Below are 72089 nucleotides of genomic sequence, written 5' to 3'. Positions count from 1 at the left end.
GTCCAAACCAGATATGCTAACGACTATTACCATATTGTCTGGCAACAAGTTCCAGAGCTTAACTATTCGTTGAGTGAAAAAATATTTCCTCCTATTCATTTAGAAGTATTTCCATGTAACTTCATTGAGTGCCCCCTAATCTTTGTACTTTTTTGAGTACAAAATCGATTCACTTTTAATCATTCTACACTACTCAGGATTTTGTACACCTCAATGATATACCCTCTCAGCTGTCCCCATTCCAAGCTGAAGAGCCCTAACCTCTTTAGCCTTTCTTCATATCAGAGGAGTTCCATCCCCTTTATCATTTTGGTCGCTCTTCTTTGAATCTTTTCTAATTCCACTATATCTTTTTTGATATACAGTGACCAGTATTGAACACATACTCAAGGTGAGGTTACACCATGGAGTGATACAGAGGCATTATAATATTCTTGGATTTAATTACCATCCCTTTCCTAATAATTCTTAGCATCCTGTTTGATTTTCTGCTGTTACCACACAGTGGGCAAAAAATTTAAGCATATTGTCTACAATGACACCCAAATCTTTTTCTTGGGTGCTGACTCCTAAGGTGGACCCTAGTATCAGGTAACTATGATTTAAATTATTCTTCCCAATGTGCATCACTTTGCATTTGTCCACATTAAATTTAATCTGCCATTTGAATGCCCAATCTCCCAGTTTCCTAAGGTCTTCCTGCAATTTTTCACAGTCAACATGTGTTTTAACAACCTTGTTTTGTGTTATCTGCAAATTAGTCACCTCACTTGTTTTTCCAATTTCCAGATTATTTATAAATATGTTAAATAGCATTGGCTCCAGTACAGACCCTGTGGCACTCCATTATTCACCCTCCTCCATTAAGAAAAAATGGCCATTTAACCCTACCCTCTGTTTTCTGTCCAATAACCAATTCGTAATCCACAACAGAACATTGCCTTCTATCCCATGACTTTTTAATTTTCTCAGGATTCTCTCATGAGGAACTTCGTCAAAACCTTTCTGAAAATCTAGATACACTACATTAACTGGCTCACCTTTATCCACATATTTAGTCACACCTTCAAAGAAATGATGCAAATTGGTAAGGCAAGACTTCCCTTGGTTGAATCCATGCTGTCTCTCTCCCATTAAACCATGTTTGTCTATGTGTTCTGTCATTTTGTTCTTTATAATAGTTTCCACTATTTTTCCTGGCACTGAAGTCAGGCTTACCGGTCTGTGATTTCCCGGATCACCTCTGGAACCCTTTTTAAAAATTGGTGTTACTTTGGCAACCCTCCAATCTTCAGGTACTATGGACGATTTTAACAACAGTTTACAGATCACTAACAGCAGATCAGCAGTGTCATGTTTGAGTTCTTTCAGTACCCTAGAATGCATACCATCCAGTCCAGGTGATTTACTACTCTTTAATATGTCAATTTGGCTCAGTATGTCTTCCAGGTTCACCAAGATTTGTTTTAATTCCTCTGCGTTGTCATCCTTGAAAGACATTTCTGATACAGGTAGATCGCTTACATCTTCTTCCATAAAAACTTTGGTTGTCCCCGCGACGGAAAGCTTTCAATTATGCCGATTTGGGTGACCCTGTGAGAAGGACGCCCATCTTCCGATTTGTGTCGAAAGATGGACGTCCTTCTCTTTCAAAAATAAGCCTGTATGAGTCCACTGGATCATCAGCATTTTTCTATTTGGCACCAAAGCTTTGGAATGATCTTCCTCCCCGATCTTAAGAACAGAATTTTCTTTACCAAAATTTAAGTCTCTGTTAAAGACTTGTTACTTTCAATTGGCATTTAACCTCAGCGCGGAGTACTGTATGTTTGCACACTCTCTAAAGAAACGGCGGACCTGCTCTTAACCTTTACTTGATTTAATTTTCTTTTCTCTTGAATTTAGGTGTGTGATTTGTGCGTATCTGTTCTTTCCTTTTTTAAACGAATTCCTTTCCGTTTTTGTGTTGGCTTTACTTTTTACTGTTATTGTAAGTGGTATATCAAATTCCGAATACACATAAATATAAATATGCATTTCCTATTCTATGTCTGGACATTTGGATTTAGACCTGTTCCAAGGCACAACTAATTGCATGCTGTAGAGGAAGCACTAAATCCCAACATGGAGGAGTGGCCTAATGGTTAATTCAGTGGGGCTTTGATTCCTTCTGCAGCTCACTGTGACCTTGAGCAAGTCACTTAACCCTCCATTGCCCCAGGTACAAAAACTTAGATTGTGAGCCTTCTAGGGACAGAGAAAATACCTGCTATAATGTGTACAGCGGTGCATACATCTAGTAGCACTATAGAAATGATTAGTAATAGTAGTAACATCACTGGTCGCAAAAAGACAGGCCACCTTCACCCCCATCACAGCCCTTCCTAAATGCAGCAAGGGTGTGTACAACTTGTACATATAAGTGGGAGACACGCCCATGTCCCACTCATGCTCCGCCCATATGTACACCTCCCCCCCTGTAGTTATGTACATCCTTATAGGCTAGGGCTTTGGGAGTTTATGCACATACGTGCTCATTTTCCCTGCATTAACATGCACAAAGGGTGCACAACCGTGGGTGTTATCTATGGAATTACCCTCTGTCTCCCTCATTCTATAAACTTGCAAACACAATTTCATGACTAGCATGCAAAATTACATGCCCAGATTATGTGTCTAATTTACTTATTAAATTAGGCGCTAATTGGCTTTAAGAACCAATAATGGCCCTTCCCTGATGTTAATTGACACTGTTGCAGTTATGCATGCAATTACACTTAGATGCTAATCTATAAACAAACCAGCCAATTTTCAAAGTAAATTAAGCGGGCTGGAGAGGCTCCAGCCTGCTGAAATCATTGTGGCTGCCTAACCACCGATATTCAGTGGCACTTAACGGGGCAATATTGCTGAATATTAGCTCTGACCAGCCACAGAAAAACCAAGGTGCAGATTTTGAAGGCAATACGTTCTTTGTTTGGGAGCCAGTGTAGTTTTTCTCGGAGAGGTTTTGCGCTTTCAAATCATGTTTTTCCAAATATAAGTTGACTGCTGTGTTTTGGGCTGTCTGAAGCTTCTTTAAAATTTGTTCTTTGCATCCTGCATAAATTCCAATACAGTAGTCTAAATGGCTTAGTACCATTGATTGTGTCAGGTTGTGAAATGTTTCTCTCGGGAAGAATGGTTTCACACGTTTAAGTTTCCACATTGAATGGAACATTTTCTTTGTTGTGGATTTCACTTGGCTCTCTAATGTTAAGTTACGGTCTAGTGTAACGCAGAGGATTTTCAGGTTGTCTGAGATAGGAGGGTGTAGTCTGGTGTATTAATATTTGTGGGGTTGTCCGCGCTGTATTGGGATGAGAGGATGAAGCGGTGTGTTTTTTCCTTATTGAGTTTTAGTTGAAATGCATTTGTCCATGAGTCCATGATGTTCAAACTGAGCTTGACTTCGTTGATGATTTCTGTCAGTTTGTGTTTATATGGAATGTATATTGTGATATCATCTGCATAGATGAAAGGGTTGAGGCCTTGGTTGGGTAAGGTTGGCCTTTATGGACCTTTGATATAACTCACTATGGCATATCATATATTCTTATGTTTTCCTGCCACATCCCTAATTTAAACATTTGATTCAGCCAGAAGCCCAAAAGAGAACACGTTACTAAGGAAAATAAAACTGACTCAGAAACTGAAGTTTCAAGTGGGAATTGTAATTCACAAAACAAATCCCACATTTTATCCTACTGGATTATAGATCACAATTTGGCTGTTACTCTATCTTCATTCTGCAGTGCTGTTCCTTACACTGTGCCAGCAAATGTAGTCATAAGTACGTAAGTATTGCCATACTGGCACAGACCAAAGGTCCATCGAGCCCAGCATCCTGTTTCCAACAGTGGCCAATCCAGGTCACAAATACCTGGCAAGATCCCAAAAAAGTACAAAACATTTTATACGGCTTATCCCAGAAATAGTGGATTTTCCCCGTCCATTCAATAATGGTCTATGGACTTTTCCTTTAGGAAGCCGTCCAAACCTTTTTAAAACTCCGCTAAACTAACCATCTTTACCACATTCTCTGGCAACGAATTCCAGAGTTTAATGACACGTTGAGCGAAGAAACATTTTCTCTGATTCATTTTAAATGTACTACATTTTAGCTTCATTGCATGCCCCCTAGTCCTAGTATTTTTGGAAAGCGTAAATAGACGTTTCACATCTACCTGTTCAACTCTGCTCATTATTTTATAGATCTCTATTATATCTCCCCTCAGCCACCTTTTCTCCAAGCTGAAGAGCCCTAGTCGCTTTAGCCTTTCCTCATAGGGAAGTCATCCCATCCCCTTTATCATTTTCGTCACCCTTCTCTGCACCTTTTCTAATACCACTATATCTTTTTTGAGATGCGACGACCAGAATTGAACAAAATATTCGAGGTGCAGTCGCACCATGGAGCGGTCTTTGGGAGGGATTGGGATGGCTGTCTGATCCGTGATGGGAAGTGGAGTTGAACAACTCCTCTGTGATAGGAAGGTTCATCATGAGACTTCTCTGAGAGTTTGGCTTACCTGCTACCTATGTAACTAGGATTAGCACAATGGACTGAGAAGCAGATAACTTAAGGTTCAAATCCCATTTCTCCACCAATGCTCCTTGTGCTTTGGGCAAATCACATTATCTCCTGTTGACTCTTTAAGCAGGGGACTTGTATATACTACAGCTGCAAGTAGCCTCCAGTGCTACTTGGAAAGATAAGCTAAACTTTCCAATTATTACTAGAATTGAATGACACTCCTATCTGCTTTCCTATTGAAATGGCCTAGTGGCTAGAGCACCAGTCTTGCAATCCAGAGGTGGCTGGTTCAAATCCCACTGCTGCTCCTTGTGATCTTGGGCAAGTCACTTAACCCTCCATTGCCTCAGGTACAAACTTAGATTGTGAGCCCTCCTGGGACAGAGAAATATCCAGAGTACCTGAATGTAACTCACCTTGAGCTACTACCAAAAAAGGTGTGAGCAAAATGCAAATAAATTAGTTGACTGAGGAAGTTTTTTGATTGCTTGATAACTTCTTCTGTGACAAAGACTTTCTGATGCCTCTCTAATGGGGGTTGGAGGAGGGTTTGCTGATCACCACATAATGAAAAGTGAAGGTAACGAAGTGACAGAGTGGTGAGCATGGTGACTGCAGCTGCCAACCACCTACATAATTACCATCAGCGTGTACAGAAGTCTGATGCAGTGCAATGAACCCTGGCAGACTCTGCCGGCACCCTGCCTGGGGAAATAGAGAGGGGGCAGCAGGGAGAGATGCCCCTGATACTACAGTAAATGCTAATGTGTATAAATAAGGGAGTCATTTCCCTGCCTTGATCACAGAAATGGCAGTTTGGTTTTATGAAGGTGTGACAAAACTGTTATTGTCCTTTAAACAGATGGCAGTTTGTCATAAAATGGAGAAAATGTCAATGGGGAGCTTTAGGGGTCAATGAGTTAATAAAGATGAGAATAATACAACCACATTAATACAAAGATGGATCACAAACTCAGCTGATGTGCTCTGCTTTTAGAGACACTGAGACTAAACACATTTTAAATAATGGTAAAGTGTGGAGAGCTAAAAATAAGGTAGTCTAAAAGATAAAAGAAATAATGTTAAAGAGAATGAGCAATACAGACTAATGAGGGATCAGAGATAGTAACATAGTAACATAGTAAATGACAGCAGAAGACGACCTGCACGGTCCATCCAGTCTGCCCAACAAGATAACTCATATGTGCTACTTTTTGTGTATACCCTACTTTGATTTGTACCTGTGCTCTTCAGGGCACAGACCGTATAAGTCTGCCCAGCACTATCCCTGCCTCCCACCACTGGCTCTGGCACAGACCGTACAAGTCTGCCCAGCACTATCCCCGCCTCCCGACCACCAGCCCCGCCTCCCAACCACCGGCTCTGGCACAGACCATATAAGTCTGCCCAACACTATCCCCACCTCCCAACCACCAGCCCTGCCACCCAACCACCGGCTCTGGCACAGACCGAATAAGTCTGCCCAGCACTATCCCTGCCTCCCACCACTGGCTCTGGCACAGACCGTACAAGTCTGCCCAGCACTATCCCCGCCTCCCGACCACCAGCCCCGCCTCCCAACCACTGGCTCTGGCACAGACCATATAAGTCTGCCCAACACTATCCCCACCTCCCAACCACCAGCCCTGCCACCCAACCACCGGCTCTGGCACAGATCGAATAAGTCTGCCCAGCACTATCCCTGCCTCCCACCACTGGCTCTGGCACAGACCGTACAAGTCTGCCCAGCACTATCCCCACCTCCCAACCACCAGCCCCGCCTCCCAACCACCGGCTCTGGCACAGACCATATAAGTCTGCCCAGCACTATCCCCGCCTCCCGCCACCGGCTCTGCCACCCACTCTCGGCTAAGCTCCTTAGGATCCATTCCTTCTGAACAGGATTCCTTTATGTTTATCCCACGTGTGTTTGAATTCTGTTACCGTTTTCATTTCCACCATCTCCCGCCAGAGGGCATTCCAAGCATCCACTATGTGGAGGGGCATTTTCAAAAGGATGTCCAAGTCAGAATGTTCCAGTTAAAGCTAGTGATTGGGGGGGGGGGGAAGAGGAGAAGGCAAAAATCTCAAAAATCACTAGGTAGTAACGCTAAAATGTCAGTAACATCAACATCAATTTTGTGTAATAGTAATATGTAAATATGATGACTAAATAAGTACATGAAATTTGTTGTTGCTGAGAAAATGGCAAAAAACTCTAAGGGATTACTTTTTTGTTTTTTTTACCTCACCTTGTAGATGAGTGTTAAAAATGCTAATGCGGAAGTGACTAAGGGATCTTTTTTGCAAAAATGTTGGGGCCCCCTAAGGTGTGAGGCCTCAGGCAGTTGCTTGGTTTGCCACACTGGCTCCAGGGTAAGTAAGTAATAGACTACCAGTGTTATGATGGGAGCACCAGGCCCATTTATTGTTCTTTTGTGGGTGTTGGAGGAAGGGGCGGGTTGTGTTTGAACCCAAAATCTCTAGTCAACCAGGGCAGAAAGAAAAGCATGTTGTTTTGGGTTTAGTAATTAAAATACATCAACTTTAAGAATGTGAATGTGCAGCCTCTCTGGTATCTTTGTATTTTGCATATACAGGAAGAAATACATGTCAGTTTCTAAAATAACCCCATTAGTTCCCTGGATGGTAGGGGACTCAGTTCATACCTTTCCTCTCCAGCCTTTCTGCTCCTGCCTCCCCCCCCCCCCCCCCCCCCCCCCCCCATTGTTCGTAATAATCAGTGCTCATCCCACATACACTAGCTTTGAAATTTAGAGCAGTCTGTCTTGGATGCTGAAAAGGTTATGAAAGAGGTCATTGCTACATACAGATTTGGATTTTAATAGCAGGGCCAAGGTTGTTCCATGGTGTTAGGTTTTATGGCAAAAGGTTTGCATTAAGTTTGTCAGATACATTTATCAAATCCTGCCAACACTAATGGAAACAGCAGGGGGAAAGCATTACCCCATTAAAGACTCACTAATTTACTCTTTGAAACTATAAGACCCAGCTCGTGGATTTTAAATCAATAAATAATAAGGAAAACATCAAAATGAAGATTCACTTTGAGATGATAAGATGTGCCTTACTAGACCACACCAAAGGTCAACTGAAACCACCACACTGTCTTCCAAAGTGACCAATCCTGCAGAAACCTAAGGAGTAGGGGGGTCACTATTCAAAGCGATTTAACCGGACAAAAACAGCTCCTGGCCAGTTAAATCACTTGTTCAGGGCTAACCAGTCATATTCAGCGGTACTTAACCAGATAGTCCAGTTAGCACCCAACTTAAAACCAGCTTTTTTTGGGGGGGGGGGGTGTTCTGGGGGCGGAGTCAGCACTTGGCTGGTTAAGTGTCGAACATAAGAACATAAGCATTTGCCATACTGGGACAGACCGAAGGTCCATCAAGCCCAGCATCCTGTTTCCAACAGTGGCCAACCCAGGTCACAAGTACCTGGCAAGATCCCAGAACAGTACAGTATATTTTATGCTGCTTATCCTAGAAATAAGCAGTGGATTTTCCCCAAGGCCATATTAATAATGGCTTATGGACTTTTCTTTTAGGAAGTTATCCAAACCTTTTTTAAACCACGCTAAGCTAACTGCTTTTACAACATTCTCTGGCAATGAATTCCAGAGTTTAATTACATGTTGAGTGAAGAAATATTTTCTCCAATTTGTTTTAAAATTACTACTTTGTAGCTTAATTGCATGCCCCCTAGTCCTAGTATTTTTGGAAAGAGTAAACAAGCGATTCACGTCTATCTGTTCCACTCTACTCATTATTTTATAGACCTCTATTATATCTCCCCTCAGCCAAGGTAACCAGATAAATAGGACCATACAAAAGTCAGTCCTATCTTTATGTGGTTTGCCATAGCCAGTTAAGTGCTAAATATGTGTTGCTATTGGACATTACATGCCGTGTACTATGCCTGTGGGCCACATGGCATTGAGTGCACACTCATGTCCGTTAGCATACAGTAAGATTTAGTAAAAGGGCCCCTATGTTACTATGCTCCTCTGTCTCCCACTGCTTTGTCTACTCTATCCCTGTGATCTCCCTCCGGAAGTGGTGGCTTTTGTCCTGCTGTACTATTGCTAGTCTTCTGTTCACCATGCTGATGCTATAGCTGACCCTGATATCACTGGCTTCAGTAGTAGCATAGGACAGAGGCTAAATGCCCCAGAGTAGAAGACAGTAACTTCCCTGGTTTAGCTGCTGAAAGTTAATTGCAGACAGACTGACAGACATGATGCACCCACAACAAGTTCTTTCCTTATTTTATACAGAATGCTTAATATGCAAGCAAGAAAGAGAATGAAAAACTAGGGAATCATCCATAAACTGACACTATGGGTAATTGTTTTATCATCAGTTTTCAAAAAACAAACACATTTCTTTGGATTAGCTAATTCCCTATCACGGCACGTAGTTCCCTGAAATATATAAGCTGAAAGCAGTCACAAGAGTGGAGAGTTAGCGAGGTGTGAAGGGTTTTCACAGTCACCCTGTCACATTACTGATCTGGAATTCCTTGCATAACTGCTGCCTTGTTCAACCAAGAGAAATTTCTTCACCATGTCACCTCTCCAGGAAAGAGGAACATTTTTCCTGTGGTGTTGACGTGTGAAGCGCGGTGTGATACATGACATCACTTTGGAGATCAGAAAAAGAAGGGATCGTGCATGAAATAGATATAAAAAAGGAGTACCTTTTGATGGAACTCAGTGGAAAGAAGCATTAGTAGATGAAGAAAATAAAGACTGACATATTATGCAGTTCCAGAAAGAAATCAAGCAGTGGCCTAGTGGTTAGAGCACCGGTCGTGCAATCCAGAGGTGGCAGGTTCAAATTCCACTGCTGCTCCTTGTGATGTTGGGCAAGTCACTTAACCCTCCATTGCCTCAGGTACAAACTTAGATTGTCAGCCCTCCTGGGACAGAGAAATATCCAGAGTACCTGAATGTAACTCACCTTGAGCTACTACTGAAAAAGGTGTGAGCAAAAAATAAATAAATAAATATATAGAATGTTGCTACTATTGAAGATTCTACATGGAATGTTGTTACTATCTGAGATTCTGTTGCTACTATTGGAGATTCTGGAATGCTGCTACTATTTGAGATTCTACATGGAATGTTAATGTTGCTATTCCACTAGCAGCATTCCATGTAGAAGCCTGCCCTTGCAGCCGCGCAGGCTTCTGTTTCTGTGAGTCTGACGTCCTGCACGTACGTGCAGGACGTCAGACTCACAGAAACAGAAGCCTGCGCGGCTGCAAGGGCAGGCTTCTACATGGAATGTTGCTAGTGGAGGAGTTGCATAGTGGTTAGTGCAGTGGACTCTGATTCTGGGGAACTGGGTTCAGTTCCCACTGCTGCTCCTTGTGATCTTGGGCAAGTCACTTAACCCTCCATTGCCTCAGGTACAAACTTAGATTGTGAGCCCTCCTGGGACAGAGAAATATCCAGAGTACCTGAATGTAACTCACCTTGAGCTACTACTGAAAAGGTGTGAGCAAAATCTAAATAAATAAACCCTGGAAGGGGAATGAGTCAATCAATAGAGCAGGGATGGGGCCATGAGAACGCAGAAAAGAACAGGAGAATCTCCAAACACAATTGTGCCCTGTCTGTCCAACATGCCCTGTGTCCCCACCTGAGATGTAGCTGGGGGGCAAGGGGGGCAAGGGGAGCAACTGCTCCCCTAAGTGGATTTCAAATGAAATGGCACCAATACAGATCAGCCCTTTAGCCTTGGACTGGTGCCTATTTTATAAAAGGTCTGCTCCCCCCTGATGTTAAAACCTGACTATGCTTCTGGCCCATACCCCACCCACTGCACCGCAGCCACTACAGGGGGGCAATGGACAGGGAGTGATTTTTCTACCCCAGCCTCCCTTGCTCCCTGTGCGGCCACACCGCCCACACAGCTTTCAGGACAGCCCTGCCTATGAATCAAAAGTTGAATCTTTAAATGTTGGTTTACTCCTATTTATTCTTTAAGCTGGAATAGTTAAGAACTTAATATTTCCCTTTTTACCTCTCCCTATTTTATATCTTCTCCTAACTCATCTAACCCAGTCATCGCAGCCACGGCCTTCTGCTGGAGTCAATACACCAGGGCTCCTTCAGATGTCACTGTTGCACGATGAGTGGAAGTCCCTCTCCAAGAGGCTATGAATGCTGCTTCCACAGCATCCCAGCCCTGAGTGAGTAGTCATGGGCGGAGTTTCAGTGTCTGCCAAAAATGCTCTTGCATTTTCAACCGAAATCAAAGCGTGACTGAACCCAGATTTCGGGCCAGTTTCGGTGCTAAAGCCGAAACAAAAAAAACTAAATTTGGTCAGCTTCTAGCTGGAGGTAAGTCTGATTCTATAGATGTCATCTGCATAGATGTAGAACTGAGTGACCTTTGACTGAATCAGCTCAACTAGTGTGTTTGAGGCAGATATTGAACAAAATAGGTGACAGTATCGATCCCTGTTACCCTGCAGGTCAGTGCCCATGGTGGAGATGAAGTGCTGCCAAGCAGTATGGATTATTGCCTATCTGATAGATAAGATCTGAACCAGGCAAGTACTATGCCATTCATACCTGTTTCTGCCTGTCATGCTAGCAAGATATTGTGGTCCAGATTTGCATAGATCTAGCCAGTTAAGAGTATTAGCACAGGTGAACCACTCAGGTGTGGACTTAGGGAAGAAGCAACCATGCCATTTAAATTATTCACAGTTATTTGGTGCTGCTATCTGAATAGTGAGCAGAGCTGAATATTCATGCAAAGTGGAGAGTGTAGCCACATCTAGATAGCTGCAATATTCAAACCACTATCTGGATAGTAAATTGGATAAAGGTGGGACAGCAACTTTTCTGTCCTAACTTTTCTGAATACCTGTTTGAATATCATTGCTTTCCAGATAACTGCAAGCTCCACTCTTCTGCCATCGATACTCTGACCCACCACTATCCAATTAGTGCTGAGGTGATATGTAAGGATATTCAATGGTACTATCCGGATGGTACTGAGGTGGTCTGTAAGGATATTCAATGGTACTATCCAGATGGTACTACTACTATGTCTGTAAGGATGTTCTGCAGCACTTTCACGATACTGTTGATGAATATCTGAAGCCAGCACTGGCTGAGGGAAATATCTGGAAAACAATAGCAATTATCTGAATATTTCCCTTGGAATATTGACCCAAAGGCTTTTTAAAAACAGGGGGCCTGATATTCAGCGCTATTTAACCGGCCAGGAATGCCTCCTGGCCAGTTAAATAGCACTTAGCTGGCTAACCACTAATATTCAGCGTGAAATACTGGTTATCGGCACTGAATATTAACACATAACCAATAACTGGTCATGTCACATGACTTAGCCAGCTGTCCGTGAATATTCAAGATCTAGCTGGCTCAGTTTAGCGAGCAAATCAGACCACATAAATAGCAGTCCTATCTTTGCCTGCTATTAACTTAACCAGCCATTGCTGAACATTCACATAGCTGGTTAAGTTAGAGCCAGACAGAAAAAAAAAATGGAATATTCAGTGCCAGTCACCAGACATGGCCCGACATTGAATATCCGGGGTCATCACCGCCTCCGGCAGCTAACCACGCAGCCTGCCATTGGCTGAATATCGTGGGATTGGGGGACAAGGTTTTCATTATTAATAGGTACCCCAACAAAACCACTGTGGGAAAAACAAAAGAAAGTAAGGAAACCTAGACATAAGCCTAAAATTCCAGGTCAGCCTGATGGCTCAAATGATAAGTGCTGGATATTTACAAGCAGAAAATTCCCAGGTTAGCCAAAGTTAAAGATGTTGTGAAAGCAGCATTCACAGCTCTGGGGGAGAGATATAAAATAAGAATAAAAACACACAGTAGGTCACATGAATGAAGGTTCAAATCCCAGCCTGGTTTAAACTGAGCTGAAGGAAACAGAGCAAGAGAGAACTGTAGCAGATTAAAAAAACAAATCCAAAATGGTAAACAATGTTGTGACAAAATGCAAATTAATGTTTTATTAATCTACATAATACTGCTAACTAATGTAATAATTCTTATTGTTATATTTTGTTCAAGTTGTACTGTCTGACCTTTAAAATTCTGTATGGGGATGTGTCAGAGAGCTTTCCAGCTATGCTTCAACTTTTAGGTTCTTTCTAAAGAAGCTGTAATAAAGATCAGCCCATTTTTGTCTTTCCTGTCAATGAAAGGTGTGAAATCTATGTCCATTCTTACTACTACTACTACTACTACTAAACATTTCTATAGCGCTACTAGATTTATGCAGCACTGTACAAATGAGCACGAAGAGACAGTCCCTGCTCAACAGAGCTTACAATCTAAATTGGACAGACGAACAGACAGCTAGGGGTGGGGAAATTGCAGGGGTAGGGGTGATAAGTGAGGGTGTTGAGTAAGAGAGTCATGGTTAGGAGTTGAAAGCAGTAGCAAAGAGGTGGGCTTTAAGCCTAGATTTGAAGACAGCCAGAGACTGAGCCTGATGTACCGCTCAGGGAGTCTATTCCAGGCATAGGGAGCAGTGAGATAGAAGGAATGGAGCCTGGAGTTAGCAGTGGGGGAGAAGGGGGATGACAGGAGATATTTACCCAGAGAACGGAGTTCACGGGGAGGAGTGTAGGGAGAGATGAGAGCCGAGAGGTACTGAGGAGCTGCAACTATTTCTTTATTAAGTGTATTAATATTTGATTTTTCAGTTTTATGATTTATTGTATTTGAAGTTTAACTTTTCCGTATTGTTACATGGTTTGTAGGGATTTAACAGGATACAAGTCCATAACAATATATAACATCTTTGGAGGTAGGAAGATGCTAGTTATGAAAAGGTCAACCCAAGACCAGTGTTAGACATACAGAAATAAAGGAGGATCCCCAAAGCCCATCTTCAGGCTCTGCTTCTTTTAAATTTAGGCAGGCTAGGGGTACTTTGTGGCAAGGGGGACCAGGACAATTGCTCTGATTTCCATCATTTATTTTGTTACATTTGTACCCTGCGCTTTCCCACTCATGGCAGGCTCAATGCGGCTTACATGGGGCAATGGAGGGTTAAGTGACTTGCCCAGAGTCACAAGGAGCTGCCTGTGCCTGAAGTGGGAATCAAACTCAGTTCCCCAGGACCCCAGGACCAAAGTCCACCACCCTAACCACTAGGCCACTCCTCCACTGTTGCTACTATTTGAGATTCTACATGGAATGTTGCTATTCCACTAGCAGCATTCCACGTAGAAGTTGGCCCTTGCAGATCGCCAATGTGGCCGCGCAGGCTTCTGCTTCTGTGAGTCTGACGTCCTGCACATATGTGCAGGACGTCAGACTCACAGAAACAGAAGCCTGCGCAGCCTTCTACATGGAATGTTGCTAGTGGAATAGCAACATTCCATGTAGAATCTCCAATAGTAGAAACATTCCATGTAGAATCTCCAATAGTATCTATTTTATTTTTGTTACATTTGTACCCCGCACTTTCCCACTCATGGCAGGCTCAATGCGGTAGGCAATGGAGGGTTAAGTGACTTGCCCAGAGTCACAAGGAGCTGCCTGTGCCTGAAGTGGGAATCAAACTCAGTTCCTCAGGACCAAAGTCCACCACCCTAACCACTAGGCCACTCAACACTGGCCCTGGGTCAACCAGTTACATCCCAGGAAGGTGTTGTTTATTCCAATTATACTGAAAGTGCTACAAGTCCCGGACTGTATCTTATGTGTTTTCGCAGGTCCTAGGAAACAAATAGGCAACCAGTCCACTAGTCCCAAAAAGATGGATTGCATAGAATCAGACACAGTTGATAGATGATTAAAAAAAAAGTTTATTGTGCATAAGTACATAAGTAATGCCACACTGGGAAAAGACCAAGGGTACATCGAGCCCAGCATCCTGTCCACGACAGCGGTCAATCCAGGCCAAGGGCATCTGGCAAGCTTCCCAAATGTACAAACATTCTATACATGTTATTCCTGGAATTGTGGGTTTTTCCCAAGTCCATTTAGTAGTGGTTTATGGACTTGTTCTTTAGGAAACCGTCTAACCCCTTTTTAAACTCTGTTAAGCTAACCGCCTTCACCTCGTTCTCCAGCAATGAGTTCCAGAGTTTAATTATGCGTTGGGTGAAGAAACATTTTCTCCGATTTGTTTTAAATTTACTACACTGTAGTTTCATCGCACGCCCCCTAGTCCTAGTATTTTTGGAAAGCGTGAACAGACGCTTCACATCCACCTGTTCCACTCCACTCATTATTTTATATACCTCTATCATGTAGATGTAGAACTGAGTGACCTTTGATTGAATCAGCTCAACTAGTGGTTTGAGGCACATATAGAACTCAGTTAAAAGAAACGCCCCACATGGCTGCCAAAACAGAGATCACCATGTGTCTGGTCTGGAAGTGAACAGTCTACATCACAAGGTATATGTTTTGCCCCTGAAGCAGCCCATGCTGGGCAAAACACGGCTGTGTCAAGCATAGAAGCCAACTTTTCAAAATTATTGGGGGTGCTAAGCCCAGTGGAAAGAACCCCTCCCTGGACACATACAAGGAATTTTCTCAATATTGGGGGTGCTCAAGCACCCACAGAGTCAGCTCCTATGGTGTCAAGCATTTCTTTTAACGGAATTTCTCCAAAAGAAGTTTTTGTTATCATCTGTCAACCATGTTTGCTTCTACACAATCCATTCTTATGAGTATTTGTACAGGAACAGATACTCAACGCACCACTGATTTGACGCAGCATGGCATTTCTGATATGAAGTAAGTGGCATGAGAGGAAATAGATCTCAGCCGGTGGATTGGTTACTCTTTACAGCATTTATTGCATATTTTTGTCACTCAGAATCAGCAAGGATGATGAAAGGTTAAACTTTACAGTAAAAATAGGATGTTTTATTGAAAACTTCCAGACATTGCCGTGTTTGCTCCACTGTTCGGGTTTTCTGCCCTTTGTCACAAGCTAATGAGGCATGTGCAGCAGCTCAGACACTTGTCATCCGGGATGTGCACTGAGGGCAAGCATTCATTGCTCTGCAAAGTGACACTTTCCTTGCTCTGAATTCTAGGGCTAGCATTGAATTTTCCAGGAGAGAGGAAACAAAAGCAGGTGAATTCTGAGCATCACTCAAAGGTAACCCCTATTGGCCAGGTTTAGGGTGCATGTGTACCAAGTAAAGAACTGTAGTCTGTGACCCCTGGTTAGGGACTGTCACTGAAAAGGCTGGGGTGAGTAGAGGAATATAAAATATGAGAAAACTCCCTGGCAGGGTTGCCCAATCCATGCCCAAAAAGAGCCCAAAATAGCCCAAGCTCAGTGTGTGTGTGTGGGGGGGGGGGGGGGGGGGGGGGGGGGTCCCTGTGGTCACTGCTGTGCACCTGCTTGCTCTGCCTCCTTCTCTAATCCCACATGGATATTGCTCACTGCCTCTGGCAGGGCTAATGATGAGTCATCAGTTGATGATCTCATCACCAACCTTACCCTCCCATTGGTCAAATTTGGTGCTGGAATGAGGCATGGTGCCTCTTAAGCCTCGTTCTGGCTCCAAATTTGACCAATAGAAGACAGAGATGGAAACCACCCAAAAAGTCACAACCCACAACAGTTAAAAAGTGCACTGCACGCAGGCAACTTATAAAAACTGCCCAGTTCCACAGGAAAACTGTGATGTTGGCAACTCTGCTCCCTGGGTACCTGCAAATAAACATATATAGAACTGTGACTCAATAGCAGTCAACTCCAATTAATCACCTGAAATTTCACGAGATGAATAAGGCCTGACGCTTTCCATAAGGTGTTTCTCTGTGTGCTGCAGCACTTTTTGCTTTCCACTTGTTTGTTTACTGCTTTGTTTTGTTTGATATTGTTTGTTTGTTTGTTTGTTTGTTTATAATCTATTCATTAGTTTTGGTGATATTGTAATATTGCTTTGCAGCTAATGTGATGTTTGCCTTATGTTTTTTTATGGGGGGGGGGGGGGGTTGCTAGTACATCAAATTGGGCATTCTGTTTTGAGACTGGGTAGGTATTAAATAATTAAATAAGCTTGAAGCCCAGGAGCAAGAGGTTTTTTTTCCCCAATGTTAATTAAGAAATAAGTTTGCTGGTAACTCTGCAGGGGTCTTACTCTCTCCCTCTACAGCGCCTGTATTAAAATCCATTAGACCCAGCGGGACTTCAAAGCAGAGAACCTTTAACGTGATTGCTTCCCCATTGAGGGGAGCAAGAAGTATTTTTAGATCTTTCTAAATAATGGAAATGTTGAGGTCAGATCAGCTATTAATGTCTTAACAGCCTGTAGGGGAAATGTATTGTGTCCCAGGCTCTGACGATGGCTAGTGGTGTTATTGTGTGGTTTGTCGTGTATCCCATGGATTATTCTGTTGATCACAAAGTGGCCTGAAAGATTAAAGTCAATGAATTGCCAGAGTCTCCAGGGTCCTTTTACTGATTCTGTATTCGGTTTATTTTCCATCAGGACCCGTTGCATGGGAGCAGCATGGAATCCATTAGACATTTATCTACTTTCTAGAGCTGAGAGGTCTTTTAATTAGCCGCACTGAAAGAGGCACAAAAGTCAAATACTCTGTATGGAAGAAGAGTGGAGGAACTAGCTCCTCTCTCCAGAAACCATGTGTTCTATTTAAAAACCTTCCCATCAAGACTCCTAACCTCCCTCTGTACAGTACACTCTTAATGGACAGCAGTTACCCTATCACCATACCCAAACTTGCTTCTAATAGTTTATATGGAAAGATGACAAATATCAAAGAGGATGCAAAATAGTTGTAACATAAATTAATCCCAAAGCAAAAGTGATGCTGTACTGCTATGGATTTACAGCCTGTCTCACTGACACAGACTACTCAATAATTACTGTGGATTCTTTTGGAATCGTATTAGGTAAATGAGACCTTTATTAGAGGTGCTAAAATCTACAATGGTTAAGATATATACAATGATTAGCTATATACACACACAATGATTAGCTATATAAACAATCTTTACATACTGGTCTCTACATCTAAGCAATGCTAAGAGTTCTTAGACCAGGAAAAGAAGCAATAATACACTATACATACAACATCACTGGTCCTTACATCATCCAGGCTCTTAACATCAGCTGGGGGGGGGGGCCGGTTCACAGCGAGAGCCAGGAGCTTCTTTGACCAGGAACAAGTCCTCTGCGCAGTGCATCCACAAACAGATGAGCCCCAAAGTTCTGCTGCAACAAGGCCCCCTTTTTTATTAAGCTCAGAACTCATGTTCAGAGCTAAGGAAAATTACAGAATCCTTCTCTGTTTAGGTACTGTGGGAATGTGGTCACATGTTTTCCAAGTCCAGGTGGCCAGGCTGAACTTCGAAAACAAGCACCACTCTCCTCTTCACATACCAAATTAATTAGAGCTGTGTCTTATCTTCTGCATTCCAACTTGTTTTCACACAATCAAAGTTAAACAATCATTTTTAAACAGAATTACCTCCAATCAACAATGCAGACCCCAAGTGCACTGGTCGGTCAAGACAGAGCTGAAAAACAATCTTTAAAATTCACTTTTATTACAGATGCATAAATAGATTCCATGATTATCTCTGATAGAGAAAATAGATGGATTGTAAATTTAATCACTTGCTTTTCCAAACTTGAGCTGAAGGTCAGAAGGCTTAAAATCTAAGGCCCTATTTATCAAGCACTTTTCTCATACTGATACTATGAGGGAATTTATAGAACAGAGCTTCCCAAGTTTGGGATCATAACCTACAAGGGCTTTCCATAGGTACATCATTATTCTGCACCTCTATGGGGGTCACACAATTTTATTTGGCTGATATCATGGGGATCACAGCCAGAAAAAATAAGATTGGGAAGCACTAGTATAGGATGTTACCAGTCCCCTTAATAACAATCATTTACAGAGCCACCTTAAATCCTGCAATACAGAGCAGAGAGGGTGTGACTCATTGAGGGCAAAGCAGGAAGGGCATGTTTCAGGCAAGATAAAACTCCTGAGCACAGCTAAGCCAAGAGGGCCCAGGGAAGACAAGAACAGCCCTTCAACATGTGCATTCACCACATTTGTGTAAGCAGCAGAAGTTTAATTCAGGTAGGCCAAGTTTTATCTTGTGGAAAGTAGAATCCTGGAAGCCAGGTCAGAGTCAAGCCTGGTTTTGATTTATATTGAAGATAAAGACTAGTTCATGCTGTGACTCAGCCAGGGACAGGCCATGGGGAGAATATCCTTGAATCCAAAACACTGTTTTATTCTCATTTCATCAGGTTGAACCTTCTTTTCAATACTAATAAAGTAGTTTTGTTTTATCTTTAACCTTCTGAGTGGCTGTGTCTGTTAAGTCTCCAAGCCCAACCCTCGCTCACACTACTACAGATATTCAATAGGAAAAATATCTTTAGTAAATGGGCCTTTAAGTTAGTACCTTTGACAATGCAGAATATGTAATTTGCATCTGTAACCTTTCTTGCCTGGTGAGTGCCAGAGCAGGTTACTATGAATAGTTCTAGGCAGGGCCGCAGAGAGATAGTTGGGCCTAGGCCAGAACTGCAGCAGCTGCAACCCCCCTACTCAGGCCCATGCCGACACCCCCTCTACTTAGGCCACCACCACCGCCACCCCACTTGGGCTGCCACCGCTCCCTATCCCCTTACCTTCCTGTGTCTGCTTCTCCCTAGGTCTGTCACTCTCCTGCTCCTGTGTGCCGGGACCCAGGTTATTACGTTAATGCAATCACCAGGGTCCCAACACACAGCAGCAGGAGAGAGACAGTCTGAGGAAACAGAACTTTCTGCCTGCCTCCAGAAGCCTTGCCAGCGCCGGGCCCCCCTTGGAGCCAGGCCCAGGGAAACTTGCCCCCTCCTGCCCCCCCCCCCCTCAGTGGCCCTGGTTAAAGGACTGATTTGGGTCAGTTCCAGGGCCAACACAGGGAAGGTCTCACAACACAGTAAACCCACTCATTCAGCATAATCCTTCCATCTAATAAATTGGTGCAGGCCAGAAGGTACAATTCCAACCAAAACAGGTTTACTTAACTTGGATGGTTAAAGGGAAGAACAAATAAGTTCTTAATATAAATATTTAGTTGGACATTATCCCCCAAATTCTATAAATGGCGACCAAAGTTAGCTGTGCAATTGAGTGCACAGTTATAGAATAGGTCTAGTTACATTTGGAACAGAATGAACTACTTGGTACTAAATTGGCGATAAATACAGTAATTGTCATTAACAAGCACTAATTGGTGCTAATGTGATGATGTGCACATTACAGATGTATGCCCCTATCCTATAAACAGTGGGGTAAATTCTATATATGACACAAACAAAATTGGCACAGAAAAACCATGCATTTAGTGCAATTCTATAAACTATGCCTAAAGCTAGGCGTAGTTTATAGAATATGTGCATGTGCTATACTTAGGCTTAAAATGTAGGTGTACCCATTTAGGCCATCTAAAACCAGGCCTAAATACTTGCACCTAACTTAGGCGCAGATCAAGTGTATTCCATAACAGTGCGCATAGTTTTTTTGAAATGCCCATGACCCGGCCGTTTCACACCCATGACCACAACCACTTTTCGACTGTGTGCATTAGAATTTACACACACCACATTGTAGAATACGCCTAGAACATTGTGCACATACATTCCAGTTAAAGCCAATTAGTGCTGCTAATTGATTGTTAAGTATGAATTATTGGTGCTGATTGGCTTGTTAATCAAGTTGTGTGTGCAAATTTTCATGCACAACTTAAGGTGCCCTTTATACAATTGGGGGGCATATGCATAACTTCTCTTGTGTTAACGTGGGAGGGGCATGGGCATGTCAGGGTTGTTCAGACTATTCCTGCACACACTTTATAGAGTAGTATCATTTATGCATCCAGCTGCCTCAGATAGGCACCATCAATTAAGCCAGTCATACACATTGCATAATGGATCACACCTGAAGTCCAGCATGTGTCTGTGAATTTACGCTAAGCAGGAGTGGACTGAGGGTGGTCTGGGCCCCTGGGGCACTGAGAGTGGTCTGGGTCCCCCACCTGGCAGTTTTGTCTGACACTCCCCCCCCCCCCCCCCCCCCCCCGCCAACCCTGCTGCTGCAGCTGACACCCCTGCTGCCCCAATCCTACCTGAGGGGTCCTGGTAGACTGGTTGCCTCTGTGGAGGGGCATTTTCTTTCCTGTCCGCTATTCCCCGCCTGCCAGCACCGCCGTGTTTTCAAAATGGCAGCCGAGACTTCCCGCAGTACTCTTGCGGGTCTCAACAGTCTCGCAAGACTTCCGCAGGGAGTCTCGGCTGCCATTTTAAAATACGGTGATGCCAGGTGGGGGTAATAGCGGCAGCCCAGCAGGCTGGATAGGAAAGAACATGTTTCCCCTGACTGAGGCCATTAGATCACCAGCAGCATGCCGGGCATCCGGGTAGAGCCTCTGGGTCCCCTAGAACCTCTGGGTCCTCGGGCACTGCCTGGTTGCCTGAATGGTCAGTCTGCCCCTGACACTAAGAGATTTGGTGTGCAATTCTGCCAGTATAGAATACTTGTCTATTGCCCTGTATTTTTTGCACCTAATTTTTAGTGACCTTCATTGAATTTACCCTACATAGGGGTTAATTCTGTAATCAACACTAAATTCTTTCTTAACACTAAACTGAAATGTAATCATTCTGTAACATTGTGAAACAATTTGCGTTTTTCTGTTTTGGCATAAAATTTATTGTAAAATACATTATGCATAATTGTACTCAACTGCACTATACAGTTTGTATTTCTGTAAATATTTCTTTCTGTAAGCCACATTCAGCCTAAACATTGTTTGGAAAAATGTGGGATATAAATGTCAAAATAAATAAATAAATAAATAAGGAGCCAGCTAGGTTTTGGTGACTGCAACACACATAAATGGCAGTATTCTAGTGATTTACTCAAGTAAGTGACCTTTTATAGAATATGGACTAGCAGGAAAATCTGTGCCCTGTTTTTAATATTGGGGACTCCAAATGAAACCATTGCTGGGAGATCGTACTGTGTGCAAAAGGTCACACGATGCTCATGTCTAATGGACGTTGAAAAAACTCACACTGAAAAGCCAAGTAGTTCGTCCTGCTCCAGTACATCCCTGAGCATGTAGAGTACAGGAGCTGTAGGGAACAGCAATGATGAGAATTCTGAGCCAGCGGGCACATCTGTCAGAAGTACAGTACCAAGGATGCCAGGCAGGGATCAGCAGCTGCATGCACATAAAAGCCTTGTCTAGACTCACAGTGCCTGGCACTCATAGCCACCCCTGCACTTCTGACTAAATTCAGTAAATGGCACCCCCCAAAAAAACAATGCTCGCAGCACTATCCTATAAATGGCGCTGCAAGTTGGGTGCTATTTACAGAATAGCGGGTAGCACCGGGATCCGCACCCAACTTATAGGTGTGAAGATTTACAAAAACTGAAACCTGGTGTAAATCCCAGTTCCTAAATTAGGCGCAGATTCCTCCAAATTCTATAACAGTGCGTGTATCTTTAGTGAACGCCCTTGACCTGCCCATGAGACACCCCATTTCAATTGCACGCTACAGAATTTGCAGGCACACCTTTATAGAATAGCAAGATGCTCACGTAAAGTCAAATTATCGCCAATTAGTATCAATAGTTGATTGTTAACACCCAATTATTGGTGCTAACAGGCTTGTTACTTAATTAAACTGCGCACCCAAATTGGACGCCATGTATAGAATTCCCTTGTTGATCTTTAGAAGGACATTTACAACAGAATGTTGTGCGTAGGCCTGACGCATAGCCAGGTTGAGGGTGCAGGGGGAATGGAGAGCCGACTGCCGACAGTGCCAGCACGTATTTTAAATGCAACAAATCGCATCAAAAATAGGCACCGGTGCTGTCGGAAGTCCATTTGGGGGAGCGGCCACTCTGTTGGCGACTCACCAAGCTATGCCTCTGGCATAGGCTCAAACAAAGATGCTACTTTAGACCAGCTGTTCTCAATTGGTGTGTTGTGAGCACCCAAGAGGTGTGTTGTGGGGTCAGCACACAGAGCAGTGCTTTTTTTTTTTTTGGTCAAGTTAGTATCATTTCTCTTCTCTTCTCTTTGATCTCCTCCCACTGTGGATCCAGCATCTCTCCCTCATCCTTCCCTGGTCCATCAAACCTGGCTTCTTTGCTGGCGGCAGCAGCGATAACACGTAGCCTGGGCTAATCCAGAGCCTTTTCTCTGTCCCTCCTGCCCTTCTGGTCAAAAGGAGAGCAGATCACATAATTCATTTTCAGTTTGTAAAAATATTTCTCTACTAATGAGGCAATGTGATATTGATAGCATAGCTTATTGCCTAGAATTATGCCTAGGATTTTCAAAGTTTCAATTAATGTGATGTTAGTGCTGCCTATTGAAAGATGAGTGAACAGTGTACCATGAAACTCCCGTTCGGAATTCAGTTTCAGTTTATAAGGGTGTAGCCAGAGTACTATAGTGGGCAAACTGGCACTGAATATCCGGATAACGTGGTGAGCACTGGAATTTATCCAGATAGCAGCAATATTCAGTCCAGTACCTGGATAACTGAGTCGGATAACTTCAGACAGGTACAGGCAATTCTATAATATATGTTACCATAAATTCCTGCAAGACAAAGACTTTGAATTAGATTATTCTAGTTATGCGCATCAGTGGAGTGCAGATTTAGAGATTACTCTATCTCCAGAGCGCTTTTCACGTAGTCTTAAATCTGAAGATGCACTCGTTCGCAATGTTCTGCATGGTGAGCTGTGTTTCTAAATCTCTCCTGATAGGGCATTTTTGGCTACTTTGCAGGCCACTGATGCCTGTCTGAAATGTAGTTGCTCCCCAGCTACTCTCGGACACATGTTTTGGTGTTGCCCACAGATTTCTGCATTTTCCGGCGTAATTACGACTGATGTTTCACAATTATGGCATTGGAGATGGCAACAATCTGCACTATGTTTATTTGACACAATTGCCTGCGTACGTTCTGCACCCAAAGGCTTTATGGAGTTTGTTAAATGATCTGTTTTAATCAGTAACTGATTCTGTGCTGATTCCGTGTGTAAATCATTAGAATAATGGTATATACGCATGTATGTGTTCACGTATGCACTTAAAGGCCAAAATTCCACCAGGTACATAGTGCCTATTTGACAGGTAGGTGGAGACAGGGCGAAGCATAGGCAGAACTCACAGTTATGCGCACAACTTCCAGAATACTGTAAGTTTCAAGTTCATTAGACACTGAGGAGCCTCTCAGCAGTTTACAAAATCAAAAGCAGTGAACAGGAGAGCTAGTAAAAGGAGGATAGGAAAGAGGGGGATAAAGTAAGGAGGTACGGGAGGAGCTGTGATCTGCAGGCTGGCACCAAGAAGTATCTTTCCCAAGCCTCTGGAGCCTAAAAAAGTTACGCAGTTACTTACACACAGGAACTAAGGCACACGCACTTCCACCAGCTCTATGGTTGGTATAGATAGAAGCATATTTTTCAAGGTGCAGTTGCATTCTATTACGGAAAAGAAGCACCTACATCCCTTTATAGAATAGGCTCCTACCAGGTGCTCTCTAGTGCCTGTTTGTAGGTTGATGTTATAGAATTACCCCCGTGAGAGGCAGTTCTATATCTGGGCATCATTCATGTTCAGAAAACCAGTCCTTTTGCAGATGTGTACACTAATGTGCATACGTGGCAATCCAAGCACCGAGATGCTAGTCCGTAAGAGTGCATGTAAATGCAAGGGGCGCACCCACATGGCACAGCATGGACAGGACATACGTGTGTCTCCCACTTACAGAATACTATAAGTTACATGCGTCTCTGCCATGTTTAGGTGCCACAGTTATGTCAGCTTTGTGGTTGGTGTAGCTGCTGGTGCATAAATGATAGGCAGTCCAATGTCAGGTTATGCTACTATTCTATAATAGAACCTGGGGGCCCAGGATCTCACTGAATGGTATGAGGGCCTAAACAGGGGGGGGGGGGGTGGATAACCCAGTTACAGAATTACCTCCATATTGCTGAGGTGAGGTGGTATGTATGGATATTCAGAGGCTTATCCTGGTCAGTGTTTTTGAATATTGACCCATTAATAACTAGGCCCTCTAAATCTATTATTCTACATAATAGAAATAAATATCAGTATTGTCCCCTCGATAGTCAAAACTATTTAACTGGCCAGGAATGGCTCCTGGACAGTTAAATAGCATATAAGTGCCTAACTGTGGATATTCAGCGGAAGATAACCGGTTATCTCCCGCTGAATATTTGCGGCTAGCTGCTAGCTGGCTATATCGCACAACATAGCCAGTTAGACGTGCATATTCAGCACCTAACCAGCTATGTTGAGCAGTAAAAATAGTCCAATTAAATAACAGGCCTCTCTTTGACTGCTAAAACGTTAACCAGTTAGCGCTGAATATCAGCATAGCTGGTTAACTTTTTAGCAGACAAAATAAACCCGGATATTCAATTCTGGTTGCTGGACATGGCCTGACATTGAATATCTGGGTTTAATGTCAGTGGAGGACAGCAAATGCGCTGCCCATCACCGGCTGAATATTGGGCCCTGTGTCTTCTCAGTGCTGCAGAACACAGGAAACAAGAGGTATGGATTTGACTCCGACTGACAGTTGACCGAGTGCTGTGGGCCTGTAACTGTCAGAAGTATTATCTAATTTCAAAATTATTATGCAGCCCAAGAATATACAATGGTTATTTCTACAATTATGTCTGCCAACCTACAGTAAGAGTTTTCAGTAGTTGGAATAGGTTTAACTGTAGGAAGCATCAGCTGAGCCTTTAGCTACCTCTTGTGGATATTCCTGGTTATTACAACACCTTCTACAAACCTATTCAAAACAGGAAGCAGAGTCATGATAGCAACTTATCAAGACCAGTGCTTTTTTTGTGATGTACAGTCCGGCTTACCTGCCCGCTCCCTTCCGTTTGTGCTCCATGCTCCCTGAGTTGAAATCTTTTGTTTACCCGAAGTTGCCGCGAACAGGCAGTACCATAGCCCTTAAAGGGTAAAGGGGGGCACCTACATGTGGGTTCAGTGGGTTTCGGGTGGGTTTTGGAGGGCTCCCATTTACCACAAGTGTAACAGGTAGGGGGGGATGGGCCTGGGTCCACCTGCCTGAAGTGCACTGCAGTACCCACTAAAAACTGCTCCAGGGACCTGCATAGTGTTGTGATGGAGCTGGGTATGACATTTGAGGCTGGCATAGAGGCTGGCAAAAAATGTTTGTAATTTTTTTTTGGGTGGGAGGGGGTTGGTGACCACTGGGGGAGTAAGGAGAGGTGATCTCCGATTCTCTCCGGTGGTCATCTGGTTCATTTAGGGCACATTTTTGTGGCTTGGTCATAAAAAAAGGAGCAAGTAAAGTCAGCCAAGTGTTCGTCAGGGACGCCCTTCTTTTTTCCATTATCTGCCGAGGACGCCCATGTGTTAAGCACGCCCCAGTCCCGCCTTCGCTATGCTTCTGACATGCCCCCGTGAACTTTGGTCATCCCCCCAACGGAAAGCAGTTGAGGACGCCCAAAATCGTCTTTCGACACAGTGGGGAGAGGGGGCAATGGTGGACATATCTAGGAGAGATGCTGGACATGGGAAATAGGAAGACAGGAAATATGTTGAACATGGGAAGAGGAGCAATGCTGGACACAGAGAGGAGTAAGAGACAGGTGATGCTGAACATGGGGGGAGGAAAGAGAGAAGTGATGCTGGACATGGCGGGAGTAGGCCAACATAAGGGTGATGCTAGACACATGGGGAACAGGAAGACATAGGGGTGCTGCTTTGTAAAAGTATAAACCTTTGAATGTATGCTTCTAAATGCATGCTACATGAGCTGAAAAGGTTGCTGAGCCCGATAATAAAAATAGGAACTCAAGGATGTGTACTAGAAGTGAATTATGCTGTAAGTGCCATGGAGCATGCTAAAAATGCAAAAGTAAGTAAATAGATAATGGGCTTTTATCAGATTTCATTATATGAAATATTTTTTATTTGATTTGATTGTATGAATTAATAATTTTTGTTCCTTTTGCACCAGTATCATATTGTTTGTATTTGAATATTGATATATTTTATTGTTTTAGATATTGCACCCCTGATGCAGGCATTTGCTGAAACATGGCCATGTCAGGCCATCCTCCTTGTACCATACTGGCTGCTATTCTTTGTTGGCCTTCCTGGTGCCTCCTGACCAGGTTGGATTCTTCATGAGATGGAAGGGTTGCAGGAAAATCTGGGTCAGATCCAGAATGGTGCCACAGGAAACTCCAAAGAGGCAATGTTTTTGCTTACCAAGATGATTTTATTTAGCAGAGTTTTCTTTTTCATATGTTTTGTTAAAAATCACTAGAAAAAGCACTAGAAGAAAATCAAGTTACTGTAACATTAAGGAACTGACAGAGGAGAGCTGAGTATTCTCCAAATCACACATTCACATGTACAGAATACTGACTTGTCCTAGCTGCAAATTTCTACAAAAACTACTGAAAACAAAAAATATATAACTGCAGGAAACATTTCAGAAAAAAATCTGAAATAAGTGATTCCACGGCAGATGCAACAAAACTCTACCTTGACCACAGATCACTAAAAAGTGTCTCCATGTGATAACATTTATGAAATAGTCAGTCCTGCTTAGCAATAACATTCTGTGATTAGTATATATGACAATTCCTGACAGTTTAGCCTATAAATCTCTTTGAATAATACACATTTATGCTTGTCTAAAACGTACTACAGCCTACACTGACAGTTTTTTATAGTGAAAAAACATAATTAGTGTTTATTGGTGGGGGGAGGTGTTCAATAAACTTTCAACATCTTCATGATGCATTCGAGAACATAGCTAAGTTCCATCTACAAACCCTGGAAGAAAAACATTTTTTTCCAATGGCTCACTCTCATAATCTAAAGGATGAATCTCATTTTTGTAGCTGGAGGCTCCTTCTTCATTCAGAAAAGCTGCAGAGTCCAAGACAGCAGATCTGTTCTCTGGCTTCTCATGGTACACAAGTTCCATGCATCTCTGGCCTATGTCATTACTAGCGCTTCTTTCTGTCTGCACAGGGTCCAGCTTTCCTCTGGTGTTATCAGTGGAACACAGTTCCTTCAGGGAAACTGGAGTTGTCCTTTCACTCAGTGTTTGTGGTGTAGTACCCATACTGGACTGGCACAAATGAAAGAAATGAGGGTGTCATCCTACGAACTACAGAATTATTTTACCCAGACATGAGCAGGGGAGTTTTTCATTCGGTCAACAAATGGAAAATGCATTGCTGGAAAAAGACAGTGCAAGGTCAGCAGTCTTCAACAACAGGTCAAATGCAGTGTGTGGTAGGTACACTTCCACATGGAGGAAAGCATGCAACAAGAGCTGGTATTTAATATTTATGCAGGTTAAACACTAGGCAGCATGATCTATATGTTACCAAAGAACAATAGAGAACTATGGTCACTTGTTTCCTTTTCTTTGTACTGTGGTCAAGGATAGGGCCAGTTACCTTCTTCTTCTCGGGCTGACATGTCACCTGGCTCATACTGACTGCTGATGGTGTGAAAGAAACCTACATCCAACCTGATTATTAATGAAGATGATGATGAAACCACACCTTACCAACAGCTAATAGATTAGCTCCTTACCTGCTGAACTGAACTCATGCTGCTTTCTGGCTTCTTATTTTTGGAAATACCTGGCTTCCAGTGACAGACAAGGCTGTCATTTTGGACACTGTAATTCTTGTTCCCAAGGAGCCAGTAAGTGTTCATCTTTCCTTTACCCTGGAATGGAATAAAGGTAATAGAAAAGTAAGTACCAGGATGGGTTACATTAGGAGGAACAGCAAGAAATATCAGGTAAGATAGCTTAGGAGAGGACCTAATAGTGCCAGAATGCTGAAAACAGGTCAGGAGAACAGTGCAAGGTGCTGGATCGGAAAATCAGCCAATGATAGCAGGACGAGATAATGAAGAGAAGCACCAATTCAGTGTACTTTAGAAATATTAGGTCCACAAAAGAGCTGTGAGACCTTTTTATTGGACTAACAGTATATCTCTGACATCTGATGAAGAAAGCATAGTCCATTAAAAGGTCTTACATACAGCTTGTTTGCCGTCCCTTATTTCTACTTTAGAAACAAGCAGAATCTATGAAAATATAATATAATTACATTTCCTGCAAAGACTTTCTTACCTTTATATCAATTTCGCCTCTGAGTTCAATTTCATATGCGTCATCTATGAGGAGGGCATGATAGGTAGTAGAACTAATGTGTATCTTCTGAGCTATAAGTCAGAGCAGAGCCATCATTTTATCAGAATTATTTCATGTTAGTCATCCAAAGTGTCCTTTCTATAGACATTGTCTAAGGTCCCCTATGAAACTAACTTCCATCAAAGCATGGATATCTGAATTCTGGCACTCAATAGTCAACATCACTGGTTACAAAGTTACCATCCTGAACATTCCATCCCTAAAGCTCAACAAAAAAACTTAGCACATAAAGCAACGAGATTAATTCCAAATAACAATGATGTTCAGTAAATCCTTATTCATAAGTGGCTACTGCAATTAGGGGAGAGGACAATTTTCAAAGCTTGTAATAGGATCAATAATGATTTATATGTGCAAACTGGCTATTTTACACTTGGTGTTATAACACACATAGAATATTTATTTTGTTTACTCAATTCCCTCTTTATCATATAGCTCAACAACCCCCCTCCTCCAACTTGATCCCCTTTATCATTGTGACATAATTTGTACCCTGTTAATACAGTGTCCCATTGACTGTCCTCCTTCCACCAAATCTCTGAGATGCCTATTATATCTATCTCATCATTTAGTGCTATATAACTCTACCATTGTATTTTTTCTGCTTCTAGCATTTGTATATAAGCACTTCAAATTGTGTTTTTTCCTTGCATCTACAAGCTGCTTAGAGGTTGATGGGGATAATGTGCATCCTTTACCCTGCTCTCTCCTTAAAAACTCCTGGCTTTCCTTTACCATTGTTGAAACCTCTCTATTGAGATTCCCTAAATGTCCTGTTTCAATAGTGTCCTTCAAGGATACTCCACACCAAACCATGCGCTCCTGGGTGACTGTCAACTTCCCACCTCCCCCATTTTAGTTTAAAAGCTGGTGTATCTCCTTTATAACAGTTAGCGACAGTAGCCTGGTTCCATCCCGGTTAAGGTGGAGTCTATCCTTTCAGAATAGGCTCCCCCTTTGCCAGAATGTTGCCCAGTTCCTAACAAAACTAAATCCCTCATCCCTGCACCATTATCTCAACCATGCATTGAGACTTCAGAGCTCTGCCTGTCTCTTGGGTCCTACATGTGGAATGGGGAGCATTTCTGAAAATGCTATCCTGGAGGATCTGGACTTCAGCTTTCTACCTAGGAGCCTAAATTTGGCTTCCAGAACCTCCCTCCCACATTTTCCTATATCATTGGTACCCATCTATACCAAGACAGCCGGCTCCTCCCCAGTACTATCTAAAATCCAATCTAGGTGAGGCTTGAGGTCTGCCACCTTTGCACCAGGCAGGCAAGTGACCAGGCAACCCTCACGTCCACCAGTCACCCAGCTAACCACATGCCTAATGATTGAATCACCAACTACAACAGCTGTCTTAAACCTTCCCGCCTGAACAGAAGTTCATGGAGACATAACCTCGGTGTCAGAGGATATTGCACCCCTGGTGGGCAGATCCTGGCTACAGGAGTACTTCTGACCATCAGAGTGATGCTGTCCTTTTAGGAGACCTCCTTCATCCAAGGCAGCACAGGGGCTGCGAGATTGGAAGTGGAACTTCTCTACAACATCCCTATAGGTCTCCTCTATGTACTTCTCTGTCTCCCTCAGCTCCTCCAAGTCTGCTACTCTAGCTTCAAGAGAACAGACTCATTCTCTGAGAGCTAGCAGCTCTTTGCATCAGGTACACACATATAACCTCTCACCAACTGGGAGATAATCATACATGTAACTCTCAATGCAAAAGACTGATAGCACCCATCTTGCTGCTGGACTGCTGTCTGCATCTTAATATTAATGAGTTGTTTAATAATTTAAGACTTGTTAACATATTAGACTAATATGTTGTGTGATTTATTTAGTGTTTGCTTCTCAGAAAGTAATGAAATATAGTTAAAACTGTGTATGAGGACTCCTCTCTTGTTATCCTAAATTAGAATAACTGACTATAAATTAACACTATAAATAAAGAGTTGTGCAAGGGGTGGGTGGGAGTTGAAGATTTACTCTCGCCTATCTCCAGCCTTTGAGTCTACCTGGTTCTGCTCTATTACCCTGATCTGCACAAATCACCTCCATGTTTTGGTGCAGAATGTTAATTTAATAGTTTTGCTGCACCAGCTGAGCTGTGAATTGTTAAGGAGTTCAACCATGTTTCATCCCACCTATTTTAGAGTGATCTATTTTACTGTTTGTGCTCTGCTTGTCCCCATCCTTTTTATCTAACTAGACCAAAAACCATTTGAGGGCCCTTCTCAGAGTAGGAGAGGTAGGGCTATACTTATGTCACTAGATCTTAAAATCAGCAAACTTTACTCATCCATTTGCCAAGAATCAAAAGTTAATTGTAATGTAGTGTGAATGTCAGGTTGCTCTTCTCACTGTCCAACACTATGAATAGTAGTTGTTCAGTTCATTTGCCATTAGTACAACGTTACTCCCGGTGATTTTCCTTCTTCCAGAGAGAGTATTGAAATGCATATGACAATGAGTGGCATGTACAGTCAACATTAAAGCACTTCCCTATGAGAATGTAATGCCAAAGGAACAAGCATGGGGAAAGCTCAGACACTTACGCAAGCTGGTCGACTCCATCCGAGAAGCAGTGTTCACTGTGTCCCCAAAAAGACAATAACGAGGCATCTTGTACCCAACAACTCCAGCAACACAAGGTCCTGCAGACACACAGAGCAATTGCTAAGTATATATCTCTCTAGCCTATTTGCATCCCACTCTGTGCACCCATATGTCTCTCCTTCATCTTACACTCTTCTTTCCAACATTTGTTTTCCTTTTCTGTTTCGTGCTGCTTCTCTCGTTTCCCACTTCTCTCGTTTCATTCTTTCCCCACCTGTCTCAGTTTTTCTCTTCTCTCCCACTCTTGTCTTTCTTTCTGTCACCCATTTCTCTGTCTCTTTCCATGTGCCTGTGCTCTACATTGATTTCTCTTTCCGTTTTTCATCACTGAGGGGCCGTTGCACAAAGCATTACCATAGTTTTAGCCCAGTTTTACTGTAGGTTTTACTGGCCAAGCAATAATCAAATGATTTCAGCACGGGTATTAACTAGTGCTGAAATTATTAACACAGACCATATTAAAATTCATTAACATATATGTTAATGCAGTCATTTGGTATTCCCTGGCCATACTAAAAAAAAAAAAAAGTTTCTCACATGCGTTGTGCACAGGAAATTTTTCACTGGGTCCAGGCCATCATTGAAGGGTTGGTTAAGAGGAGTGAGTGTCTAGCTGTACACCTTCTTTCCCTCCAACCCAACCACCCTGCCTCAGACTGCTTGGTACACCAACCCCTAGCAACTTCCTTCCCTCTCCCTGACCCAGTCCTACCCAAACACCCCCTCCCCCATCTCCAGCTTAAAAATTCTCCCTTGGTATTCTAGTGAGCCCCCCATCCCCAACTGCTTTCCAACCATGCACCCCCTCCCTCCTCCCAATATTAAACCCCTGATGGTCTAATGGTGCCACTCCCAACCCAACCCCCCTTCCCCTAATATAAAAAAAAAATGCCCTGGTGGTCATAGTCAGATATCCCCACTCCCACACAAATTCCCTGGTAGTCTCCCCTCCCCCAGTCTCAGAAAAATTCCTGGTAGTCTAGTGGGAACCACTACAATCACTCACCCATCCACAACCCTAAACCTAGCCTTCCAAACCCATATCTCGCACAAGACAGGAGTGATGGTCCATCTAGCCCAATATCTTTTCCAATAGTGGTCAATCCAGGTCTTAAGTACCTATCAGAATCTCAAATAGTAGCAAGATTCATGCTACCAATCCCAGGGACAGCAGTGGCTTCCCCCATGTCTGTCTCAATAGCAGATTATGGACTTTTGCTCCAGAAACCTGTCCAAACCCCTCCTAAATCCAGATACACCAACCGCTGTAACCACATTCCCTGGCAACGAGTTCCAGAGCTTAATAATGGATTATACGAAGGTTAAACTAAGAATGGATGATTGCAATTTAAGATGACTTATGTACTAGTATAAAAATTAAAAAAATATATATACTGAGTTAGGATTTTGGTATGGACTTGTTTTATTGTTTTGGTTTGTTTTTCCACTTCTTCGCTCTCTTTTGTGTACCTGTGTGAATTCCAGCTCGCAGTTGCAGTCGCTTCTTTGGCATGTGGGGTATACTGACTTGTCGAACTGCAGCTACCAAATCCAGGGACATCTTTGCGATCTCATCTGCATGTTTTTCTCCATTTCGGTCTGGCAACCCACTCACCACCATGTATGCATCACCAATAGTCTCTACCTGATGGAAGAGAAAGAGGTAACTGTTGGTAAAGGGAAGAATTTTGTGTTGAAATGAAAAGTACAGTAAAAAAAAATGAAAGAAGAAGAAGTTTGTAACTTGAGCTTCGCTTAGTTTTTGTTACAATGGGACAAGGTCTAGGGAGGAGAATGGGGTCCAGCAACAGCAGAGGGTGCAGAAGAGAGTGGTATGATTCTGGTGCAGCAGCTTCAGTGTGGTACTCTCCAGCTGCATCTCCTGCTCATGCTCCTGCTTCTGTTATCACTATTTGCCCCCTTCTGCTCCAGACAAGCTGCTGGGACCTGCAATTCCTCTTGTTCACTGTGATGTATTCAGCCCCAGGAGCATCCAGTTCAGTGAATCCAATGGCAAACCATTTTCAGCACTGGCAGATCTTACCAGTGGCGTACCAAGGGGGGGGCGGTGGGGGTGGTCCGCCCGTGTGCATGCCACTGGGGGGGGGTGCCGCGGCACGCGCCTGCTCTGAGTTCGCTGACTTCGCGCGTTCGCTGCAGCTCCCTCTGCCCTGGAACAGGTTACTTCCTGTTCCGGGTCAGAGGGAGCTGCAGTGAACGCGCAAAGTCAGGGAACTCTGAGCAGGCGCGTGCTGCGGCACCCCCCCCAGCGGCGTGCACCCGGGGGGGTCCGTGCTGCATCGGGGGGGGTGCTGCACCCGGGGGGCGGGGCGCCGCCCCGGGTCTCCGCCCCCCCCAGGAACACCCCTGGATCTTACATCTACTGCTGCTTCCCTTCGGGGCACAGGTGCAGTCACCCAGGGGTTCAGGGTCACTTGCTAACTTTAGCTCCTTGTGTGCATCTTAGAGGAGTAGCAACTGGCAGAACAAGGTCGATATCAGAGTTTACCGACTTTACCGAGCCATTGTCCAAGGCAGTTGGTCATGTCAGCTCAACATACTGGAAGTCATGGCAGAGCTGCCAAGTTATCCAGTTCCAGGAAGGAGACTTTTTGGCCAGTCCTGGTTTTAAACTTACATCCCAAAGCATTGTGAGGTTTGACGTCCCTGACTACCCATTCAAATCCAAGGAGGTTTGATAACAGGAGACGGCATGATGTCACAGGCTGAAGCCAGTCTCCACCCACTCCACCTAAGGAGGTTTTAATTCTCCCCAATGCAGCTGCCACCATCTTTGTATACCCAAAACAATGTAATTGATAGGGTGATAAGTTCTGCTTACTAGCTTCAGCCCACGTAATGGCCCAGATAGGCTCATGCTGTCTCCTGTGATCAAACCTCCTTGTTGAAATCAGTACTGCAGGTTCCATACTGCATCAGGATGAAGCTGGCAGAAATCCAGGACTGGTCTAAAATCTCCCTCCTGGAACTGGGTAACTTGGAAGCTCTGTTACAGTCATTTTAGAGTCAGTCATGGATTGTTATTCTATACAGACTATTTTTACTATGTTAGAAATGATTAAAGAGAAAAAGAAGAAAAAAAATGAAGACAGAAAATTCTACAGTAGCACTACAGGAATGGTATGAGGGCAACATTTTCTCCAGACTTTCTTCCATCACAGAACAGTCATGGCTGCAAGTTAACCATCAGGTTTCCATGAAGCCTGGAGCAACCTGTACTGAGTGGCCAGCGATATATTTCTAACATTAGCAAGTATGGAGGTGGCCAAAGGTTTGGACTGCAGTTTTGGTAGCCATCTGGTGAAAGGCCAGATGTTCAAGAACATCCTCACTAAGGGCTTCTTTTTCAAAGCTGCGCTAGCGATTCTCGTGCAGCAAATGAGAAGAAGCCCTTAGGAACTGAATGGGTTTCCTCTCATTTGCTGCACAGAGAATCGGTAGTGCAGCTTTGTAAAAGAAACCCTAATTTTGTTGGTTATGTGGATTATTAGAAAGCTTGGCAGTAAGACTGGGGAAGTGCCTGGGTGCTGGATAAGGCATTTGTCTTGTATGAACTAAAAACAAAGATGACAAGGTGGTGGTACAATCTTCCCAGATTTAGCTTTAAAAAAACTTCTGGTACAATAGTGGAGCAAAGTTATCATCCAGATAAATAACTGAGCTCCATTTGGTGCCAAATAACTCATCTGGCACAGTGCAGGGTATTTGGTACTGGTACTTATATAAGTATAGTTCTGAAAGCCACAGTCTTATATCAGATCTAATCTGATTTGTTTTGGAAAATAAAGAGGATTGAATCTGGCCATTAGGCTGTAAGAACTTACCTTGTACACATTGTAGGACTCAATTCTGCTGTCAAAGCACACATAAAGGTTATTCAGCATTTCCACTACTTGTAGTGGGGTGCAGGAGGCGGCTATGCTAGTGAACCCCACAATGTCCGAGAAAAAGATGGTGACCTGATCCAACAGGAAAAGCAAAGAGGGAGAGAGGAAATAACACATCAGTGCAGTTTCAGTGACTGATGGATTCAAAGCTGTTCATTCCTAAAAGACTCACAGTTTCCAGCATCCAATCCAGGCAGGGATGGCCCACCCATTATAGGCAATTGCTTAGTACAGCAGCTTCTGTGAGACGGCAAAGAGCAGCTGCAGCCAAAGCAACCTGACAACCACACAAACTCAAAGGAACAACAACAGGAGGAACAGGGTGGACAGTTTTCAAGTAGCCAATTTACCCAGATTAATCTGTTGGGGTGATAATAATTGTTCGGGAGGGGATGTAAGGCTGAAGGTTTCCTTTGCACCATCCCAGAATCCCATCTGAAAACAAGAGATGTTTCAAGAGGAAAAAAAAAATCTCAGGACCATTTGCTCTACAAACTTGGAACCATAAGAAAAACAACTTTCACTTTGTCACATCAACCTCTCTGTGTATGTTACCATGCCTACCTGCCTCTCAACTCCTTCATGTGTGCTACTTTTTTTTTTTTATTATTAATGCTTTTACAATACATTTACAAGTCATACATAAACTTTAACTGGTAATGCGGACCTGAATATATAAAAACATTGGTAAATTTACCCAGAAGAAATCATAATATTTTGTCCTCTTTAGACCACAATATTAGGAGGCCACATGAAGGAAATTCAACAGGAGAAGTTTTAAGCAAACAAAATCAAATTATATAGCTTAGCACACATCTATCCAATCTAAATATCATCGAACTAAATCTACCCAGTAGCCAATTTCTTTATTTTTACAAATTCACTAAGATGTTCTGGTTAAAAAAACACATATTTTATCCCTATGAATTTAACCACATATTTACAGGGGTAATTAAGATAGAAAGATGCTCCCAGAGCTATGGATTCAGCCCTAAGAGATAGAAAAGCCTGTCAGGTTTTCAGGATATCCACAATTAATATTCATGAGAGATATTTGCATGCACTGCTTCCACTGCATGCAAATCTCTATAAATATTCATTGTGGATAAATCCTGAAAACCTGACTGGCTGGGGTGCCTCCAGGACCGGGTTTGGCTACCACTGCCTTTATGTGTGTACTACTATACACATGTTTCAACCCGTGTGTGTGTGTGTGTGTGTGTGTGTGAGAACATACACACCTGTTTCTCAATAAGGGCCTCTTTTATCAAGCCGAACCAGTGGTTCCCTTTCGACAATGCCGACGGAGCCTTCAAAGTGAATGGGTTTTGTCGGCATTACCACACCAGATAAAAGAGGTCCTAAATGACAAGTAATAGCTGATCAATTTATCACAGTTCAAAAGTGAACAAGCCCTCTGTTAAACAGACACATCCTAATTCTCACCTATATCTATTGCACATTTGCTGTTTCTCCTTTTCAGATATCTGTACTCAGCAGTCTTGAATCCATCTCTGATTTATTGTTTTAGCCCTCTCATTTTAGCTGGATTATTGAAAGTGCTGCTGTTTTCCATAACTACTATTGAGTTGGTTAATTACTGGTTATTATTTGGATAATGACGCCTAGAATTAAACTGCAATTATCTAACTACAATACTGAGTCTGTACGCCTGAATGAGAGCCATAAAGAGTCTATCCCAAAGGATAGAATAATAACAGAATTAGTTCAAGGAAATTGCAGTGAGTCTACAGCTTCAAGGTAACACCGTAACACAGACTGAAAATGGACAGATGCCAGAGGCAGCCAGCAGGAAAAGAAGACAAGAACAGAGGCAGAGAAAAGGGATGAAGATAAACGGGACACTGCGTGACGAGAAGAGAACAATGAACAGGGATAGAAAGAGACTTGGATAAACAAGACAGAAAGGGAAGAAAGGCAGAAAGAGAGACAAAATATTGGAAGAAGAGTGAAAAGAGAAGAAGGGAAGGGGAAGGGATTTTTTATTTAGCTCAGACCCTTTTTTAATAGTAGCTCAAGGTAAGTGGCATTCAGATACTGTAGGTAGATTTTGTATGTATTTATGTAATTTCTTACATACTACCTGGAAGGCCAAAAACTATTGAAGTGGTAGACATTCAAGTACAATGTGAGGGGGTGGGGGAACTGGGGGGGGGGGGGTATTTTGAATTTAGCTCACACCTTTTTCAGTAGTAGTTCAAGGCACATTACATTTGGGTACGGAAGGTATTTCTCTGCCTCTAAGGGTTACAGTCTCACTTTGTACCTGAAACAATGGAGGGTTTTGGGTTTTTGTGACTTGCCCATGGTCACAAGACAAAAATGAATGCAATGATGGACAGAAACAAACAGAGCAGAGCCAGAAGTGAGAAAGGGAGACTGACAGAGAGAAAAGAACAGAGATAGAAGGTAAAGAATAGAGAGAAAAAAATCTAGATGAGATGAGAAGAAGAGAGAGACAAAGATTGACTGAATGATCAATACGTTCTGCATGAGTTAACAACATAAGACTGTGCTCAATTATTTATAACCTCTTGTTGTGCAATCACAATGGACTTGAAGGGATTTTTTTTTAGGAGAAAAAGACCTCAGAAGCCTACTGCCGAAGGACAGACAATTTTAGCAATTAATAGGCACCTTACTCAATCATAGGTCAGAAAAACCTCCGTTTTTTAAATAAATTTTGCAGTTAAAATACCCAACTGAAAATATCAAATGTTCAAGCACAAAGACATCCAACACTTAGCTTAATGCAGCGCTCCGGACGGGGACCTGTTTCGCCCACCGGCTTTTTCAAGGGAACCAGACTGCTTCTGTCTTTTGCTCACATGCCATCTGTCATTTTCTCAGGAGTGCTGCATTAAGCTAAGTGTTGGATGTCTTTGTGCTTGAACATTTGATATTTTCAGTTGGATATTTTAACTGCAAATTTTATTTTTAAAAAACAGAGCATTAGTAAATAGAGAGCTCTGTCTACTAAGCACTTTCCCCATAAACATGTAGTGGCAGATATAATAAGTTATGCATTAGAGCTTTGTGCTATTTCCTCTAAAACAAAACATTTTTATGCCCAATAATATAACCAAACTGTATGCAACTAATTTGCATGCAAAAAAGTGTGCAAACATAGCAGACCAGACTATTACCATGGAAACAACAGAGCAGAGCCAGTCATTGGCACCTGGAGAAGTTGCTTATGCCAATAAACGATTTCTGCAGCTAATACTTGACACAGGCCGTGTTTCACCCACCAAGGGCTGTGTCAAGGGCTACAATAAACAAACATTGAATTATAATAAATAAAACATCAAATTTAAAATATAAAAACAACATGCTTAAAATATAAAAACAACATACCACCATAGTTTCTCATATATTCATGAACAAATAGATAAAATGTTATACATACATGTATGTAAAATCTAAACATATTTATTTAGTCACGTTTAGATTTTACATACATGTATGTATAACATTTTATTATAATTTTATACCTTATACATTATCTATTTGTTCATGAATATATGAGAAACTATGGTGGTATGTTGTTTTTATATTTTAAGCATGTTGTTTTTATATTTTAAATTTGATGCTTTATTTATTATAATTCAATCTGTTTGTTTATTGTAGCCCCTGATGCAGCCCTTGGTGGGCGAAACACGGCCTGTGTCAAGCAATTTGCTTACATACGGTATCTTCAATAAAATCTTTCTGATGTTATATTGATCTGCTGGCTTCTTTTTCCATATTGGATTTTGCAGATCGTTTGCCTTGTTGTTTTTTGCAGCTAATACTTTACATATCATTTCATAGGTGTGACACCTCCCCCTGTGATGCAATCACTTCAGCTCCTCATTCCCCTGCTGTTTTTTCCCCCTTCAACAAAAACAAGCTAAAAACTGGGGCTACTTCTTGCTTATAGAAAAGAGAGGGAAAAATAGATTATTTATGGGCTCCTTCTACAAAGGCGCAGTAGTGATTACCGTGCGCCGAATGCAACAAAGGCCATAGGAATTAAATGAGTTTTGTCACATTTGGCAAACCGCTAACACAGCTTTGTAAAAGGAGCCCTCTATGTTTCATCTCTGCTTACACCCTATGCTGTCTGGATTTTGCAGATCGTTTGCCTTGTTGTTTTTTGCAGCTAATACTTGACACAGGCCGTGTTTCGCCCACCAAGGGCTGCGTCAGGGGCTACAATAAACAAACATTGAATTATAATAAATAAAACATCAAATTTAAAATATAAAAACAACATGCTTAAAATATAAAAACAACATACATGTATGTATGCTTAAAATATAAAAACAACATACATGTATGTATAACATTTTATTATAATTTTATACCTTATACATTATCTATTTGTTCATGAATATATGAGAAACTATGGTGGTATGTTGTTTTTATATTTTAAGCATGTTGTTTTTATATTTTAAATTTGATGCTTTATTTATTATAATTCAATCTGTTTGTTTATTGTAGCCCCTGATGCAGCCCTTGGTGGGCGAAACACGGCCTGTGTCAAGCAATTTGCTTACATACGGTATCTTCAATAAAATCTTTCTGATGTTATATTGATCTGCTGGCTTCTTTTTCCATATTGGATTTTGCAGATCGTTTGCCTTGTTGTTTTTTGCAGCTAATACTTTACATATCATTTCATAGGTGTGACACCTCCCCCTGTGATGCAATCACTTCAGCTCCTCATTCCCCTGCTGTTTTTTCCCCCTTCAACAAAAACAAGCTAAAAACTGGGGCTACTTCTTGCTTATAGAAAAGAGAGGGAAAAATAGATTATTTATGGGCTCCTTCTACAAAGGCGCAGTAGTGATTACCGTGCGCCGAATGCAACAAAGGCCATAGGAATTAAATGAGTTTTGTCACATTTGGCAAACCGCTAACACAGCTTTGTAAAAGGAGCCCTCTATGTTTCATCTCTGCTTACACCCTATGCTGTCTATGAAAATGTTTTCGTGTGTATTGTGTTGACATTGTAATGTAGCATACTATGCCAGACCTTGTACTGTTATTTGCTGTTCTATGTTTGACTTATTCTTGCTATGCACCACCTTGAATGAATTCCTTCAAAAAGGGGTAAATAAATACTAATAAAACTAAATGCAAAAAGAGCTAACTTTTTACTCTTCCACAGACCACGCGGTAAAGCCCCAACATTAGAAAGCCTTCAAGTCTTCTTTGCAGCAGGGTTTAATAGCTAATTCCTTCCTCATTACCACTGAATTTAAGCAAGCAGTGCACTGATGTCTACTTGAGTCTTTGTACACAGTTTTCTCCCATATCAAATTCCTTTTCTGCAGAAACTGTGTTAAGCTTTGCACTAAGCCTTCAGTACTTTATTACCAAGGCCACAAAATGTGAAAAAGTCTTCAGTAAATGAGTTCCATTTTTCTTCTAATTTTAGTTTACACCTGCACTCATCCTGCAGGTGTTTTAGAGTTTTAAAAGGTTCTGAAAATTCTTCCTTCTATGTCTCCCAGCCTGGTGAAATGTTAGTAAAGGCGTCACTGCTGCTCTTATCAGAACCTCATGCAAGCATCAGAGAACAAGCACAGAACAGAAGGCAGAAAGTTTTCAAAACAGGAAGTGTAGCTTTAGTGAAAGGTGCAGCATTTTACTTTAAACAAAAAGACCCCCAAAATAACAGAGATATCAACAGATCAAGCTAACTGGTTCACCCAGTCTGCCGACTAGGGAGCATGCAATGAAGCTACAAAGTAGTAAACTTAAAACAAATCAGGGGAAATATTTCTTCAATAAAAGTGTAATTAAACTCTGGAATTTGTTGCCAGGGAAGTGGTAAAAGCAGTTAGCTTAGTGGGGTTTAAAAAGTTTTGGATAACTTCCTAAAAGTCCATAAGCCATTATTAAGATGGACTTGGGGAAAATCCACTGCTTATTTCTAGGATAAGTAGCATAAAATGTATTGTAGTGTTTGGGGATCTTGCCAGGTACTTGTAACCTGGATTGGCCACTGTTGGAAACAGGATGCTGGGCTTGATGGACCTTCAGTCTGTCCCAGTATGGCAATTTATGTACTTATATAAGGCAGGCAGGCCTTCTAAGAAGCTCTATTGGCATCCATCAAAATAGTGGACTCACAATGTTATTTAACTATTTATCTCTTGCCAATACAATCTCCTCAAGCTGAGTTACAATAGTAGGTAATATTTCACTGTTTTTATATATATATATATATTTTAATTTGTTTATTAAATTTATTTTACAAGTTAACATCCACTTGCAAAGGAAAAACAGATCCAACCATGCTAAAATTACATAGCAGTAGTATACATCACTATCCATTCAAAGAAACACTTTATATCTTCCTTAGACCTCAATTATGTGGTTAGAGGGGGGTGACAGGTATTTAAATGGAGAAATTAACCTCAATGTTTAAAATAAATCGGCTTAACCTGGAACCATTACTATTATTCTTTAGTTGGTAAAGTTGTTTCTATATTGCGTTTACTTAGGTTCTTCAAGTCCAAGAATGTCCGTAGCTGTGATGGGTCATAAAACACATATTTAGTTCCTTGAAAATTGATCCTACACTTGCATGGATATGCTAACATATATGTCGCCCCTAAGGCTCTAGTCTCATTTCTTAAGTCCAAAAATTGTTTCCTCCTCTCTTGTGTTGCTTTCGCAACGTCAGGATAAACCCAAACGTTTTGTCCATGGAACAATTTTGATGAATTTTTAAAATAAAGCTTCAAAACCTGATTTAAATCTTGTTCAAAAACAAATTGAACAATTAAAGTACCACGATTAATTATTTCAACATCTGATTCTTCTAAAAATGCAGTTAAATTCTGAGGCTCCTGCTTTTCTTCTTGTACCTTCTTTACAGAATCTTTTAAAGGTAAATAATACATCTTATTACATGGGGGCATATTAGAAGAATCTATCTGTAAACTTTCCTGAAGATACATTCTAAATAAATCACTTGATTTTAATAATGATGAAATAGGAAAATTCAGGAGCCTCAAGTTTAAACGGCGATTATAGTTCTCCATTTGTTCAATTTTTCGCTGAGTTATTTGTTTATCTTTTATCAATGCATCCACTGAAGATTTTAATTCATTAGCCACAATTTGGTTTTGCTGAGCCTGTTCAGACGCATCTTTTTTAACTTTTTCAAGTGAGGCATCAATTTTTTCTAACTTACTTACAACCGTTGTAATTTCATTAATAGACTTAGAGGCATATTTTCAAAGCACTTTGGGAGGCTAAGTTCCATAGGTTTCTATGGAACTTTGGGAGGCTAAGTGCTTTGAAAATGAGCCTCAGAGTCACTGCTACGGTCAAACCTTGAACTGCTTTCCAAACCTCCGTAAGAGTCACCTCTCCTGGATCTTCCCTCAATATCAAATCTTCCCCGCTTAGGTCTTGGGGTGATCCGCCAATCGAAACGCCGCTAGCAGCGCCTTCCGCATCAAGCGGGGTTTCCTCACCTCTGACCTTCGCTGGACAGGGAGGCGGTACCAACTCCGGCGGCGTGAGGGAAACCTCTCGTCCTGACGCTCCCTCGTCTCGGCTCAACAGCGGACTCGCCAAACCGGACTCCTGCATGGTTCGCTGTATAAAACAGTCGAGAGTCTGCTGGTCTGGAGTTGAAGTAAGTGCCCTCGGCAGCTGGGTCCTCATCGCTCCTTTACGTTTAGTATGTGGCATTGTAGGACATTTTTTCTTCCAGCGCTTCTCAAACCGCTCTCAACAGCAATGTTCAGGTTGCCATCTTGGAACGCCCCCCCACTGTTTTTATATTTTGAAGACCTTGGTTACCATTTTATTTTAAAACACCCAGATAGGGCTTCTGCTAAACCCATTTTTAACGCTGTCCTAAAATAGTGCGCTTTTTTTTTCATCTCACTTTAGCTCTTCTGTCTTTTCTCTCCACCCTCATCTCCTTTCTAACCCTATTATGCCAAATGTACAATAATCTCCCTGTCGGCTCACATAGGAACAAAATTGGCAATAGCAGTCAGTCTTCGGCATAGTAAGTGCTCCGGTCTGCCCAACACTCATTAATTCTCAAATCTATTTTATTTATTTAGATTTTGCTCACACCTTTTTCAGTAGTAGCTCAAGGTGAGTTACATTCAGGTACTCTGGATATTTCTCTGTCCCAGGAGGGCTGACAATCTAAGTTTGTACCTGAGGCAATGGAGGGTTAAGTGACTTGCCCAAGATCACAAGGAGCAGCAATGGGATTTCAACTGGCCACCTCTGAACTGCAAGACCAGTGCTCTAACCACTAGGCTACTCGTCTCCACTAGCAACATTCCATGTAGAAGCCTGCCCTTGCAGATCAGCAATGCGGCTGCGCAGGCTTCTGTTTCTGTGAGTCTGACGTCCTGCACGTACAGAAACAGAAGCCTGCGTGGCCGCATTGATGATCTGCAAGGGCAGGCTTCTACATGGAATGTTGCTAGTGGAATAGCAAAACAAGCGGAAGCTATCCAGAAGGACCAGACTGAAGCCACAAATGTTGGAAACCAGAATAATTTATTACGACCCAACACGGTCCGTGTTTCGGCCGAAAAGGCCTTCTTCAGGGGTCTAAAACAAAAATATAACATATATAATAAAAACATAAAGACACATATCATATATAATAGTGGCTTTAAAATAAAATTTTATATTAAAAGTATACGTTTAATGTGCATATATGTAATCACAACCCATTTATATAATGAGTGTATGTAATCACAACCCATATATATAATTAACCAAAGATGTATAAAATTTAAAATAACATGATGGATGCAGAAAGGCTCATAGAAACAGTAGTCTTATAATGGCCATGCATATTATACATATATGATATGTGTCTTTATGTTTTTATTATATATGTTATATTTTTGTTTTAGACCCCTGAAGAAGGCCTTTTCGGCCGAAACATGGACCGTGTTGGGTCCTAATAAATTATTCTGGTTTCCAACATTTGTGGCTTCAGTCTGGTCCTTCTGGATAGCTTCCGCTTGTTTTGTTGTTGTCTTGTTTTTTTGCGGGAGATTTTAGACTCTCTTTGTTGTTGCTAGTGGAATAGCAACATTCATTCCATGTAGAATCTCAACTAGTAGCAACATTCCAGAATCTCAAATAGTACCAACATTCCATGTAGAATCTCAAATATTTATTTAGATTTTGCTCACACCTTTTTCAGTAGTAGCTCAAGGTGAGTTGCATTCAGGTATTCTGGATAGTTCTCTGTCCCAGGAGGACTCACAATCTAAGTTTGTACCTGAGGCAATGGAGGGTTAAGTGACTTGCCCAAGATCACAAGGAGCAGCAGTGGGATTTGAACCGGCCACCTCTGGATTGCAAGACCGGTGCTCTGACCACTCAAATCTAGATTGAATCTACAAGGAAGGTGATATTATATATCCCACCTGCTCATAACTCTCCGCCTGTACGTGTTTGTGCGTCCTCAGCTGCTTCGCCACGGATTTCGGTAACATTTGGTGCAGAAGGTCCTCAGCCAAACGCCTCTCTCTTTTCAAGGCCTCCGTCCTTTCCTTCAGGCTTCTGGCATAATTCTGAATCCATTCTGTCATTTGCTTAAAGGACACCAGCAGGACAGGGTAGATGAGGCAGGCGACAGACAAAAGGCTGATTTTGAGGCTAACCGTGGAGATCATCTCTTTCGATTTGCTTTTCAGCTTCTCGTCTGCCTTCTGGAACAAACATTTCCGAACGGAATTCAGGTTTTTGAGGAAGGGTCTGAGGGAAAGCAGTGGAGCTGGGGCTGGGAATGGCACGAACAGGGAGATTTCCTGGTACTGTTTCACGTAAAAGGAAAGGTTTCTATTACCCATCCAACAGTTCTGTAAGGTCTGCGAAGTGAAGATGGCATAATTCAAGATAGTAATTACTTGATACCAGGGTTCCTGGAAGTTCTTGTGAGTGAACGATGGTGCCATGGAAAAATTCTCAGCTCTGAGGAGAATGATTTCTTTAACTCTGAGAATGAGTCGAAGAGACAACACATCTGCCCAGTCCGGGTTAGATCGAGCGATTTGAGGATCCTCCTCCTCCTCAAAAATCTCTGGCATGGCTCCAGGAAAACAAATAGGGAGCCCAGCTTCTGAGGTGTTGAATTGCTGCCTAACTTTATCTAGGTAGATGGCGCACACGGATCCCAAGTCCTTCTCTCTTGCACACCCGGGTAGTTTTTCTCGGTTTTTCCTGCACAGGAGGTTTAACCTCTCCAGTACTCGCTCCAGATTTCTCCCTGCGGATGTCGTGTTACCTGACAGGTCCTCACAAAAACTGTCTCTCTCCTCCTGGAGGAATTCCAGAAGGTTCACAGCCAGCAGGTTCCTGCAGGAAGAGAGACTCTGCAGAGCTTTTTCCGTGTTTCTCCAAACTTCAAGATTGTTGATTAAGTCGAGAGAAATGGAACCGAGAAGAGTCAGCAGAGATACAAGGCAGGCGGCCAGAATCCTACGGACAGTCTTGCTGACCCCAGGGCTGAAGGACGAGGCACATCTAGGACACACAACAACAGTGCAAAGAAGATCACAGTCTGTATTCATATATTCAAACACTACAACGATACTACTAGCAATTCAAAAACGTGTTTCTGATTAATATATACACGCACATTACACATAGTTTTAATTTTATGTGGAAAAAAATCATATTTGCAATTTCCGTGCAAAATGTATTACTATAATTTATTCTTCCAATTTCTTACTCGTGTATTACCATAATTTATTCTTCCTTAACATATATATGCACATGATATATGTCTATTTCACGTATGTTATGTTACATGTATGTTACCATGTATGTATGCAACTTAACACATTACCATTTGTAATTCTGTTACCCGGAAATGGCACCAGCCATTACGGCAAATGTAAGCCACATTGAGCCTGCAAATTGTTGGGAAAATGTGGGACACAAATGCTACAAATAAATAAATAAAATAAAATAAATGCATAAACCTATTACAGTTACACTATGATTTTTAATTTCTGTCAGGAGAATTCTACTTTTATTTCTTGTTTTGCCAAATTAATAAATCTCATGTTTCCAAGCTTTATCAGTTCATTTGATACATTTCTATTTTTCACTTCAGTACATTTTCAAATATTTGATCGAAATAGATCTAGAAATAGAATTTTAAAATAGCTGTTATGCTATGATGCTGAACACGAATATTATGCTCAGACAAAACCATTACGTCCACAATGAGATGTGCCTGATGCTTTCTGCCATCACAGAACACATTTTTCAGTGTGAAATGTTATTTTTCTATGGAGCATGTAGGTCTCTTAAAGCTCGGTTCACAGTAAGAACTATCAATCAAATTTATGAGCTAAAGTAGTCTTGAACTGAAATAATTTTCGTTTGGAATTATAATGATTATCATTTCTGTTAATGTGAACAAGGAGAAAAACTCAGAAAAGGCAATAATTTAAATTCTCAATCTTGAGATTAAAGCATTTATTTAATATTTTTGACGTTTTGGTGATAATGTATTTCATTAGTTAGGAAACGCAATATCTTCAATTACGAGTTGTCATTTCTTTTGGTTGCAGTCCTGAAATACCTTTTATTGCACTTAATATAAGGATTTTCTAAGTATTAGAGGTTTGTCTAATACAAAATATAACAGCAGCAGATTTGATCATCCTTATAGAAAATAATATTTGACACATCTTACTAAAAATACCATATTTTATTTTTACAAAAATAAACGATTTTTTTATTAAAAAGATTTTTACAGCTTGTGATACCTTGTGTTGAGCCAACGTAATGTGTTTCAGAATTTAATTTCAATTTGTGATGTTATTATGAACGTATGACATGTTTTGCATATTTTAATTTATACTTGATGTGGATTTTTAAGTTAAAACTGCGTTGGATGAGTTTCTAAAAGGCGGAATAGAAAAGAGCGAAATAAATAAAAACGAGAACATTTTACATTAAAAAAAATTTGTAGCATCAAGTTCTATCATATCCGATTTACAATTAAATCTGATGAAGTAGAAATATCACAAAGAACGAGCTGATTTGTTAGGCTTTAGATTGCAAAACGAAATCTGCAATAGATGAACATAATCGAATTTTTAAGCTATCAGCAAAAAGGACTTCGTTAAAATTAACCTACTTGAAATGCATGTGTTGTTCAGTTCTTAATACTGTATTAGTTCCTCGACCTGATTCGATTTTGGTTTCTCTACAGTACAGTTTCGCTTTCAAAACTGAATGTCGATTTTAATACTAGAATCTGACAAAAACATTTTTGAGATACATTTCTTTTCTATTGCTGTTGCACTTCCTTAAGTTTTGCCCCGCCTTATTAAAGATCAGGTCTCACTGTTTCCTATTATTTGCATCTATTTGCCTTTCAAGAAACTTCTCTCTTGTCCAGTCCAAATAACTCAAACATGCTTTCTCTATTTGCTCAGGAATAACTGAGGTTTGATACATTGAATGTATATTTATGTATCCTGCATGTAAAGCATATAATATAATAATGATAAGCTGCTTTTCTAAACCTACCTGCATATTTGGCAGAGGCTCTCCGGTCCTTCCTGGCTTCTTTTTGACTTCCGTAGTTCTATTATTGCCTTTTTATTGTGGAGTTGATTGATTTTTCCTTTTAAGGATGAAGATGAGAAGGCTACCGAGACCAGACACTCATTTCTTCCACTCCTATCTGCTCCTGACATGAGATCCAGCCAGATGTCCCCAGCACAAACTACTGCCTTGAGAGGGAGAATCCTTAGCACCCTGGGATCTTTGGACAAAATGTGGCGTTTTATTTATTTATATTTTAGAATGGCAAGGCGAGAGGATAGGGGCAATGCCTGGGAGTCCCTGAACTTCCATGGAGGAGGGATTGCTTCCAGTAGTCCTGCCTCCTATGTGCAGTGCTCAATACCATCCCTGCAGATTTAATGAAGGGATACCAGACTTATCACCCACCTTTTCCTCAGATATAATTATAACATGCAATTAAATGTAATGCCAATACATCAATAATTAAGACCAAAAACTTGCTTGGGTATGAAACAGGCTGCAGCTTTGATTGGTGACATGTAGAACCTGAGCTAATAAAGAACAGATAGTAACATACATACATAGTAGATGACGGCAGATAACATTATTTATTCAGTAGCAACACTGGACTACCTGCCATTTAACAGCTAGGAGTCATAACCAAAGCATTAAAACCCATAATTTCGTAAGCACCATATCAACACGGCTTAACCCTCAAGACGTGGACCTCCACGTCTGTATTAAGGTGGGACCCAATATACATCGCAAGGTGAATCTCGAGGCCCTGTCTTGAGAACAATGCCTTAACCTGCCATGCCAGCTAGGTTAAACCATGGACGTGGACCTCCACGTCTGCATCGCACTGTGGCCCAATGTATACCATCAGGTGAACATTGAGGCCCTGTCCAGAAGTCCTCCTTCTGCACAGGCTGTAGCTCAGGTACCCTACCCCCCCCCCCCCCTTTAAGCTGCGACAAAGCTAAACAATCCTCATCCTTGCAGTCTCCTAGGAAAGCAAAGGGTGGGATGGGCAGGTGAGCAAGCCGCCTCCGAGGAGCAGGAAGGATCCTGTTCCTCAGAGGGGCCAGCCTTATATTGGCGGTGTTAAAGCCACCCTCCCGTAATAGAATCACATCCCTATTGGTGGGTGATTCCTGCGAGCAAGATTTTGAATAAGGACTAACCATGCTCCCACGCATTGGGCACAGCTTGGGTGAAGGTTTGACTTCTCTTCTTGACCCCAGAAGGCCGGCCTGAGCGTAGAGCGCTGGAAAAGGTGGGTTGGCTCTTCCCTCCATTAAGGGCAGGCTCTTGCCCTAAGTACTTCTGAAAAGCGTTTTTATTAAACTTCAACCCCCGTTTTTCCTGAACTATTTTACAGAATGAAGTTTTATTACCAAAAATATTGTTTACAATTTTCTAGTATTTCTTTGGATGGGATCTGTAGCTCCACGGAGACTAATGTGCATGCTTATAATTTTGTCTTGAGATTCCAGTATTTGAAGAGCTTAGTTCCAAAGCCTATTATTGCTCATTTCCCCTTTGCTTCTGCCCTGTGTGGGCTATTTTCTGGATAAATGAACATTTTTATTTTCAAGAATTCCACTCAACATAAGATTTTTTTTTTTTTTTTTTACTATCATATACCTTACTTTTAGTGCCACTTCCACACATCCTGGGCTAGATTCAGTAAATGATGCCCAAAATTGGGCACTGGAAAAAATTGGCACTCAATGCTGTTCTATAATGGGCACACAAAGGTGAGCATTTATTATAGAATTAGTAGTGGATGTCAATTTAAGTCTCCACATTTAGGCACCAGGAGTTAAACCCAGTGGCACAACTACGTGGGGCCATGGGGGCCTGGGACTCCGTAGATTTGGCCCTGGACCCCCCTGCCAATGACCCTCTCGACCCCCCCCCTCCCACCGCCAAACCACCATCACCATCACCTACCTTTGCTGGCAGGGGACCCCCAGCTCCCGCCAGCCGAGGTCCTCTTCTTCCGGCGCAAGGCTTCATTTTTTTCTGAGTCTGACGTCCTGCACATTGTACATGCAGGACGTCAGACTCACAGAAACAGAACGAAGCCTTGCGCCGGAAGAAGAGGCCCTCGCTGGCTGATCTGCAAGGCTTCATTCTGTTTCTGTGAGTCTGACATCCTGCACGTTGTACATGCAGGACGTCAGACCCACAGAAACAGAACAATGCCTTGCGCCAGAAGAAGAGGACCTCGGCTGGTGGGGGTTGGGGTTCCCCGCCTGCAAAGTTAGGCGATGGCGGGTTGGCGGTGGGAGGGGGGTCGAGAGGGTCGTCGGCAGGGGGGGTCAAAGTTGTTGTTGTTAGTGGTGGCGGCAGCGGCAGTGGGGGGGGGGGTTGGCAATGGCAGGGGGTTGGCGGTGCCAGGGGGGCTAAAATGTGCCCCTTCACCTCGGGCTCTGGACCCCCCTCCCGCCGAAGTCTGGCTACGCCACTGGTTATACCTACTGAAACCAGGTGTAATTCCCAGTGCCCGATTTCGGCACACATCCCCCAATATTCTATAATACTGTGTGCAAACTTTAGGAATGCCTTTGACCTGCCCATGGGCCTCCCATGGTCACACCCCCTTTTGGGTTTTACACTATGGGAGTCGGGCACATGCTGATTTGTGCCCATTAGCACCCAATTATTGTCACTAATTGGCTCATTAGTCTATATAGCTGGGTGCACATCTTGAATCAGAGCCCAAAAATCAGTCCCGATTTTGAGTGCCATATAAAAATGTAAAGCTCTATGTCTGATCTTCAAGGCCCTCAAAGGAAATGGCCTTGAGTACCTGAAGAATAGGATGATCCTCTGCACACCACCAAGGATACTAAGGTCCTCTCAAGGACTATCACCAACCACACCCTCTCCAAAAGACATTACACAATGTGATACCCGCAAGTGAGCCTTCTCCGGAGTAGCCCCCACACTCTGGAATGCACTGCCTGAAAGGCTCCGCTTAAAACAAGACTATCGCTACTTCAGGAAGCAGGTGAAAGCTTGGTTCTTCAACCAAGCCTTTAATGGAACAAGTAACTAACTTGCTAGTCTCACTCACACACACAAGGATTGACTCAGGCTGCACATACTGCAGCGGAACAAGTTTATCCACTCTTACCCTAGCTAATATTTAACCTTCTCTCTGATAATACATATTCAAGATATTACTTGTGCATACTTGTGCCAAACGAATCTCATTGAATTCTTTGACTGGGTGACTGGAGAATTAAATCAGGGATGTGCTATAGACGTAATCTACCTAGATTTCAGCAAAGCTTTTGACACAGTTCCCCACAGGAGGCTCTTGAACAAACTGGATGGGCTGAAGATAGGACCTGAAGTGGTGAACTGGATTAGGAACTGGTGGTGGTAAATGGAATTTGCTCGGAGGGAAAGGTGAGTAGTGGAGTGCCTCAGGGATCGGTGCTGGGACCGATTCTGTTCAATATATTTGTGAGTGACATTGCTGAAGAGTTAGAAGGTAAAGTTTGCCTTTTTGCAGATGATACTAAGATTTGTAACAGAGTGGACACCCGGGAGGGAGTGGAAAACATGAAAAAGGATCTGCGGAAGCTAGAAGAATGGTCTAAGGTTTGGCAATTAAAATTCAATGCGAAGAAATGCAAAGTGATGCACTAAGGGAGTAGAAATCCACAGGAGACGTATGTGTTAGGCGGTGAGAGTCTAATAGGTACCGACGGGGAGAGGGATTTTGGGGTGATAGTATCTGAGGATCTTAAGGCGACGAAACAGTGTGACAAGGCGGTGGCTGTAAGTAGAAGGTTGTTAGGCTGTATAGAGAGGGGAGTGACCAGCAGAAGAAAAGAGGTTTTAATGCCCCTGTATAAGTCGTTGGTGAGGCCTCACCTGGAGTATTGTGTTCAATTCTGGAGGCCGTATCTTGCTAAGGATGTAAAAAGAATTGAAGCGGTGCAAAGAAAAGCTACGAGAATGGTATGGGATTTGCGTTACAAGACGTATGAGAAGAGACTTGCGGACCTGAACATGTATACCCTGGAGGAAAGGAGAAACAGGGGTGATATGATACAGACGTTCAAATATCTGAAAGGTATTAATCCGCAAACGAACCTTTTCTGGAGATGGGAAGGTGGTAGAACTAGAGGGCATGATATGAGATTGAAGGGGGGCAGACTCAAGAAAAATGTCAGGAAGTATTTTTTCACGGAGAGAGTGGTGGATGCTTGGAATGCTCTCCCACGGGAGGTGGTGGAGAGGAAAACGGTAACGGAATTCAAACATGTGTGGGATAAACATAAAGGAATCCTGTTCCGAGGGAATGGATCCTCAGAAGCTTAGCCGAGATTGGGTGGCAGAGCCAGTGGTGGGAGGTGGGGCTGGTTGTGAGGCGGGGATAGTGCTGGGCAGACTTATACGGTCTGTGTCAGAGCCGGTGGTTGGGAGGCAGGGATAGTGCTGGGCATACTTATACGGTCTGTGCCCTGAAAATGACAGATACAAATCAGGGTAAGGTATACACAAAAAGTAGCACATATGAGTTTATCTTGTTGGGCAGACTGAATGGACCGTGCAGGTCTTTTTCTGCCGTCTTCTACTATGTTACTGTATAGGGAGTTATTATTATACCACCCTCTGTTTTTTACTGCAGATTGATACAGTGATTACATTCTGCAGATTTTTCAGAGGTGGTGGTTGGCCTATGATGTAAGCCCTTATAGGTGTGTCCACTGAGTTGGTACCCTAGACTTGTGACGCCTTTATTTAATATCTTCTATGATATGACCTTTTACATATGCACCAGTTATTTAGAGCACTTATTTATAAGCGTCTGGATAAAGCTCTCGTTATTGTATGTTGTTATTCTTAATTATGCCTATTTTATTGTAATCCCCCATGAACAGGGGAGAGGAATATATTTTAAAAATAAATAAATTACCAGGATAGTGTCACAGCTGATGGATGCCCAAGCTTTATGGGTTGTCATATTGAGAACCCCGATTCAAGGCACAATTGTGGGCCCTTCAACCTGGTATTTGGCATAGAGGTCCATGTCAGCTCCCTAAGCCCCAGCTTCCCATGATGAGGCATGGGAAGTGTAGTTTTCAGTATCTAACCAGCAACATAGCTATTATGGCAGGTAGCCCTTTATGAGCATGGGTTAAAATTTTGTTGCTGTTTACAATTTTCCTTTCTTATTACAAAAATGTACCAGATTATTGAAGGACAGCACTTCCGGGCAAACTTAATTACCAAGCAGGAGAAATGGCGACAGCATTGGAAATCTCTGCTGGATGTAATGGAGCAGGACTCTATTGCGTGAGTGATGACTGCCTACAATTTTCCTACCTCAGCTTGGGGGGGGGGGGTGTTTTGGATGACTTTCAAACTGTTTGGTTATGTTTACAATAAACAAAGCTACAGCTGGTTAGATTTTCCATATCCTGTTGTTCTTTGTCTTTATTATGGTTGGTTGTTTAATTAATATTCCTGAAAAGGGGATAAATTGGGATGGGGGTGGGAATGAAGGGTGCCCCAGGATGGAGGGACATAGTCTCAGCTCCCCATGTTAAGACTTTCCGAAAGTGCTCGGAATTCTCCTAGCAGTAAATTGTAAGTTTTGCAGCTACTGTAAGTTATCTTTTGCAGTGAATGTGCATTAACACAGTTCAGTAGATAAGCCCCTTAGAGAGGAAAGAACTGGAGAATTAGGTGCTAGTTGTTAAGGACTTGTGAGTCCAAAGAAGCTTTTTTTTTTAAAGATAGGATGGCTTATAAAATGTTTATACAATTAGAAGATACCAGCTTCAAAGTATGAGAAGAAAATAGCAAGACAACAGGATAACAAAGAAGTAAGGTTGCAAATAAGAAGGAAATAAGGAGATTATCAGAAATGGGGAAGGAGAGTTGGAAACCTAGGTAAATTCACACTGTTCATCTACTGAAAGAAAAAAGGCTGAAAGAAGGAACAGGTGGAAAGTTAGACAGCTGTGTAGGATGAAGAATGTACAGCATTGCTCTTCTCAGAAAAGAAAGAGTTAAATGGATTGGAGAAGCAGGCCAAAGAAGGGAGTTAAACATATGAACAAGACATCAGAGATTATTAGACATTGCTTGACAAACATAAAAATGTAATAATATATAACAACAGTGGATGTGAAACTATTTACCCTCCTTCCACCTTCAATAATGAAACATGCCACACAAACAGATTAAGGAAACATTTTTATTGGAAATAACTAGGCCACAACTTCGCCTATTGGTGGTAAAACGTATGTTACCCGAGCCAGGTAGTTAAACGTAACATAAGTGGACCTCCAGCCATACCCAGAAAGGAGTCTGGTGCAAGTCAACAAAACTAAGGAATCGCTTACCCCGCCATAACAGCTAGAGTAAGTGACAAAGGCCTAGACTTCCAGGCCTGAAAATGCCAACATAGACCTAACATTGACCACCAGGTGAATGTTAAGGTCTACTTCAAAGGACCTCCTCTGAAGTTGCTCTTGGCTCAGGTACCCCCTCCCCCAAACTGCAACAAGCTCTCAAAGCCGAATAGCAGGGCGGGTGGGATAGGCAATCAGGAAGAATCCTGCTCCCAGGAGGCCCTGCATTAAATACAGGCCCACTCAGTTCACCCCCGGGGATCAAAAACTGCTGACCAATCCAAATGCTGGATTGTATACAAGTAGCCCATGCAGATGCCCAGCATGCCTTTGGCTTCCAGATCAGGCTTCTAGCAATCACCACCCCCCCCCCCCCCCCCCCCCACTCTGTTTCAACCTTGGCGAGCAAGGCCTCATCTGAAGCCTGCCATGATCGCCCAGGCCGGTGTCAGGTGATGCTCCCCTCCCTGTTATTGTCAAGCTCCAGACTAGCTGGTCGCTCTTGGTAATTTATGGCAAAACAACAGTGGAGATAAAGAGAATTTATAGCCAGTTAAAGGAGAAATAATTAATAGAGTACCTGATGTTTATAGCTGTTTGTCTTAATTTAAACATATTCCCTGTAATGGGAAGGGTGGGGGGGGGGGGGAGGGGGAGGGTTGATTGGGGATAAAAAAATAAAAACTATTCAAAGATTGAAGAGAGATTGGCAGTTGCCAGTTGTACTGTTACTGTTTTCCTGTTGCAATATTGTGTTATGTATTTTCTGAATTTTCTGTCAATAAACAGATTTAAACATATTCCCTGTACTTTAGTACTGGTGCAGCTGGGCACAAACCTTTTTGCACCAGTGCTAAGCTTTGATACATTTATTTTATTTTTTACATTTGTACCCTGCGCTTTCTCACTCATGGCAGGCTCAATGCGGCTTACATGGGGCAATGGAGGGTTAAGTGACTTGCCTGAAGTGGGAATCGAACTCAGTTCCCCAGGACCAAAGTCCACCACCCTAACCACTAGGCCACTCCTCCACTGTTGCTACTATTTGAGATTCTACATGGAATGTTGCTATTCCACTAGCAACATTCCATATAGGAGTCAGCCCTTGCAGATCACCAATGTGGCCGCGCAGGCTTCTGCTTCTGTGAGTCTGACGTCCTGCTCGTACGTGCAGGACGTCAGACTCACAGAAACAGAAGCCTGCGCAGCCTTCTACATGGAATGTTGCTAGTGGAATAGCAACATTCCATGTAGAATCTCCAATAGTATCTATTTTATTTTTGTTACATTTGTACCCTGCGTTTTCCCACTCATGGCAGGCTCAATGCGGCTTACATGGGGCAATGGAGGGTTAAGTGACTTGCCCAGAGTCACAAGGAGCTGCCTGTGCCTGAAGTGGGAATCGAACTCAGTTCCCCAGGACCAAAGTCCACCACCCTAACCACTAGGCCACTCCTCCACTGTTGCTACTATTTGAGATTCTACATGGAATGTTGCTATTCCACTAGCAACATTCCATATAGGAGTCAGCCCTTGCAGATCACCAATGTGGCCGCGCAGGCTTCTGCTTCTGTGAGTCTGACGTCCTGCTCGTACGTGCAGGACGTCAGACTCACAGAAACAGAAGCCTGCGCAGCCTTCTACATGGAATGTTGCTAGTGGAATAGCAACATTCCATGTAGAATCTCCAATAGTATCTATTTTATTTTTGTTACATTTGTACCCTGCGCTTTCCCACTCATGGCAGGCTCAATGCGGCTTACATGGGGCAATGGAGGGTTAAGTGACTTGCCCAGAGTCACAAGGAGCTGCCTGTGCCTGAAGTGGGAATCGAACTCAGTTCCTCAGGACAAAAGTCCACCACCCTAACCACTAGGCCACTCCTCCACATTGACCCCGTTGTCTGATATAGAGAGAGTTATAATAACTGTGGTGCATAAGACGACACAATTTGAGACTGTTTTTACATAGAATGAGAAATACAGTTCTAATCTGTAAGTGAAATTATGTTTTATGAACAGAATTTTTCCCTGAAAAAGTCTCAATAATTATTTTCTTGATGCATAAGGAAGTTTGCATCGGTAGGGTTATATCCATTTTTGTTCATTAATCCATCAATAAACCTCTGCCAGGTCTTTTTCACTTGTTCTTTTGCTTACTAATGGAAACAACAGACACCCTACATTATTGGCCCTTTCCTAGTCTGTTCATAAATATGTATATTGTGTGTGTGTGTGTGAAGAGTGCCTGCATGGAGTAATTGCAGCTCAGAAACTCTTTGATGTTCATTGGTGGAGAAGAAGAAAAGCTTCGTTTCATATTCCAGCTGAGGTGCACGATTAACTAGTCCCATTTTACTGAAGCTTCTCAATCAATTTTATTGTTATCTGTGCTATTGGCCACACCACCTGTATTTAGGAGATGGTCATCTTAACAGAAATACAAGAGACACAAGAAAAAGGGACGATACAAAAACAAAAGAGGGCTGCTGAGAAAAATATTGACATCAGACAGCATCTCTCTGAAACAGAGAGAGAGAGAAGAGAGAGAGAGAGCAAACAGCTCAAGAGGTGGAGAGAGAGAGAGAGAGGCTCAGAGGTGCTCTAATTAAATTTAAAAGGAGAGAAGGATGTAATAGGAGGCAGTGGCTCAGAGAGACAGCTCAGAATAACAGAGGAAATGTTGTTCAGGGAGGACTGCACACAGCTATACCTTCTCAACCCAATCCTTGGGACACACACCTAGCCAGTCAGGTTTTTATGATATTCACAATGTACACACGTGAGATAGATTTGCATGCACTGCCTCCATTGTAGCTCACACACATTCATTGTGGATATCATGAAAACCTGGCTCGGTGTGTCCCTTGCCTTAGAGAAAGAATACCTCAGATGGTAGGAGGGCAGTTTTCAAAGTGTGCCCATAAGGTTAGGTATGTGCAACCACCAAAGGAGCTCTTGTGGGATGGTAGGATTGATGGAGATCTTCAATGAGAGTGAGTTCAAATAATTGATTTCAGTGGACTCTGATTTGCCATGAAGTAGGGACATATGGAACTTGGCAAAAGGGATGACATGGACTGCCACGTGACCAAGAAAGCGTAACAAGGCTGCAAAAACTTTCAAGACAGAGAGGTAATGGCACCTACTTCGCTATAGAAATTATTTGTACTAGTACTTGATGGAGGCAACAAATCTATGGATTCTGGAGTAACTTTGCGCTATCTGATGAAGTCTACTAATTGGGTGAGAGACAGGTTAGACCTAGGGAGATTGATGACAAAGTCCAAGCACTGTAGAAGTGCCATAGCAATTTTCAGTAAGTAAGCTGTCTCTTGCAGGGTTCTTATAATCCATACCAATAAAATAAATGAAGAAATATCTATAAATAAATCTCAAAATTCAAAAATAGCAAGCTTTAAGCTTACAATTATAAGAGAGAAAAAAAAGACCTCATGGTCAAAGAACCAAGCTTTCTCTGCATGTCATCTTAATTTGCAGTTTCGTAAGAACATAAGAATAGTCGTACTGGGTCAGACTAATGGTCCATCTAGCCCAGTTTCCTGCTTCCAATAGTAGCCAATCCAGGTCACAAGTACCTGGCAGAAACCCAATTAGCAGCAATATTCCATGCTACCAATCCCAGGGCAAGCAGTGGCATCCCCCATATCCATCTCAATAACAGACTATGGGCTTTTCCTCCTGAAACTTGCCAAACCTTTTTGAAACCCAGATACGCTTAACCACTGTTACCACATCCTCTGGCAGTGAGTTCTAGAGCTTAACTATTCTTTCAGTGAAAAAATGTTTCCCCCTATTTGATTTAAATGTAGTTCCATGTAATTTCATTGAGTATCCTCTGGTCTTTAAGCTTTTTGAAAGAGTGAAAAATCAATTCACTATTACCCTTTCTAAACCACTCAGGATTTTACAGACCTCAATCAAAAAGCCCCTCAGCCGCCTCTTTTACAGGCTGAAGAGCCCTAACCTTTTTAGCCTTTCCTCATATGGGAAGAGTTCTATCCCTTTATCATTTTAGTCACTCTTTTTTGAACCTTTTCTAATTCCGTTATATCTTTTTTGAGATACAGCGCCCAGAACTGAACATAACACTCAAGGTGAGGTCACACCATGGAGCGATGCAGAGGCATTATAATATTCATGGTCTTATTTTGCATCACTTTTCTAAATTCCTAGCATCCTATTTGCTTTTCTGGCAGCCACCACACACTGGGTACAAGATTTCAGCGTATTGTCTACAATGACACCTAGATCTTTTTCTTGGGTGCTGACTTCTAAGGTGGACCCTAGCATCAGGTAACTATGATTCAGATTATTCTTCCCAATGTGCATCACTTTGCATTTGTCCACATTAAATTTCAACTACCACCTGGATGCCTAGTCTTCCAGTAATTTTTCACAATCCGCATGTGTTTTGACAATTTTGAATAGTTTTGTGTAATCTGCAAATTTAATCACCTCATTCATCATTCCGTTGTCCAGATCATTACTAAATATATGAAATAGCACCAGTCCCAGTACAGATCCCTGTGGAACTCCACTATTCACCCTCCTCCATTGAGAAAAATGGCCATTTAACCCCACCCTCTGTTTTCTGTTCAATAACCAATTCCTAATCCACAGAAGGACATTGCCTCCTATCCCATGACTTTAATTTTCTCAGGAGTCTCTCGTGAGGAACTTTGTCAAAAGCTTTCTGAAAAAAAACAGATACACTACATCAACCGGCTCACCTTTATCCACACACACCTAGACAGTCAGCACACTCAACAACCTTATCCTATCTATCAGCAAGATAGTGGAACGACATACCAGTGACAATAAGATCAATACCAGAGTACAGAATTTTACGTAAACCGTTGGACTCATCTATTCAGAAAATACGTTAGGGAATGAGGAATAATGTGTATAGCATCCCAATTCCCCCCCCCCCCCCCAACTACAACCGTTATGACCCTAAAATGTAACAATGTTTTTCTCCTTGAAACGTGTCAAATCTAAAATGTAACAATGTACTTGATCTCTTAATATAAGTTGCGTTGAACTCAGTCTGGGAATGCTTGTGACTAATAAAAAATAAAGTAAAATAAAGCTTATTGCTTACCAGCAGCATGTAGTGATTGGCATTAGGACTCATAACTGAAGGGTTCCAGGTCTCTGTTCATTGGGGGAGGGGGGGAGGAGAAAGAAGACGGAAAAGATTATATGAAGAAAAGATCCCTAGGTACTTGCAAAGCGGAGGCTCATGGTACCAGGTACTAGCCCTGTTCTGAGTTATTCTTAAAATATTAGACTGCCAGATAAAAATTTAAAAAAAGGCAAGACACATGAAGAGTTAAATAAAAATCTTTTATTTGAAACGTCAACATTTTTAAAAAGAAGTAGTCTTCAATCACCAGAAAGGAAAATCTGTTCCATTAGGCGGAAGACAGATGCACACAAAGTTTGTTAAATACAACAGGAACAATCTTTCAAACCAAACACAGGAGTTATGTCCCAATATGGAAATGAGCACAACCAGAAAAAAACCCCACCCAAAAGCTATCACCAGAACTTAGGGAGACTTTAAAAATACACCATTATCCTTTTAGTTCTGTTACTAAGGGAAACCCAATCACGATAAACCAGGCATACTGTTAGGGAGCAGAATCTACAGAGGTACTTTTCTTCCATTAAAATCACAGGCAGATATAGGAGCACTCAAAAACTTTACTCAAATCACCTCAATGACACTCATTAGTTTATAATTTATAAAATAAATCTAGAACACACCCCAACAATCTGAAAAGTCACTTTGATTTTCCCATCAAGGCACAAAAGGGTAAATGCTGCAGCTGCTTTCAGAAGGTCCTTTCTGTCCATTTCTGGACCTGAAGCATGTGCGATTCCTCACTCAGACATTACAGTATCAGCTTCCTGTTCAATCAATAAAACAAGCTGTTATTTCAATACGAATAAATGTAATAATTGCTGGATTTTTAGCAACCCCCTCCTTTTTCCAATAATGCTCAGAGGCAGCTTACAGCATTTTTACAGTTCACATACAATAAGTTCTGGCTTAAAGCTTACAATATAAGTAGATGCCTAATACAATGAGAGCTAAAGTGACTTGCTAAGGTCACAAGGAGTGTCCCTCACCTCTTAATTAGTGCTACAGCAAAAACAGCAATAATTTCCCCACCACCACCACCCACACACAAACAAACACACACACACATTGTGCTTCCTCTGGCACAGGCTTCAAATGCAAAATGCTGTTGTCTTCCTCTAAGAAATGGGTGTGGCAGGGGTTACTGGGGCTTAATTTCTAAACAAAAAGGAAGTGGAACTGGAAGAGGGGCCAGGGACAGGAGCAACACAATAGGGGCCGATGTCCCGATGATCAGTTTTCCTGCACTGTTCCAAACAGCGTTGTAAAATTAGTCCTGGAACAGTGCGGGCATACAATGCCCAATAATCAAAACTAATAGCATACAAATTTATGTGCGCTATTAGTTTTGATCATTGGGCTACTTCTGCAGGAGGCACAATCCTGCCACAGAAGTTGTTTGACAGGTCTGGACTGTCAAAAAAAAAAAAAAAAGCCCAGACCTGTCAAACATACAGATGCAGGCTGACCCCCCAACCCCTCCCTGACCCCGGACAGAGGCCCTGATGGTCTAGTGCTCCCTCCTCCCCCCCCCCCAGCAGGGCTGGAGGTCCCCACCTGGTGGTCTACCATCCCCCCCCCCCAGTGGTCTAGCAGCCACAACCCCCCCATACCTTGAGATGACAGAGGAGGGAGTAGCACTCCCTTCTCCTTCCAGCATCGCCTCCAAATGGCAGCACCCTGCCTAGTGCATTCTGGGATGCACTAGGTAGGGCTTCCCTACCATAGTTAAGCCCCGCCCAGAGCATCCCAGAATGCAACAGGCAGGATGCCACCATTTTGAGGAGGCGCCCAGCAGGAGGGATTCCTAGTCTCTCCTCCTTCCAGGGTAGGAAGGGTTTGGGGGGCCACCGCTAGACCACGAGGGCTAGCCCTCAGGTGGGGGAGGAAATCAGGGTCCCACTGGACAACCAGGGTGTTATTTTTTGTGGGGGGGATCTGGGGTCCACCGGACAAAGCCCTCACATCTTTGGGGGGTGAGGGGTCTGGGGTCCACCAGACCACTAGGGCTTTAGCTTTTGACAGGTCAGGGCTTTGTCTGGGCATGCGCTCAAGGAGCAGTGCTTAACGCACAGCTCTTGAAGGCATGCCCAGGCACAGTACACCCACAGTTGTCCTTCATGCTTAGCGCTATGACCACACTTAAATTTGCATGTCATTAGCATTGAGCATGAGGGTGCTGCTCATATGTGCTGACTGGGCGGTATTTCTCTGGCGCTGTTCTGAACAGTGCTGGAGTTTTGAGCATCTGGGTGAGAGACACCATGGTTAAATCCCAACCTTCAAGGTGTATGGGGAGGCTGTGGGGATTACTCGTAAGCTTAGTGGTAAGACAGGGAAGGGGTCCTGGGAGTTGGCATGGGTATTGGTTTTGTAGGAAGCAAAGTTGCTTCAGAAAGGGAATTTCTACTCTAATATCTGCCTGAGACACCAACTAATTCCATTTTACACTGGTTAAACTGAAGGATTAAGGACAGAGAAACAGGAAGAAGGAAGACTCAGACAAGGCTATACAATATATATTCAGACTAGTCTAGCATTTTTCAAGATAGCTGAAGGCCAGAAAAAGAGTTTCAAAACCAAATGTAGAACTTTGCTGCTACTATCAAACCAGTATTGCTGGAGAGAGGCTATACGGAAAGACAACATCGGGAATGTACTGACTGAAGACTCATTTCAACATCTGTTGTCTTAAGTGATATAGACGCAGCAATGTTAACGATGCAAACGTTTCACAGGAGAATTTGTAGCTGTTTCTGCTATGGCTGGGGCTCCTCTCTCTCCCAAGCAGCTGAGTTCTAGACAGTGGATATTACACTAAGGGGCTCATTTTCAAAGCCACTTACAAAGTTCCATAAGTTACTATGGAAGTTTGTAAGTCTAAATGCTTTGAAAATACACATCTTGGTTAACTGCTTGAGAAGACATCAGTGCATTTAGAAATAACTTTAGGAAGCAGTCTCAAAAAGAAAGAAAAAGTAATTAATAAGAGTGTGCATGGCAAAATTGTTCATTTTGTTTCAGTTTCCCATGTTGATTATGGGTTTCTTCTTTTCATTTTTGAGCAGTCTTCAACAGTGCACTATCACAGCTCAGAGAAAACTCTGCAGTTTTGAGGGTTTTTTCCTGTCATTTTGGTTAAAACCACATCATGGAAAATGCTTCAAACAAATGCACATCCCTAGTAATTTAATTTCTTTCATATTCAAAATGTTCCGTGCCATTTCAGATAACTTCTAGCACATGAATGTTCCTAGACTATGAAATCCTGCCTCATAAAACTAGATTTCATGGTTATCACTGCCCCCTAATGATCTACACCCAGTACCCAGAACACATGAGGTGCTTACATAAGACATGGATACTTTCTCTGAAAGTTGCTGTACATAACACCCCCACACACACAAAAAAACAAAACAGTGAATCCCTTCAAAGACAGAAGACCACATACAGATCAAGTTTCTTTATCACAACTGTAGTATATTCGTTGGACTAAATAAAAAAAAACCCCAACCCTCCGACTTCCAAAAAAGTTTCTCCATCATACATATAGTACATAAGTATAGCAACTTCCCTTAAACAGAGGCAGTTGGGCATCAGAAGAGAGAAAAGGGGCAGGAGAATAGGAGTTCATTACTGTCCCCTGATGACCCAGTTCATTATGGGGTTCTGGGGGGGCCAAAATTCCTGATGAATTACAAAGCTGAATAACTATAGAACAGATACAGAGAAGCCAGTGATCGAACCGAAGTGCTTATAAAAGCATTTTAGGATCGGCCCAGTGGCAACCTTTGCAGCCTCTAGGAAGGGGAGGAGCTGAACAAGGACATTTAGCAGCAAGATTTAGGACCCACAAATAAAGAGTTTATACCAATCTTTTAATCATTCCCATAAATATGAAACTCTCTAATCTATTTGTCCTGTTTGTCTAAACTAAATTAAGTTGTTAAATAGCATTAGTAGAGGTGGCCCTCAGCCAAGTGCTGCTGATTCAATGACTGTGGGACAGACTGGATGGACCGTACAGGTCTTTATCTACTGTCATTTACTATGTTAGAATATAAAAGAGGAAAAACCCCAGAGAACCACAAACATTTGCCCAAACGGATATACTGACAACAAAATTCGCAATCTGTTTGTATCAAATCATTCTACGTGAAACATTTCTCAATTTGTTGTGCACTGTTTGTTACAATCCTGTTGCCCAAAGTGGCACTGACAAAAGTGCCTCAGGACCTTTTAGCAAAACAGGGCTTATCAGAAGAAATGTCAATTAAGATATCACTGGGTACTTAGTAATTGCAAAATAGCCTTTATAGGGGGTATTTTTATTAACGATGTTACATGTGTTATAAAGTCTCTAATAAAATTACCCCTGAGTTTGTGCACATAAAACTTTGCATGATGACAGGGTGGCATGTACTTTTTTTTTTATTTTATTTTGGGTGGCATGTACTTTTATGCAACTCGCATGTAGGCATGTTTTCAGCTGCAATCTATGTACAGATTTTATAATATGTCCTTGATCACGTGTATTGTATGTGAGGGTTCACTGACATCTGCTCTCAAAGCATGTGAACATGTTTTACCTACGACTGTGTCAGATTTGTGCTCCTATTTTATAAAGAAACATAGGTGCCTAAGAGGCATATTTTCAAAGCACTTAGACTTTGTAAGTCTAAGTGCTTTGAAAATGAGCCCCTATGTCTTTATAAAATAGGCGTTTGTTTTGTCCTTCACACATAGGTGAGCTTTTATATTATCATCCCATAACAGACCAACTTAAAAAAAAAAAAAAGTTACCAGTGCGTAATCTGACTCCTCGGTGCTCCTCTCCTATGGGAAGAGAAATAGAAAAATGCCTTCATCTGGGCACACACCAAAAGCCTCACTTAACAGAAAATCTCCTTTCAAGTACAGCTACCAGAGCCTGGATAAGGGCGAGGCTCTTAAGGGCAGGATAAGGCCAAGAGTAGCAGTGGGTCTATACCTTACTTCTGAAGAATGGCTTGGCTCCAGGTCCACAGTATTCATTGTAGATGAGTTTAAAGAGGAAGAGATGGAACAACGTGATGAGAGATGCCACACTGAACCAGAACAAGAAGGGCAGCCCTGGATCTTGCTTTGCCATGTGCTCTTCGTGGGGCAGAATGGTTTTCACATGAAGTGTGTGCCTCAGATCCTGAAGGTGGATCAAGTCTGTTGAGATATACAGCAGTGGTGTGAGAGGATGAGTCACCATCACTGGGAACGTGTGACCTCTGACCTCAGAGGTCAGTTCTACTGGAGCATTCAGGCATCCAGCCTCACAGGCAAAGAGTTGAACCGGCTTGCCCTGGAGTTTTACAGACACGTGCAGAAAAGGCTTTCCATCGCGGTCCAGTAGCACAGCTAAATTAATGAGATCTTTGTTGTAATGGATGCCACGTAGGGCATAACTGTTATGAAGTTCATGAGGGTCTGACTGGAACTGGAGATGATTTTCTGTGAACTGCAAAGCGCCAAAGCTCAGAACCATTCCTTGCATGAGTCCATGGGCTCCAGCTGACACCAGTGCCTTGCAGCCTCGTTTCTGCAAAGTCAGCTTCCAAAGTTCCAACAACTCCAAGACCTGACTGACGCTACTCAAAGTCTTAGGCCACAAATTCTCTGCATGCATAGTAGCATGACCAGCGAAACAGTGATCCACATAGTTCAGGCTGGCTTCCATCTTCTCCTGGTCTTCACTAGCAATGAGGGGATCCAGGAGGGGAGCTGGAGAGCTAGACAGAATGTAGTATAAAGTGATGTTAACAGTCTCACTGGACGGTGTATGTGAATCCATGCTCTTGCGCATCTCAACACCTAAAACACATAAGGAGGTCAGCAATGGTAACAGTGATCCATCACATCACTAGAACAACTCCCCTAGAAAATATGCTAGGTTTCAGGTTTCAATTTACACCACCAAAGTGTTCATTTTCAAAGCACATAGACTTACAAAGTTCCATAGGTTACTATGAGGCATATTTTCAAAGCACTTAGCCTTCCAAAGTTCCATAGAAACCTATGGAACTTTGGAAGGCTAAGTGCTTTGAAAATATGCCTCTATGCATCTCATTTTCAAAGCACATAGACTTACAAAGTTCCATAGGTTACTACGCATCTCATTTTCAAACAACACAGACTTCTTTGAAAATGAGATGCGTAGTAACCTATGAACTTTGTAAGTCTATGTGCTTTGAAGATGCGCCTCCATGTGAACTAAAGAATGAGACAGATAATTGCTTTCAATTTTAAAAATGGTTCCTCTTTTAGCTTAGTTTTTATAGGCTAAAAATCTGATATTAAAACTGCCAACTGTTTTTGTGTCAGAAGACAAATATATCTTAATATTTCTGAGGCTTAGTTTGGTATTGTTCTGCCTTCTGTAGTCACATGCCACCCGATATTCAGCGGCCAGCGGCATTCAACCTGAGTATTCAATGCCAGGCCATTTCCAGCGACTGGCATTGAATATCCAGTTTCATTTTTGACCACGGCAACTTACCTGGTTAAGCTGATATTCAGCACTAACTGGTTAAGTGCTTAGTAGTTTAAAATAGGCCTCATAAATAGCAGGCCTATTTTAACCACTAAACATAGCCAGTTTTACACTGACCAGTTATGTCGAGTGATATAGCTGGCTAGCAGCTAGCTGCAAATATTCAGTGCAGGAGCCATTCCTGGCTGGTTAAATAGTTTTGAATATTGGCCAGCTGATATTTGAGAGACGTAAAAAATGGCAATATAACATTTGCCATCAAATTTCAGAAAAAAAGTTAATGTTTGGCAACTGGGTAAGTTTACAGATAGATTCTTATATTGCTAAACTATAGGAAACATATGACAAAGCACTGCCAAGCCTTAATAGTGGTCTAAAAACAATATTTCTCTCAATGTATTGAACAGACTTGCCAATTCAACCAAGCACTTGTTCAGCATAGTTATTCCTAGTGTAATGGATGTATTAAGATGTGCTCAATGTTCTGTATTCTGTTTACATTTTATTATGTACCTCGCCTATAACTGTGGATAGTGCAAGTCACAAATGTTTCTCGTAATAAATAAATAAGTGAAACCACTGTCCAAAATATCCAGACTCTTTATAGTCACTGAAATTTGTGGTTTCACCATGGTCCTTCATGTAGGTTACCCCAATGCCTTCTTGGGTGCATAGACAATTAGAGATGCAACTGCCCCCTTGCCCTGTAGTGCCAATAGGTCATGCTTTTACTACCCTTTCAATTTTTGCAAAACAGGAATCCGGTGTGTTTATCTTACAATGATTTGGAGTCTGTTACCATTTTAGCTGCTACCACCCATTCCGGGAATACATGGCATCCACCACCTTTCCATGAAAAATTATCTCCCAATGCTGTTGCTGAGTATGCACCCTGGAAGTTTCATGTCATGAATCTGTTCTATAATTTCCTATTGAAAGAAATTTACTTCTTGTGCATTAATATCTGTTATGTATTTAAATGTGTCTGTCATAGAAGGAAGGGGGCCATCTCCTCTCCTCTTGGATATGCATATTTTGATCCTTCAGGCGAGTCTCTCTTCCTGTTAAAACACCCAAAGGAAATTGGTTCACATGTTGAAAGTACTTGTGAATCAACAATGTACAAGTTTCTGTACTGTTCAGACAGCTACTAGCTAAACCAAGACATACATGGATCAAATAAATACATAACAGGAGCAATAACAGTAAACATCAATTTTACCCAGTTGTTTGTGAAACCTTCACTTATTCTCCAGACTAGAATGTATTGAGTGGGAAAGCGCGGGGTACAAATAAAAAAAAAAAAAAACCACTAGAGAGATCAGCCATTGCTGGAGTTTGTTTTTACTGAGCTTTGTGGAAGTGAATGTAGAGTAGCCTAGCACTTAAGAGTTAGAGGTGTGCACACGGACATAATCTGATCTCCATCCCCTCCTGTCCCCAAACACTTCCAATCTATCCTCTCCCATCCCCATTCACTTTGGATCCATCCCTGTGGTATTAATGTCACCAAAACCATGGATACCTCTGGCTTTCCAATTGTCCCCATCCCCATACACACCTCTATTTAGAGCAGTGGGCTGACAACCAAGAAAGCCAGGGTTCAAATCTCACTGCTGCTCCTTGTAATCTTGGGCAAGTCACTTAATCCTCCATTGCCTTAGGTACAAAATTAGGAGTCTTTTACTAAGGTGCGCTAGCGTTGTTGGCGCTAAACACCAAGATGCTCACAGGAGTATGACTGGCGTCTCAGCGTCTACTACCAGCTGATTTTTTTTGAGGTGTGAACTAAAAACGCTAGCGCACCTTAGTAAAAGACTCCCTTAGACTGTCAGCCCTCTGGGGACAGGGAAGTACCTATAATTACCTCACAACTTCAGCTACTACTGAAAAAGATGATAAATCCAAAATAAATATCAAATTAAGGTAAAAATGGAGTACATAAAAGAGAATGTATCACACAATATTTGACAAACATCATTAGAACAATTTAAAAATGAAACAGGCAATATTGATAATCTCCCACCCACTCCCCACATTCAGGAAAAAGGCTCCACTAAACCATTTCCATAGGAGACCTAAATATCCCCCCCCCCCACCCAACTAGGGAAAGCTCTCTTATAGTACAAACTAAGCACTGTAAAGTCATACTTGATTTGTTTACTAGTTACAAAAGTTTATTTATAAGTTATTTATATTCCTCCATCTATTGAGGGGGAAAAAACCTACCCTAACGGGCTCACATAAACCATGTACTAAACAGAAACTAGTCAGAAACATACAGCTTAAAAACTCCTACCTACAACTTTGATAAAAGCCAACTCACCTGACTGCCTCCGAGTTGCTGGTTTTAATAATGCTAGAGAAAAATAAGGCCTGAAATAGCCTACAAGTGGAGGTGATAGATGAATAGATTCTGATTACTCAGGTAGAGGATATCTGGGTGGGAAGTGAGGGGCTGATGTTGAGTTGCCAATGGAACTTTAGATGAAAAGGTTTCCACTGAACAGACTGGATGGTCCAATTTGATCTTTGTTTCTGTCAATTACCACACATTACCATATATAAAACAGGTTGTCAGAAAACTTCTATACATTACCTGATATAAATAAGTCTGACCACATCTGTTCATGTTCCCGAAACAGATCCTCTGTTCCCATCTGCATCACATCTAGCATTGCTTTCTTTGCAGATTCTCTCAGTTTATTAAAGGTTTCCTCTAGCTTTGTAGATTCAACCGGCTCAGAAGTATAAACCACAGAGAGTACAGTTTCTGTAAATTCAGATTTTGGACGCACTTGCACTCTGTCCACCAGCTTCTTGGTTGCAACTACCAAGGGTACAATCTTGCCTGGTAACACCGACACCCGACCTGAGTATATTAAGAAATGTCTGTCCGCCGCCTTCTCCGGACTACTACTGAACTTATTCCCAAGAGATGGTGTAAGAGAAAACATTTCAAAGGCAACAACCTTTTGACTTGGGTTTGATATGTGGATTCTCTGCAAGCACAGATGACGGCGACTTCGATGGCACAAAAAGTGTTCATAAACGGACACACAGTCTTTAGGAGCCTGAGACTGTACTGTCTGAATGCAACGAACTGTGCTGACCACACCATCTCGGAATAGAACAGCTGTTGCCTGCGCTTGAGAGTACATGCCCAATGGCTTTATCAACAGCAGAGGGGGATATTCTGTAGCATAGGCTGGGCCTGAGGCAGTTGGAGATACCCAAAGCTGGTTAGAATCAACGTCCACTAAAGTATATCCATTACCTACCACTATCGGTTTCATCATAGCCCTTTCATCTCTTGCAGTCTGCAAGACATATGCATCTCCTCGATCAGAAAGGGTCTTCCACAGTTTAGTCTCAACCTGTAAACATTCTCCAGCTGCACCACTAGGCTGTCCTGAACGCCAGACTAAGCGAAACAGAGAGCCAGAGCTCAAATACCAATACACTATTAAGAGAAAGCAAAGGACAGCCAAAACCCGACGGGCCCAGCTGCTGGACAGAAGCCCTGGAAACCCTTTCAATCTCTGCTGCAGCCACATCTGGGAGATTATTCCTCGAAGTGCAGGCCTCTCCGGGCATAGGCGTCGGAACGGGGTGAGCCACTCGGGCCCTAACCCCACCACCAACTTTTCTGCCGCTCACCCCTGTGCTGCCCCAAATGACCGGTGCACAAAATGCCGCCAGCTCGGAAAGCTGTAGCTTCTTGCTTAAATTTTGAGAGAACGAATGCAAAAATCATACAGCGATTGTAAGCAGGAGCATTTCACCCCACTCCTGTTGAGAACGACCCAACGTTCCCTTCTTCACTTCCGCATTCATCTATCGGGGTAAGCGAGCAATGGGCGGCACTTCTGCGCATGCACATCAACAAGAAACACAGGCCACAACCCGTGAAAGAACAGGAGACGGTGTGACGTCAAAAGGTTTAATTTCTGTTTCCTCCCCCCCCCCGCGCAGCCGTCATCCACGTACACTCAAAACAAAGAAAACAAATCAATGAGATGCTGAAAACCACGTCGTCGTTCTCTGTTGTTGGTAGCGTTTTTATTTAATCTTACCTTATATTTTCAAACATGCCAGCTTGTGCAGCATACACATGTACACAATGGAAGTATAATAACGGAATAACTTTTCATAGGTAGAGTAATAAATAGAAATAAAACAAAACATAGAAAAAATAAGATGATACCTTTTTTATTGGACTAGCAATACGTGTTTTGATTAGCTTTCTAAAGTAACCCTTCTTTTTCAGATCATAGGTAGAGTAGTAATTTGTTATAAATCATAGTCAGTGTGTCATATGGAGGGGCTGGTTATAGAGACACCCTAGAATGTGTTATATTTGTGCAGAGATTTTTTTTCTCCTGGAAAGGGCCACAAAAACAGACATCATGTTATGAGAATCAGGTGCTCAACATTCAGAGTTTCTATCTATCTATCTATCTATCTATCTATCTATCTATCTATCTATCTATCTATCCCAATTAAGCATGAATTAGGTTGAAACCTGGGAGCATTTAAAGTCTTTTTTTTTCCGTGTGCCTAGATCAAAAGAGAAATATGGTTTGTGTGAACTTGCTCATTTTGTTTTGTGGAATGCAGTAGTATATTATAAAAATGCACAATATTGTTTATTACTACTATTTAAAAGAGAGATATTGACTAATGAGGGCAGAGCTACCTTCATTCAGAAGTCCAGAGTCAGTCTAGCAGGCTTATTTTCGAAAGAGAAGGACGCCCATCTTTCAACACAAATCAGAAGATAGGCATCCTTCTCACAGGGTCATCCAAATTGGTATAATCGAAAGCCGATTTTGGGCGTCCCCAATTGCTTTCTGTCACAGGGACGGCCAAAGTTCATGGGGGCGTATCGGAGGTGTAGCGAAGGCGGGACTTGGGCGTGCCTAACACATGGGCATCCTCAACCCATAATGGAAAAAAAGGGCGTCCCTGACAAGCACTTGGACGACTTAACCTGGTCCTGTTTTTCTTACGACCAAGCCACAAAAAGGTGCCCGAACTGACCAGATGACCACCGGAGGGAATTGGGGATGATCTCCCCTTACTCCCCCAGTGGTCACTAACCCCCTCCCACCCTCAAAAAATCTTTAAAAATATTTTGTACCAGCCTCAAATGTCATACTCAGGTCCATCACAGCAGTATGCAGGTCCCTGGAGCAGTTTTAGTGGGTACAGTACACTTCAGGCAGGCGGTCGCAGGCCCATCCCCCCCAACTGTTACACTTGTGGTGGTAAATGTGAGCCCTCCAAAACCCACCACAAACCCACTGTACCCATATCTAGGTGCCCCCCTTCACCCGTAAGGGCTATGGTAGTGGTGTACAGTTGTGGGAAGTGGGGTTTTGGGGGGTTTTGGGGGGCTCAGCACACAAGGTAAGGGAGCTATGTACCTGGGAGCAATTTATGAAGTCCACTGCAGTGCCCCCTAGGGTGCTCGGTTGTTGTCCTGGCATGTCAGGGAGAACAGTGCACTACGAATAGTGGCTCCTTCCACAACCAAATGGCTTGCATTTGGTCGTTTCTGAGATTGGTGTCCTTGGTTTCCATTATTGCCGAAAATCAGAAACAACCAAGTCTAGGGACGACCATCTCTAAGGATGACCTAAATTTCAAGATTTGGGCGTCCCTGACTGTATTATCGAAACAAAAGATGGACATCCATCTTGTTTCAAAAATACGGGTTTCCCCGCCCCTGGATGGGGACATTTCGTGAGGACGTCCTCAGCAAAACTTGGGCATCCCTTTCGATTATGCCCCTCCACTTGTACCAATATTTTCCTGTTCTGTGATATGTATTTATTTTTTCTTCAAGTCTGTTTGGTTGTAAAAGGCATTTTTTTGGTGGGGGGGGGGGGGGGGTAATCGTTGTCTCCCGGCTGTGTGTTTGTATATAGATTAGTTCCACGAATAATGATGGCAAAGGGAAAGCAGCAGTAGAACAGTTGGAGCAGAATTACATTTTTGTG

General features: G+C 42.3%; 1 protein-coding gene and 1 long non-coding RNA gene across 4 annotated transcripts; both read right to left on the bottom strand.

Moving 5' to 3' along the window:
* Positions 1–28862: 28862 nt before the first annotated feature.
* LOC115482346 lies at positions 28863–33086 on the bottom strand. Its single transcript, XR_003944081.1, has 3 exons — positions 33005–33086; positions 31474–31572; positions 28863–28923 (listed from the first exon to the last, which is right to left on the bottom strand). It is a non-coding gene; the product is annotated as an uncharacterized LOC115482346 (long non-coding RNA).
* A 26656-nt stretch (positions 33087–59742) lies between these two features.
* On the bottom strand, positions 59743–69932 carry KIAA2013 (KIAA2013 ortholog). 3 transcript variants are annotated; one of them, XM_030222189.1, is made up of 4 exons: positions 68684–69932; positions 64552–65405; positions 64365–64397; positions 59743–60328 (listed from the first exon to the last, which is right to left on the bottom strand). In XM_030222189.1, exons 1-4 carry the CDS (start codon positions 69639–69641, stop codon positions 60302–60304), a joined length of 1872 nt encoding a protein of 623 aa, XP_030078049.1. In that variant the 5' UTR covers positions 69642–69932; the 3' UTR covers positions 59743–60301. The 3 variants fall into 3 exon arrangements, with proteins under 3 accessions (XP_030078049.1, XP_030078050.1, XP_030078051.1); XM_030222190.1 differs by lacking the exon at positions 64365–64397; XM_030222191.1 differs by lacking the exon at positions 64365–64397 and having other exon boundaries at positions 64557–65405.
* Between the last annotated feature and the right edge of the window lie 2157 nt (positions 69933–72089).

This window comes from Microcaecilia unicolor, chromosome 13 (assembly GCF_901765095.1).
Source record: "Microcaecilia unicolor chromosome 13, aMicUni1.1, whole genome shotgun sequence".
In the NCBI taxonomy this organism is placed as follows: Eukaryota; Metazoa; Chordata; class Amphibia; order Gymnophiona; family Siphonopidae; genus Microcaecilia; species Microcaecilia unicolor.
Note: the sequence above shows the minus strand (reverse complement) of the source record. Positions and strands in the feature narration are given on the sequence as shown.

Bases quoted from the DNA above. Each gene is read 5' to 3' on its own strand.
- KIAA2013 (XM_030222189.1), bottom strand. From the start codon at position 69,641: ATGTGGCTGCAGCAGAGATTGAAAGGGTTTCCAGGGCTTCTGTCCAGC. The intron at 65,406-68,683 runs GTAATGTATAGA...TATGTGTTTTAG, and splicing joins GTCAGACTTATTTATATCAG to GTGTTGAGATGCGCAAGAGC. The intron at 64,398-64,551 runs GTATAGACCCAC...CTCTTCCCATAG, and splicing joins AGCCATTCTTCAGAAGTAAG to GAGAGGAGCACCGAGGAGTC.